Consider the following 72,089-nt stretch of genomic DNA (forward strand, 5'->3'; position numbering starts at 1 on the left):
TTTATCCTCAAAGCCCTCATGATCCCTACTAGGTGTGGGCCACACTCATTGCAGGCCAAAGTTTTGGTTTTAACCCTATACTGTCAACACAAGGGACCACAACCAACACCATACACTATCTCCTGCGGGGGGGGGGGGGGGGCGAATCTTCTGTGATTCCACTACACCAACCCATGAATGAGACAGAGGTCAAAACCTCTTCAGGACATACCTAGTACCAAAAATGATTTCACGCCAGCACTTGCACCCTTGGGTGAAGGACATGTTTTCATATTGACGCTTTATTGGAGCAGAACCCAGACCCCAAGCACGTGAAGCCATACAAAACAGCAGTGTGCCTGAGCATGTACAGTGTCCCTTCCCTCATCACTGACTTGAGCATAGCCGCTCTGTGATGCCTCTGGGCTTCTAGGTCAGAAGATGCAGCTGGATTCTTACCTGAAATACACCACAGTGTGCAATGATTCACTTTTGCTAGAAGGAAAATGAGTTGTGATTTTATTTTTAGATCTCTTCAAGGCTTGGCAGGCACTTTACATGAAGGAGAGGTTATCTCAAAGCACGGCCTGCAGAAGCTCCTGCCACATTCTCAGCCTTCCAGAAACATTGTTGTGTTCCTTCAAGATACGGTAGGCAATTTGACTCGTCTCTGCAGAGCGCAACCAGTGTGTAATGAGCCACAATGCCCCCCCTGCGACCTATGCTTTCTTTCTTTTTTTGTTTTCCAGCTTAGTGTGGAAGACTTCACACGTTATGCCGGCTCCTCTGGAAATGAGACACCATTTCGCAATGTTCAGGCAAGCATAACCATCCCATATGGTGTCTCCCAGCAGTTTTCAAAAACAAAGCAAAACGATGCTTGAAAGAAATGACAGAGACATTGTAATTCTGGGAAGAAGAGGCCGATCCCACTTGATAAAGAGATTTTCGTACAATAAGTTCAAGTGACGGTAATTTCCGTGACGGCTCTCCGAGAAGCATTTCAAGCTCCTTGGAATTTATGGTTCCACCCATCTATTGAACGGAAATTAGAGAACAAACAAAAGCTGTTTTCAGGAAGTCCACTTGTAGATACAAAAGCTAATTGATGGAGTAGTACAGTGCTGTCCAGAATCAATTATCTGGTAATTGTGGTATTATCTGGTAAAAGTGTAAAGCAGCTGTTCCCAAACCTTTCAGTGCCGTGACTCACCTTGTCCTCCCCGGTGGGTTGTGACATGATGCTCCTTTTGGTGCAGCCATACGGAAGGCTCAATGTGGAGTCTCTCAAGTCTGCACCAGCAAAATAGCTAGCACAGATTTGAGAAGCCCCATTCTGGGGCTTGGGGCTTAAGAAGATAAGAACATAAGAACAGCCCCACTGGATCAGGCCATAGGTCCATCTAGTTCAGCTTCCTGTATCTCACAGTGGCCCACCAAATGCCCCAGAGAGCACACCAGATAACAAGAGACCTGCATCCTGGTGCCCTCCCTTGCATCAGACATAGCCCATTTCTAAAATCAAGACCTTCCCCTGAGGAGACCTCTCGCTGCTCTCCAGTGCTTGCTGGATACAGTGGTAGCCACTTTACTGCTGCCGCTCCAGGGGATGCCAGGATACTTAAAACAAGTCCTCCTCTGGATTGCACCCTTATTAGTGTAATTTCCCTGATATGGCATTTCAACAGTGCAAATGTCAGCCCTAAGCTCATATTTTGGTGCATTATGCAAACATCTTAGCAGCCTGTATGACAACAAACCCAAAGCCAAACAACTTGCAAAGAGAGAAAACTATGGGATTGAAAACCTGAGAGATGTTTGCAGACATGAGATTTGTTCTGCTACATTAGCAACTGTTTGGCTCCTTGAGCATCAATAGCAATGTGTCCCAACTCCTGCATTTCCATTTCAGGAAGGGAAAATGGATGTGGAAACTGACATGCCAAGTATTTTAAAATGTTCAACTCACTCCTTAATTAAACAGCGCAGTACAAAGATTTAGTACTGAGAAGATTTCTTTGTCAAGCGACTGGATATCTTGCAAACTGTCTTGCTCTTCCATTTCAAGTTGTTCTTTGGCTGCATTGCCATGCAAAGCATATACATTTATTTTTGTAAGCGGTTCCCAAACATTTTAGCACCAGGACCCATTTTTTAAAACAACACTCTATCATGACCCACCTAGCTTTACGAGACCAAAAAAAGTTTCACCTTACCAACTGCTCAAGCCTCTGTTTTTATCCTTTTTACTATGGGTGTGAGCCTGCCTTCTGGAGCATTTGTTGAACAAAATGTTCATTGGATCAGGACCATTCTGGTGGCCTTGTGTTCCCCTTCCCCTGGTCTTTTTGACTCGAACCCTGAGGCTATTCAAAAATCAGAGAGCTGCTAGTTACCCTGCAAAGAGCTGAGCTCCCGCAGTTTGCAAGATAGCTGCTAATTGCCCTGCAAATAGCCGAGCTCCTGCAGTTTGCAAGCCTGTATAAATCTAGGGAGATAAATGTTTGAGCATCTTTTTTTCTGGTGTGTTTTTCCCCCCAGGTCTGACAATGACAGGTAGTGGGGTCAGGTAAGCTGGGTCACTTAAGTAAGCCCCTCAAGCCTTGAGGCTATTCATTAGGGCTGCCTCATTAAAAGAAATGGGTCGAGTTTTCTTTTTGGCAAATAAATAAATAAAAGGTTACTTGGAAATAAATAAATAAAAATATTATTTCTTTCGTGATCACCTTTATTTTGAAGTCTCGTGAAGCTAGGTGGGTCCTGATAGGTGTCATTTTAGAAAGTGGGTCCCGGTGCTCAAAAGTTTGAGAACCACTGCACTAGTGGTATGCATACCTTGTCATTTCAGCTGCAAAGCCAGGCTTTCACCTACAGCTGAAAGATGTACCATGAGCTCTCGTTTCATCTTGTCTCCCTGTGCCATGTGCTTGTTACGTGCATGAATATTATATGATCCTATAGGCTAGTTTCCTTAGCAGCTTCTTTTTTCCCATTGATGGCTCCCACTGTGTTCCGGGATAACACAGGCTTAACAAGGGATACTGGGTCACAGCCTCCTTTCATTCCCTTTGAAGCCAGAAGAGTGGGGGGGAGGGGGACTGGGTTTTCTACTGGGCATTTTTCATGCTGCTTCAGGCACCACTGGAGGTTGTGGCCTGCAAATTATGTCCGTGCAAACTAGTCCATTGTTTCACATCAGGTTTACGAGTGTGGCAAATTATTATTATTATTATTATTATTATTATTATTATTATTATTATTATTATTATTATTAACAGTATTTATATACCGCTTTCCAACTAAAAGTTCACAAAGCGGTTTACAGAGAAAAATCAAATAACTAAAAGGCTCCCTGTCCCAAAAGGGCTCACAATCTAAAAAGATGTAAAAGAATACCAGCAGACAGCCACTGGAACAGACAGTGCTGGGGTGAGGTGGGCCAGTTACTCTCCCCCTGCTATAAAAAGGAACACCCACTTGAAAAAGTGCCTCTTACCCAATTAGCAGGGGTTAGCAAAGAAGCTAATGATTTGGATTCAGCTGGTTGCCAAAGAATTCCCTGCTTTTTTTTTTTAATGAGCTTTCATTCAGACACCTAATCTTTGCTTCCTCAGTACCTTTTCAAGAGAGATGGAAGCAGGATCACTTCCCCTGAAGCTTTAAATAAACTTTGTAATTAGTTTATTTTCTCACTAGAACTTTTTAAACGCCCCTAGGTCTTAAGAGAAGCACTCACAACAGTCCTTTTCATGGTGGAAGGCGTGATGTCAGAGTCTGACCTGGTCATTCCTATCAGAAAGCCCACTACCTCACTGATGACCCTTGAACCCTCAATACCACTGACAGTGGTAGCCCCCAATGCATCATCAGGGCTGGACAGGGGTGTCATGGGATGTCCAGGGCAGAACTTTGCCCCAAGACCCCCAGTAACCTGGTGTCAGCCCTCCACGATGCTCTTCACTGTCGCAAGTCGGCCCTCCTTATCTCTGGGTTTAGGAGGTTATCCCATTACCTCTCCTTTGGAGGCTCCCCTTTGAAGGGATGCCCGCTTCAAGGGGGAGTTTGCACAGGAGAAGGAATAGGGGTGCGAAGCTGCTAGCACCTCATCTGTAACTAGGGCAGAGACCGAGGGGCAGTCATGGGCGTGGCACCCAGGGCAGGTAGCCCTCAGTCTCCATCCTAGTTATGCCTCTGTTTCCATGTGCCAGCATTAGATCTCCATGGCAGAACTGGGAAGAGCAGACCAAGCTTCCTGTGTGCTCGGGTTTAAAAATCCTTAGCTGGATGATGTTATCCAGTTACTGGACTGGAGAAGTGGAACCCACTTGGCTTTTCCATCCCACTCCTTAACCTAGATAGACTATTTTGGTTGCCCAGTGGGAGGTCCCTGCCAATCGTGGGAGAGCCATGCCAGACAGTCAAGAATGTTCCCAAATCCACACAGCCATGTGCTCACTAGTTGTGGAGCTTAAGACTGACAGTGGCCAAAACCTGTTTGCAGAAGGATGCCCTGGCATCTTTTGAGGCTCATGAACCTGCGCAGGAGCTCCTGGAGGGGGGGGGGGTTAGAAGTGTCCAAAAAGACAGAAAAATAACCTTCAAAACAGAGAAAAAATCAGGTCATTTATTACTAGCCCCACTTGGTACATCATCAAGAAGCTCATAGCGCAAACCTAATGTGTGCCAGTACAGCCATTCTACGTACATGGCCTGCGCTGTATCCTACACAGATTAGGAATAGGCTGGAGCAGGGATGTCAAAGTTTTTGGCAGGAGGGCCACATCGTCTCTCTGACACTGTGTCGGGGGCCAGGCAAAAAAAAAGGAATTAATTTACATTTAAAATTTGAATAAATTTACATAAATGAATATGTTAAAGATGAACTTATATGAATGAATGAAGGTCTTGCAATAGCTCAAGGCCTATAAAAGGCCTTGCACAGAGCAAGGCTGGCCTTTCCTTTGCTGCCGCTGCTGCATCGCAGTCATGAAACAGCAAGCAGTGGAGGGAGCCCTCATCATACAGCTCACGCAAGAGGTCAAACAGTCACTCTCATGCTAAGAGCAGTTGCGTCGGGCCAGTGAGGGCTCCAACAAATCTCCAGAGGGCCAGAGGCTCATTGGAGACTGGGGGCTCCCTGAGGGCTGCATTGAGAGGCCTCGAGGGCCGCAAGTGGCCCCAGGGCCGGGGTTTGGGCACCCCTGGGCTGGAGGACACCTCAGGGTTAAGCAATATTTTCCCCCTTGCACCGAGTAATGCCCCAGTAATGCTTCCCTATGGGGCTATTCAGATCTGTGTCAGCTAGTTAGCTGGAACAAATCAGAGAAGCCCGGTGCAATGCCGGGCAGGCTGGGAGGCGGGTTAGGAAAGAGCATGCATTGCTGCGACCAATTCCACCCCACTTCCAGTCCTATCCTCTCCCCTTTTCACCCAGAAATGCTCCCTCCCTGCCTCCAAATCGCCCTCCTGCCACCCTCTCCCTCCCAGCTGTGCCATCCGGTGCAAGGTCTGGCTCCAGCCTGGCCAAGCTGACGTGGGCCTCCACACCAGCCCAGGCAGCTCCTGAGTAAGCACATGACACTCAGAGCCAGTGCATGGAGATCTGTGCTGGCTCAAAACCAAGTTAGGATTGGACTACCCATGAAACATCAGCAGGTCAAATCTTATGAAGCAATTTAATTGATAACCATGAGAAACCGCATGTTACATTGCATTTTTCCAGTGTAGGAGTCACTACACCCTGTCTCATCTGCCCAGGGCTGGTTCATTTCAGGAGATTCTGTCACGCTTAGATGAATACTTTTATTGATTAAGTCATATACTTCTCACTGGAGTTAAAGGAGTGAGTAGTTTATGGCTTCTCAGTCCAGCAATAGGGCATGTGGTATAAATTTGAAGGCTGAATAATAAGCAATAGAAACCAACTGCTTCAAGAACAGAAGCCGTGCCAATTATCCACTGGCTTTCCATGATGATGCTCAAACAACTATTATTTAAGAGGAAACAGATGGTACTTTGATTTACTTTTAACAAATGATGCTCATGAATCAGTGTTCAAGAAAATGAACGCTTAAATCAGATTCTGTCAATTGCTTTGATATAGGTAAAAAAGAGGCACCAATGTACTTGTGGGGCTAGAGGATCTAGATGGGATGCACCTGCTTATCTACATCCAAAGACATATCCATTAGGTCCAGGTCCAGTGACACTTAGATAACTGCCCTTGTGAACAAGACTGGTTGCAAATCAGGTCCCGGTTGTGGTGGGGTGAACAAGAAACTATTTATTCTAAATTACTTTTTTAGGCACCCTCCCAGGCATGGTAGAAGTTTTGTTCTGAGCAAAGTCAGGTGGTCATGGTGGGGGCACAAGAAACTTCTAAAGGTACCTTGGCTATGTTGGCTTGTTCGGCACCCCCCTAGGTGTGGTGCCTAGGGCAATGTACCCCCCTGCCCCGCCTTAGCTATGCCACTGCCACTCTGATGCAGATGGACCTTCAAATCAGCATCAGATTTGTGCTCAGATCTTCCTTGCTGAACATGGTCAAGAGACATTACCTACACTTCTGCCTCCACTGTGCACTGCAGCAGGGTGTGGAATGGCTTCTCATGGGACAAAAACCAAACCAAACTTTTCTCTCCCTCCATGTTGGTAGTGCCTGGGTGAACCACAAATGTGTCAGTGGCACTCCAAGATGGCCAAGCCATTTACTTCAAGCAGAGGCCATGCTGTGTCTTCTACGTGGCCACCAGCATCTCATTATTCACCACCCATACCAAGCTAAAAATAGTCTGTGTAGTACAGGCCTTAGGAGGTCAGGGCTGGGTGGACTTGAGGTTTCAAGGAGCTACTTTCTTTTTTTGCCAGAAGTTTCAGAGCAATGAGTGCAAAAGCATATAAAAAGCAAAAAAATGGCAGTGGGAGTGGTGGAACCAGTTGCAAAATAATTAACAAATTACAGTGGGCACTTCTTATTTGCAGGTTCTGCACACATGGATTTGAAAATGTGGGTGCTGACCTCATGGCTGGAGGGTCTCAAGGACCTCCACATGATTGGAAGTCACTTCCGATCACATTCAGAGGTCCTGTGAGGGCTGACCACAGTTACCTCAGAAGGCCAGATGCAAGGGATGGCACCAGATTGCGGGTCTCTTGTACTCCCTGAGGCATTTGGTGGGCCGCTGTGAGTTAGAGGAAGCAGGACTCGATGGGCCTATGGCCTGATGCAGCAGGGTTCTTCTTAAACATAGATTATCCACAGAAATCTGTTCCTGGAACGGATCCCAGCTGATACCAAGGGCTCTCTGTAATGCAATTTTTTTGTTGGTTTTATTTATTTATCACATTTTTATACCACCCTTCTTCCGGGAGTTCAGGGTGGTGTACATGACTGCTCCCCTCCTTTTTTCCTCACAAACACCCTGTGAGGTAGTGAGAAAGTGACTGGCCCAAGGTCACCCAGGAAGCTTCATGGCTGAGGTGGGATTTGAATCTCGGTCTTCCAGGTATGAGTCCACCTCCCAAACCACTACACCCCCCTGGCTCTTTTACACACACACACACACACACACACACACACACACACACACACACACACACACACACCCTTCCTCAGTAGTACATTCTGCTCAATCTTCCAATAATGTCTGAGCTGGGTTTTGAACGTGGATTTCCATGAGCAGGGAGGACACTAGAGAAAAAAAAATCAAACCATTGCAGCATGGGGGCAGAAGATTCAGGAGCTCTGATGGCCATCAAAGCTATGGCATCTCCAAAATGACCTTTTGCCCATCCCTTAGCTACATGATGAGCCATCCTGTGAGTAATGAGGGGTTCTACCTGTTGAGAATTGCATGGTCATGTTGTCCTATGGCCAACACGGCAGTAGGGTTTGTTTGTTTTTTTGCACTATTATCAGCTTTCCAAAGATTCCTTTCTCAACCGTGTTAATTGGCCAACTCAAGAAGGTGACAGTGAATGGCAAGGGCTTCTTCTTTTGAAATTAGCAACATAAGGAAACATAGGCTACAGTCTTATACACACTTTCCTTAGAGCAGTGTTTCACAAACTGTGGGTCGGGACCCACTAGGTGGGTTGCGAGCCAGTTTCAGGTGGGTCCCCATTCATTTCGATATTTTATTTTTAATATATTAGACTTGATGCTCCCATGGTATGTGACTGCATTTGGGGAAATGTGACAGGCCTGTACTTTTAACAAGCTACTATGTATATTCTTTTAACAATGATAGTAAATGGAACTTACTCCTGGGTAAGTGTGGGTAGGATTGCAGCCTAGGATTGTTAAAAATGTTCCTGCTTGATTATGTCATTTCTGGTCATGACATCACTTCCGGTGGGTCCTGATAGATGTTCATTCTAAAAAGTGGGTCCTGGTGTGAAATGTGAGAATCGCTGCCTTAGAGTAAGCCCCATTGAACACAGTGGAACTTACTTCTGAGTAGACATGCCTAGGATTGCGCTGATAGGCGGTCGGAAAATATCTCAGCAATCCGAAACACACATGAAAAGCTAAGGGAAATGGAGGGAGAGAAGAGGAAGCAAGATGCAAGAGTAGGGAGAGCAAAAACGTAGCACTGTAACAGCAAAGAAACAGCGTGTAATGAGTTGTTAACATTAGAAAGGGAGATAAAATTTAGAAAATGTGATACGAGGTTATTACACTGTGAACCAAGGCAGGGTAAGTGCATTAAAAATTCCACCAATTAATGGTCTGCTATCATGATCACAGTTCTTTAGCTCGATGGCGGCCCTGGGCATTTTAATTTTGTTAGCTCATGGGCTGATTTCATCCAAGTAATCTTCCATACTAAAATGAATCCAGAATGTGACTTTCACAGATAAGCTTTCATATTCAAAAGAATCAGGGCGCAATCCTGATTCTTTTCGGCGAGACTTTCTGAGACTTTCTGAGAATCCTGAGACTTTTTGGCAAGGCCTGAAGACTCTGCTGTTTAAACAAGCCTTCTGACTTCATGGCCTTTTTAACATCTTTTATACATCTTTTAGTTGTTTTTTACAGGCCTGATTCCTCTAAGAACTGCTGTTTTATGCTCTTTTTATTCTGACTTTTATCTGACTACTGTTTTTATGGTTTCTGTTAATGTGTTTTTAATATGTTTTTATCTGTTGTTAAATTATGTTTTAATCTGTTTTTAATAGTATGTTGTAAGCCGCCCTGGGTCCCTTCAGGGAGAAGGGCGGGATAGAAATAAAGTTTATTATTATTATTATTATTATTATTATTATTATTATTATTATTATTATTATCCTAACCCCTCATGTCAGTACTTTCCAGCACTGGCAAAGCGGTGCCAATGGGACGTGTGCTGCATCCTGCAGTTGGGTGTCACTCACGGAGGCCTCCTCAGAGTCAGGGAATGTTTGCTCCCATACTTCGGAGCTGCATTGCCCTTAAGTCAGTGCTGGAAAGCACTGACACAAGGGGTTGGGATTGTGCCCTTAACTGGACAGTGGTGCTTCTTTTGAGAAGATCTCTTGGCCCATAAAAGTCATCAGCAAAAATGTTCCAACGAGACTTGATTGCATCCTTGGCTGAAATCGATGCTGGTTGCAGCTGAAGGGAGACTAGCAGCTATAGATGCCTTTCAGTTAGAGCTGTTTCATTACCCACCAGTATTACCTTTCAAAGATCTATTGCAATACATATGAACAGTGATTGGTACTTCGGTAGTATACAATTACTGACTCAAAGCAGTTATGTTGGTAAAGGCATTCATTCCCTTGGTACAATTAACCGGGCAGTAACTATGTGCTTCATAATGGGGCAAATGGCCAAGGAAGGAAGAGCTGATGTTCTGCCAAAGGTTTGGCAGCATGATAAAGAGGCATCATGGCATTTTGTGTTCGTTCGTTCATTCATTCAACCTTTTTTAGGCATCTATGGCCATACTACCCTAAATGTGCCTAATCTTGTCTGATCTCAGAAGCTAAGCAGGGTCAGGCCTCGTTAGTACTTGGATGGGAGACCTCCTGAGAATACCGGGTGCCGTAGGCATTTTATGTCTAGACAGGATTCCAAAAGAAATGTCTATTCGGTATAATTGAATATTTGACTCTGGTGAAGGCTGAGAATGGAACTTGACAGTTACTTCTAGCATGTGCACAGTGGCGTTGCTCGGGGGGGGGGGGTTGCAGACAGTGTGGGCCCGACTGTCTGCAGTGCTCCCGGAAGCTTAGAAAGTGAAAGTGGAGCGATCGCGCCTCACCTCTACAACACCGGAAGTGGAGCACGATCGCTCCACTTTCACTTCTTAAGCTTCGGGGAGCCCCGCAGACAGTCACACAGGGCTCCCTGCACCCCCAGGAGGCTGCAGGAGGCTCTGGTAAGTGCGTCCAAGCCCCTGCAGCCCCCTGAGTGACGCGATCCTGGGGATCACGTCGCTGCCTCCTCCCTGCCTCCACGCTGCCCCCGCCCCTTAAAGGGAAAGGGACCAGGGATTTTCAAACTGGGGCGTCGCGAGATGAGCCAAAGATGAGCGTGTATGTGTGGAGCAGCTGCGCTGGCACATCCCGGGGAGGATCATTTGAAGCAATCAGAGAATCTAAAAAAATATTTATTTTCCACTTAGTCAAAACACTGAATTTTTCCATCACACTCTCTAAGTCGGTTGCAAAACAGCCAATTTCACACATACACACAAAGATGAATGTTTTCCAAAACATGCAGAAAATTATGACCACTTGGAACATCGCTAGGCTTGATGATGATCATTACTGGGTTGTTTATGAGATGAAATTGCATGTCAGGTTCTCATTGACGATAACAGAGTTTCGTTTTGCATAATGGAGACTATAAAAGGCCGTAATCAAGCCGAACAGAGTATAAAAAGCAATCACCCTGCTCTAATCAGTCACTTCATAATTAACTGTTCTTTGTACTTATTGCAGGAACTTCTTGAGACTTCATCGTCTTCTTTAGTTTTGCCTGCTGTTGACTGCCATGCTGTCAGTCACCTTTCAACTTCCTTTCAGAAGACTTTGTACAGCACCTTCCAGAATGCAGATGACTTGGATGTATCACAGCTAATGGGAAATACATCCCAGCCCCATGTCACTGTGATAAACCTGCAACCAGTCACGAGGTATGGGATGCCACAAAGATGAGAACTTTTGCCTTGTACTGATATACTAAGTGTTTGTGACTTCCTTGCATAATACAGGTTGAGTATCCCTGTGATGAATTATTGTGACTGAAAAGGATCTGATCATCGGTCTTATCCAATGACAGTTTCTTCTGCTGTCAGTTTAACCATCACTGGGTTGGTTTCTAACCAGCTTTTAATTGCATTTTCTCAAGAGCCCTGAAACCATTTGATCTGTTGGACCATAAATAATTGCAAATACAGGTATAACCAAATTCACCCACGGTTTTATCTCAATGCGATCAGAAGGGCCCTTTAAATTAAAGGAAAAAAGTTGTTTTACAATAGCCTCCTTAATGCGGCTGGCAGAGAGGGCTGCCAGCTGACAATTCATCAATCATTCTCTCTCCAGGCACTTAGAACAGCTTCACTCCAAGGCAAGTGACTCCTCCCTTCCCCCTGAGCATGTGAAAGAAAGATAATCACTTCGCATTCTTTCCCAGCACTATGCTCTGGGTGAAGGGAGGGGATCGCTGGCTCGGAGTGAAGCCTTTCTAAGCACCTGGAGAGAGACTGATTGATGGATTGTCTGCCTATTGTATGATTGTGTCTTGGCGTGCGTTGAAATTTTGTACCATTGTACCTGGTACAATGACAATGAAGTATCTATCTATCTATCTATCTATCTATCTATCTATCTATCTATCTATCTATCTATCTATCTAATGACTCTGTCTTCCATCACAAAGGTCAGCAAGGCTGTTTTTAAATCGCTTACCAAATGGACATTGTTTGTAAACAGATTTGCAATTTTTGCCATCCACGTGAGTTCTGGGAATAGAAACCCCCCCCCCCCCAAACAACAAGATTCAACCTGTAACAAACAAGCTCATTTGGAAAGCACTTTGGGGATTCACACCCTTTTTGTATTCTCCATTTTGCAGACTCTACACATGTTGTGTTTAAGGTTTAACAAAACCGTCCACTGACATTTGAAAATGACGGCCAGAGTTGTTTTGATACTGCAATTACGATATCCTGCTCTTAAGATAAAGCAATTATTCCTACCTTTTCAAATTAAATTCAGTTTTGTTGTTTCCTCTTGAATACTGGATGCTTCTGTCTAGAATATGATTTTGTCTATCAAAGCCACAGTCCTTAAACAAACCAACAAAAATGCTTACAGTGTTTGCAAGCAGGAAGCTATTTCAGTATTGTCTCCTGGCAATATTTTAATGTTTCATTTCTGATTTCCCAATTAGAAGAAATGAACTTTCCACCCAAAAGACGTTCATGGAAAATGGTAAGCAGCGTACAACCGATGGGTTGTTGATCATGGCCTCAGTCAAGCCAAGGAAGTCATTGTACATTACATGTGTACATTACATTACAGTACAGGTTTAATGTAAACTCTCTTCCTAAAACAGGAATCACGGGTACAAAACAAATCCAGATTAATTTGTATTGCATTGCAGACTCTGAATCAGTGTCCCCCATCCACTTTGCAACATGAATGCAAATTAACACCCTTTGTAATTGCATGCAGTACAACAGTACTGGATCGGGGTTATACTCCAAGCTTATCTATGTCTGCAGAAGTAAGTCCCATAGAGTTCAATGGGGTTTATTCCCTATGTTAAACAAGATATTGCAACTAAACATGTAAAGTGACCCTGAATTTTAAAAGTATTTGTGAATATCACAAAGGGGGCTAAAACCACAGTGCATGGAGGGGAGCTTTAGTATTTGACCTCACACTGGTTCCAATCCTGTTCATTCCCGGTCACCCCATGTGCTATTTTTAATGGAAAAAAGTTTTTGTTGAAAACCAAGGAAAACTTTTTTCTCCCATTAAAAGTAGTGTGTGATGGAGCATAATTGGAATTGGAATTGGAATTGGAACATAATGGGAGTAAAATACTAAAGAGCTTCCCCCCCCAAAAAAAATTATGCTGCATTTTACCCATTTTATGCCCCTGATGTTCACCCCCAAATAGCAAAACTCTCAGAGTGCTTCTAGTTTGATCCTAAGTGTGGATGGTTGCAGACAGAGTGTGCAAATAAAATCCCACTGGCATCATTGGCCCACAGAGGATGGTATGGTACTTAATTTAAAATTTCTGATTCATATTATGAACTCAAGACACGTAACTGTCTTTTAAAATAAAGGACAGATGTGTCCTTGTACCTGAGGGACCTGTGATGTAAGACATTAAAAGAAGTGGCTTCAGAGATCCAAGGAAGGTGAACAACATATATTATTTATATTATGCATTGAGAGAAAGGAATTGAACACCTTTGTCATGCTCTGTTCCATCTAGATGAATAAAAAAGTCACAGTGTTGGCCTGACTTCAAAATCATTCATGCCCTAGAAAGTTCTTAGGACAAGAAAACACAAAATAATCCCTAATACAGGCGTACCCCGGTTTCTGCAGATTCAGCATCCACTGTTTCAGTTATCCGTAGTTCTGCATCCGCAGATGCCCTTTAAAAAGGTAGGGAAAATACAGGAGTATGCCTGTATTGATGTTATCAAGACATCAGTTGATGGTTATCAAGACCATTTATTTGTCCCAAACTTACATCTTGTTCATCTATGACATTTTATACTTTCTTAGTAGCATGTCCAAAATGAGGTTCTTGACAGTGCAGGTCACACATTACATGATTTGATAATATTTGTGGTACTCCAACCCACAACCCAAGTCAAAAAATGACTCCAACCCTTTCATTAGAAGACATATTTGTGTTACTCACAAATAAGTCTTCTAATGAAAGGGTTGGAGTCATTTTTTTAACCTGATTCTGCTCAGCATGTATGCAGGCCACTAAGGTCCCCTAGATATCAAGGCAGGAATAAAAAAAAATATCCATTAAGCAATATTTTGGAGTACCAGTATAGGTTGGCATCCTGCAGTCTCGGAAGACTATGGTGTCACGCTCTGAATGGTGGTTCTGGAACAGAATGTCCTCTCCAGTGCGCGAAGCCTGGGTAAAGTAGGTATGGAGGATAAGCTGTTACCCATGCAGCAAATCCCCCCTGTCCACGTCGCTGAAATAGTCCAATGGAAAGGCAGAGGCCAATACGGCTGGTTCCAGCAGCGTCGCAGGAGTTGCCAGAACGTGACTGTGTTCAGCCATGAACTGCCTCAGGGACTCCGGCTCTGGATTTTGCCTCGAGGTTGACTCCTGAAGCCTTTTCCATAACCAGACGTAGCCACAAGGCAGTGGAGGTTTGGGATCAGAGTTTTCCTTCTCTCAGGTGAGCTGCCTTCCCAGGTTGACGAGTCCCATCTACCCAGTGGCTGTTTAGTCTCCTCTTACGACAAGTACAACCAAACTGAGGGCCTATTCTTATCCCCAGCCCCCAGGGGAAAGTATAGCCCCAGTACCAGTATAGACCTGTAATAACTGTAAATATTCACAACTTAGGGTGCATAGAATGCCAATTGGTCTTGTGGGGGTTGAATCTGGATGCTCAGATTCAACCCCAAATCCCAAGAATGACAACCCCAAGAGTGACAGCCAAATCCTATGCATGTCTACTCAGAAGTAAGTCCCATTAGAGCCAATGGGCTTGCACCCAGGAAAGTGTGGACAGGATTGGGCTGTCAAGCAGTTCATGCAATTGCTTCGCCAGCCCCAATTTTTCGACGCATGGCTATGAATGCGCAATGTGGACAGTTTAATGCAGAACTGTCAGTACTTCTGTGCACCAGTTGATAGCAGCACAGTAAAAAGCCCACATGATTTAAAACATCAGTATTTGGCCACCCAGTAAAGCAGGAATTGCATCACTTCACTGTCAGAAAAAGCCTTTGTGTGCCTACTCAGAAGCAAGTCCCGTTTTGTTCAACACAGTCTACTCCCCTGAAAGTATTATGTGGTTGCAGCCTGTATGCATGACATGTCATCATACCTTGATCCCCACTGGATCAGGCCATAGGCCCATCTAGTCCAGCTTCCTGTATCTCACAGCGGCCCACCAAATGCCCCAGGGAGCACACCAGATAACAAGGGACCTGCATCCTCTTGCCACTCCCTTGCACCAGACATTCTGAGGCCCATTCTCTAGGGCCTTGCGTGTATTATCCCCCAAGATTTCTTAGATCAATGATGTTGGTAGTAAACTATTCTATATTTCTGCTTACAGACAAAATAATTGGAAGGTTTGCGAAGGCTTTGCAGCAACAAGGAAGCCAGAGTTTAGCCATTTATACAGCACGACAACCTTCAAGGGTGAGTAATTGACAAAGCCTACAAGACTCTTCAAATGTGTTGTTATATGTTTGCTTAACAGATTACTAGTGAATGTTGTGCTTGATTTTTTTTCACATTGCTCAAGAAACTTGTGTTTGCTGTATATTCTGTATATTCTGATCACAGTGGGGGGTGACCCATTGTTTAAAGTCCAAGAAAGAAAGAGAGCAAAGCTTCTAGTGCTGGCATCTCATATAGCGGACCAAATGCTGTCCTCTCCACTCCATTCCTTGGCAGCACACCAGCTGCCACCCTCACTGCTCTTTCTGCTCCCTGAATTTGAAAAGGAAGAAGGGAACGGGGCAGAAGAAAAGGAGAGGAGGATGAAAAGGAGAGCCCTTTACGGCTCAGGGCCGGGGTATTTGAGGGACCGCCTCCTTCCCTACAATCCTGCCCGTGCTCTTAGATCATCTGGGGGGGCCCTTTTGACTATGCCGCCACTAAGAGATGTGAGAGGGGCGGCGGCCAGGAAGAGGGCCTTCTCGGTGGTGGCCCCCGAACTGTGGAATACCCTCCCCTTAGAACTGAGAACTTCTCCCTCGTTGCTAACGTTTCAGCGTGGACTGAAGACCTTTTTATTTCAAAAAGCTTTTAATTGTTGACAGGCTGGCTGGCGTTCTTGCTTTTTATATGAAAATCCACGGGGTTTGTTTGTTTGTTTGTTTTTAGATTTTTTTAACTATTGTAAATTGTTTTTAATAATTGTTTTTAATGTTGTATTTTTTAAAATGTTGTGAGCCGCCTTGTGTGCCCGTTGGGCAAAAAGGCGGGGTACAAATTAGTAAAATAATAATAATAAAAAATAATAAAATGATGGTGGGCTAGAGTACCAGAAATGTGATAAGGAACGCAGAATCCTGGTGCTTGGAAGAAGGAACAGCCTTCACATTTCACGTTAAACAAATACAGGCATCCCCCCAAATCCACGGATCCAGTATCTGTGGTTTCAGTTCTCCGTGGCTCTCTGTGCTCCATCCCCACTCATTACTTCCATTTTCTTCATTACCAAGCAGGCATGTTTCTTGCTTTTATAGAGGATAGAATAGGACTGCGACATGCAGGCAGGCTGCCTGCACTCTAGAGCGGCACGGTAAGAGTGTTAACAGGAAGCAGCAAGAACGTTAAAAGGATATAGGCCAACATACCTCAGTCAATGGCAAATCTGCAAGGTGCCACTGCTATTATGTGGCCTCCCAGCCTTTACACAGGCAGCCGAGCTCCACAGACCTTTGGAGAGGTGGCCATGATGACAAACCACAGTATATGCTGGTGGATCTTGCTGTCCGCCGGCATAGGGCCCAATCCTATCACTGGGATATGCCGGTCCCAGATGCCTATCGCTAACCCCCTCGGGTTAGTGGTCTAATTACACTTTCCTATAAGCAAAGGGAAAAAACCATCAGCAGGTTGAGCTGATTGGTATGTCACCTTCTGTGGCAGCCATAAGAGGACTTACGCTTAAAGCCAAAATAGGATCAGGCCCTTATTATTTTTGTCTGTGTGTCTTAATTTTGTATGCCCTGAGAGATTTTTAACCTGGGGGGGGGTTGGGGATATATCAGAAATAAACAACTAAAATCCTGCAACCTCCCCCACCCCAGAGTGTGCATCATCTTGCATTTCTAGATGCGGGGAGAAGACATGCTCCTGAGATAATTCTCCCCCCCCCCCGGTCACATTTCATTGATTGCAGTGGCTGCTCTTTTGCTGGCCGTACGCAACTGAGAAATAAAGTACGTATGCGCCGACAAGGCCTTCTAATGATTTCTGACCTGCTGTGCTCCAAGCCAGCCATAAATGTGAGCGAGTGTCTTTTTTTTTTCCCCCCCCAGAAGTGCTCCACTTCTGAAAAAGTTTCAGCTCATCTTTGCGAGGCGTCAAAGCGCCAATTCCAGTTTCCGCAAGTTAAAGTGAATCTTGTTTTGAAAACAGAGAGCCTGCTGTGACACTTTTAAACGTGACCACTGTCTCAGTTCTCCCCTGCTTTCTTCTTGTGAACAGTCTCCAATCTACCACTTGGCAGCGACCACCTGGCTGGCTGATCCATAGACGGGGCTGAGATTTCATTTACGTAAAGTTCACTCCTTTAAACGCATTCTCACCTAAATGCCAATTCCTACATGTTGCCACTCTATTCGTAACAATATTTTCCCCCACTGTATCTTCCCCGGGATCTGGTTGTAGAATGAAGCTTTACATTGTGAGTTCTTCCACCGTACAGCCATTTGGAAGCCTGATATTCATCTTTAATTACTTTTTTTACATTCTGATTTCTCTTCAAGGATGGTGTGTTGATTTTAAGGGTATAAAGGGGCTGTTTGGAAGCATAAAAGACCAACTCTGCATTGTGCCACTCAGCCAAGGCTTTGCAAAGGAGAGATATGAGTAGCTACCTAGAGCTTGCATTTCATTTCTCAGTCACTCAGAAAGTCCAGGAATGCAATTGTCCCTATAGGGAATCTCAGGCATTTCCATAGGGAGAACCAGTAGGAGCAAACAGGAGGGAACTGATGTCCCCAGACAAGTGACTTGCCCCCTCCTCTCAATTCACTTCTGGATCCCTGCAGTGACTTGAAGAAAAGGCACTGTTCATATCATCAGTGAATCATCATCATCATCATCATCATCATCAAACTTTATTTATATCCTGCCCTTCTCCCCGAAAGGACCCAGGGCGGCTTACAACATATTAAAAACAGATTAAAAACATAATTTAACCGCAATAAAAACATATTAAAACACATTAACAGATACCCATAAAAACAGTAGTCAGATAAAAAGTCAGATAAAAAGAGCAAAACGCAGCAAATCATAGAGGAATCAGGCCTGTAAAAATACTAAAAAGATATAGAAAAGAAGTTAAAAAAGGCCACAAACTCAGAAGGCTTGTTTAAACAAACAGGTCTTCAGGTCTTGCCGAAAAGTCTCAAGAGAGGGAGCCATTCTCAAGTCAAGGGGAAGGGAGTTCCATAGCATTGGTGCCACTACTGAGAAGGCCCTATTTCTTGCTGCAGTGAAAGTGTATGGGGGAGGGGCTCCAATCCTACCCACACTTTCTTAGGCGTAAGTCCCATTGAACACAATGAGACTTACTCCTGGGTAGACATGCATAGGATTGCTGTGCGTGTGTGTATGTACGTAGAATAGTTCCCCGTGAATTCACTTCCGTTTATGATTAGGATGCAAACATTAACCCATTTTTGCCCAGCCCGCAGGTGTACACACTTGATCCCTGTTGCATACACACAACATTGGGCAGAAAGGGTTTTAATGTATACTACACATTATATTCCTTGTGGAAGTCTAACACGGTTCTAGGAAAAAGCCCACATGGAAGAAAGCCCACACAAGAATTGCCCACGGAAAAAATTTGTCCTACCCTTACCCTAACCCACTGAATCCCTCTACCCTAACTTGCATGGGCAAAGTTTGTACAGGCTTTTTTCCATGTGAGCTTTTTTCTGGTTACTGGTTTGAGGGCTCCAAAAGGTTGGGAAGCACTGTTTTAAACAATGAGGGTGTTCCCTTCCTTACTGTTTCACGAATTTTGTGGTGGTGGTGGTGGGGGGTTTAAAATGAATGTTCCAAGAATGCAAGTCTGATGCAAAAACAATTTTGTTCCTCCACAGGTCATTTCATTTGTCTCTTGATAACACATGATTGAGCAGACACAGCAGCTTTATAATGGCTTCCAAATGGCACTTTTTGCCATAATCATATTGTTTTAGGACCGCCATCGTAAAGATGACCACCTTGTCCGTGAATCGGGTGTTTCCCTTTCCTCTAAAGAAACATGACCACACACATCTGGCACACATTTATGCTGCTAAACCCATTTCGCTTCCATGGGGTTTAAGCAGTTTGTCTACAGAAATGTAACCAACCAACCTTTAATCAAAGTTTTCCCTGAGAGGCTGCATTTTCTCCTTTTGTAATCAAACAATAGAAATCAGAAAGACGATTAAGACCTGATTACATCCACACCATGCTTTGAAAATACATTTGAGTTTTTTGCTGCACATTTGCAACATCAGAATTATTCCTTAGAAACACAGTGGTTGCAGAATTGGGAAAGAGGTGCCATGTATCTTATCCTGCAATATAATCATTTATCTCCTTTGACACAAGGGAGCCCTGAAGGACGTGCAGGACTGAGGCCAAAGACACTTGTCTGGTTGCCTAATATCACATGTGCTGTCAGACCAGCCATTGAAGTGACAAGGGCAGTTCTGAGACTTGATCAGATATTCTAGTTGTCCCAAGAACTTTTGGTGCCATGACCCACCTTGTCCCCTGCAGTGGGTCATGACACTCTTCGTGGTGCTGAAATCCATCATTGGGAGACCACAATCAGGTCGCCTTCTGGGTCGTCTGGGACAGTGAACCACTCTACTGGCCTCCGCAGGCCTTAGAATGGGTTTCAGAAGCTCCTGGAAGTAAAACCAGAAGTTGCAATCGAAAACCAGAAGTGACTTTCAGATGCTTCTGTGAATCATTCTGAGGCCCATGGAAGCCTGTAGAGTGGGTTGCTGGCCTGGCACAACCTGGGAGAGGCCTCCAGGACCTCCCAATGAGGGTCTCCAGCCAGTGCATCACCTGTACTCTTCTGGAATGGCTCCAATTTTGAGCCAAAGAGATACAAGGGAAGTGCAGGTGGGCCCTCAATGCACTCATGACTCAATGCACATAGGCTTGTGGCTCATCAGTGGTCACAACCCACACTTGAGAAACACTGTTCTAGTCTGTTTTTGACCCTTATTGAGAACTGGGTCTCAAGAAGGGAGAATTACCAGATGTGGACCATAGACCACATTTGCTTTGCATGCAGCAGATGTTCAGCTCAGTCACCGGCATTTCCAGGTTCAGCTAAGTCCAAGAAGCCTTGGAAAGCTGCTACCAATGGGTGTAGAACAGTGCTTTCACTACCTAGTTTGTTGGCAACCTTCAGTCTCGAAAGACTATGGTATCGCGCTCTGAAAGGTGGTTCTGGAACAGCGTCTAGTGCGGCTGAAAAGGCCGATTCGGGAGTGACAATCCCTTCCACACTGGGAGCAAGTGCAGTCTGTCCCTGCCCTGTCTCCCTGGCTATGGGCCTTCCTTCTTTGCCTCAGCCTCAGACTGTTGGCCAAGTGTCTCTTCAAACTGGGAAAGGCCATGCTGAACAGCCTGCCTCCAAGCGGGCCGCTCAGAGGCCAGGGTTTCCCACTTGTTGAGGTCCACTCCTAAGGCCTTCAGATCCCTCTTGCAGATGTCCTTGTATCGCAGTGCCACTAATGCTACTTAACGGTATGGCAGTTTGTAGGATGCACTGGGGGAAATGGAGCTATTTTACCTGGTTCTGAAGCAAAACAAACTCAGGGCTATTCTCCAAACAGGAAGGAAGGAAGGTGAATGTACTTATGAGAGTTGTAGGCTCTGTGAAGGTTGCTGCTATACAGTACTGTACTCCTCACAAAGTCTATTCACCCCCATAAGCACATTCATAAACTCCATGTTTGTGCTGCTTCAGAACAATTACCGGCAAGTTGTTTTCCAGGATTTGGACACAGGGAAAATTAGACGAGCTTATATTTATTTATTTATAGAATTTATATCCCATCTTCCTGCCCTGGTAGAGGGCACTCAAAGCACAAAAGAAATCATATAAAAACATAAAATATATAAATATGTATAAACAAACATTAAAAAAAATAAAACACAGTAAAAATTGAACTTAAAATACATTTTTTAAAAAAGCCATACCCTTGTGTCAGAATTAAAAGGCTTCTTTAAATAAAAAGGTCTTAAGCCCCTGCTGAAAGGACTCTAAAGAGGGAGCTGTTCTCAGTTCCAGGGGGAGGGAGTCCCACAAACAGGGAGCCACCACCGAGAAGGCCCTCTTTCTTGCCGCCATCCCCCTCACCTCTACTGGTAGAAGCACAGTCAGAAGGGTCCCCTCTGATGACCTGAGAGGACAGGTTGGATTGTATGGAAGGAGGCGGTCCCTCAAATACCCTGAACCCAAGCTGTGTAGGGCTTTAAAAGTTAAAACTAGCACTTTGAATTCAGCCTGGAAACAAACTGGCAGCCAGTGTAGCCGCCAAAGCAGCGACCCTACTGAAACGAACAGACAAGCCCCAGCAACCACGCAGGTGGCCGCATTCTGCACTAATTGTAGTTTCCGGGCCATCTTCAGAGGCAGCCCCACGTAGAGCGCATTGCAGTAGTCTAATCTGGATGTCACTAGGGCATGGGTCACCGTGGCCAGGTCTGAGCGACCCAGGTATGGTCACAGCTGGCGAATCAGCCGAAGCTGAGCAAAGGCTCCCCTGGCCACATCCGCCACCTGGGAATCTAGGAGCAGCTGTGGATCCAGGATCATCCCCAAGCTGCGGACCTGCTCCTTCAGAGAGAGTGCAACCCCATTCAGAGCAGGACAGTAGTCCAATACCGGAGTCTTGGACTTCTGGACCAGGAGAACCTCTGTCTTATCAGGATTCAATTTCGGCTTGTTTGCCCGCATCCAGCTCCCAACAGCCTCCAGTCAGCGGTCCAGAACTTTGACTGTCTCCTTGGAATCAGGAGGAAAGGAGAGAAAGAGCTGGGTGTCATCAGCATATAGGTGGCACCCTACCCCAAACCAAAGCCAAAGACTTTCATACACCCTTAAATTTTAGTCTTATCCATAGATCATAGTGAATTCCATGATTTTTGGTTTTAAACTTGCCCTCGACTAATCCATGAGATTGACTTATGCACGGGTATATATGGTGCTTCTCTTCTATGCCAATAGTTCTCACACTTTTGAGCACCAGGACCCACTTTTTAGAATGATCAACTGACATGCCAGAAGTGATATCATTAAGTCTAGAAGTCATGGCCAGAAGTCATATCTAGAAGTCATGGCCAGAAGTGACATCATCAAGTTGGAAAATTTTTTAACACCCTGCCCCATACAAAAAATCAAAACAATTAAGAAAGTAAGGCCCAAATCCTAACCCACTTTTCAGCACTGGGACGTGTGCTGCATCCTGCAGTTGGGGGGCACTCCCGGAGGCCTCCTCAAGGTAAGGCAATATTTGTACTTAGGAGCTGCATTGCCTTTATGTTGGTGCTGGAAAGTGGGTTAGGATTGCACCCTAAGTAAATTAAAAGTTTAGGGTAAGTTTAAAAAAATTATTTACAATAAAGAAGAACCCTCCTAGCCCTCCTAAGCAGTGGCTGATCTGTTTTTTTAAAAAATCCCCAAACATTGCAAAGGCTGCAATCCTATCCACACTTACCCAGGAGTAAGCCCCATTGACTATCATTGTTAAAAGCATATACCTAGTAGCTTGATAAAAGTTCAGATCTGTCACATTTCCCCAAATGCAGTCACATACCATGCAAGCATCATGTCTAATATATTGACAATAAAATACACACTGAAGTGAAATGAATGGGGGACTCATCTGAAATTGGCTCGCGATCCACCTAGTGGGTCCCGACCCACAGTGTGAGAAACACTGTTTTATACAATATCATTTGATAATTTGTAGTTTAATTAAAACATTGCGTATTTCATTATATTACGGGTGGAATACCTGTGGCTAGACGTGAAAGGAATTGTGGCACAGCTATGCAGGTAAAAGCTTTGGAAGCCTGAAAAGGTATTCTTTTCGTCATTCTGTCACTCTGACTTTAGTGACATTCACGAGTGACATAGGCTTTAGAATCTATTCCCCATAGCTCAGACATCATTTCTTCCTATATAATGTTATTTTCTGTTATTAGTATTACGAATCTCACCAGACAGTGTAGTGGCTCCAACATCCCTTAACACCCAGGCAATTGGTTTGACATAGTATAATTTAGTCTTCAGAAAATTTTCTCAGTGAGAAATAAAATGCTTACACCTTGGGAGCCACAAGAGCTCCAAATGTTTAATTAAAAACTGAATTCTTATACTTTTCTCTGGTATTTATTTATTAAAGATTTTCTGCCTGTAGATGCAGTAGAAACTAGTTACAACAAAGTCCCATTGAAAGCAATGGAATAGGCCAGGGGTGTCAAGCATAAGACCCGTGGGCTGGATACGGCTCTCAGAAGCTCTTTATCTGGCCCCCATGATAATTGGACTCTCCCAGCACCAACATCAGTTGCTCTCGGCTTCTGAGCTGCAAAGTGACACATCAGCAGAAGCGGCCCTGTTGAAAGGGCAGTGCTGGGAGAGCCCAATTATAATGTGGGCCACCCTTTCAGCAGCGCAACTTTTACCCAAAGGGTCACATCAATTTCATGTGGCATTCAAACCGCTAGAACTGAATCAATTCTAGGGGGGACATGATTGAGACATACAAAATTATGCAGGGGATGGACAGAGTGGATAGGGAGATGCCCTTTACACTCTCACATAACACCAGAACCAGGGAACATCCACTAAAATTGAGTGTTGGGAGAACAGACAAAAGAAAATATTTCTTTACTCAGCGTGTGGTTGGTCTGTGGAACTCCTTGCCACAGGATGTGGTGATGGCATCTAGCCTGGATGCCTTGAAAAGGGGATTGGACAAGTTTCTGGAGGAAAAATCCATTATGGGGTACAAGCCATGATGTGTATGCGCAACCTCCTGTTTTTAGAAATGGGCTATGTCGGAATGCCAGATGCAAGGGAAGGCACCAGGATGAGGTCTCTTGTTATCTGGTGTGCTCCCTGGGGCATTTGGTGGGCTGCTGTGAGATACAGGAAGCTGGACTAGATGGGCCTATGGCCTGATCCAGTGGGGCTGTTCCTATGTTCTTAAACTACAATTCCCAGGAGGCCTTGCAGGTCTTCTTGTTATCTGGTGTGCTCCCTGGGGCATTTGGTGGGCCACTGTGAGATACAGGAAGCTGGACTAGATGGGCTTATGGCCTGATCCAGTGGGGCTGTTCTTATGTAACATCTATGCTGCAAAACTTTGTTTTCTGTTGAAATCATCTGATACGTTCTCCCGGTGTTCTTTCAGGGGCCCGTGGTGTCTCAGCCAGCGTGGTACAAGAGACGACAACTGATGGCTGTTGAAAATAAAAAAATGAATGACTCCTATCCACCACTGAAGATATCCAATGGGACTCACACATGCATCCTTTTTTACGCCACTAACGTCACCCTCACAGTCAACACGACAGTTCTCATTGATCTAACCAATTTGACCTTTGTGTCTCAACTTGTGAATACCAACTTATCTGACTGCCAAAATACCACCAATGCAATGTGAGTCAGATGCAGTTTCAAATACAAACCGGGAGTGCCCCTCAGAAGCTTCAGAAGAACTTGAAGGCACTTCTGGTTGACTTCAGGAGGTTCGGTGAAGCCCTCAAGACGCAGGTTGGGACCTGCGTTAAGTCAAATCCACGGGTCCTGAAACTGCAGATAAGGAGGGCCAACCTATATGTGTCTTGTGTTCCCTCCATGCTCTTCTTTACTATGCCTTCATTGTCTTTGTACATCTTGCCTTTTCTTTTTCCCCACAATTAACATTTCAGAAGAATGTCATTGTAAGATCTCCTTACAGGCAATTCGAACCAACACTTGAATTTAAGTGAGCTGTAAATATCTATATAGAGCAAGATCTCCTACATGGAATATTTCTCTTTTTTGTTTGCCAACACAATGAGAAATCTTCTTGAAAATGACAGTCATGATCATTTGTTGCCTTCGCTGTTGTCATTTCTTTGTATTTATCTCTCAGCTTCTATAATTAAATTTGTTTCCTGTTTAAGAAATTCAAAGTTTTCAATATGAAAAGGACACGGAGTAACATTGCCTTCCTTTTTTTTATTGTTAGATTGTCATTAAAATATACCAACCCAGTGAGCAGTATCAAGGACCTGGAAATAAGGTATTTTTATAAATCACTTCCCTGCGTTATAGGGAGTGGCTATCAAATTATCAAATGCCAAATATTCAGTCTTTTTTAAAAGGGGTAGAAGATACTGACCAAGAGCCAAAGAAACTGGTCCCATGAACCCAAAGGAGCTTTAGCTAGGCTTTCTTTAAGAGTACCTCATTGGGCCATGTAGCAAGCAGCTTTTGAAATGGAGGGGATTTTTCAAGAACAGTTTGTGGTCTGATCTTGGAAGCTAAGCAGGGTCAGGCCTGGTTGGTACTTGGATGGGAGACCGCCTGGGAATACCGGGTGCTGCAGGCTTATACCATAGTCTTTCGAGACTGAAGGTTGCCAATTATTTTTGTGGTCTGGTATTGGGTAGCCCAATCCTCTGCTTCCCAGTGCCCAGGACTGCAGCGGCACCTAAATGGTGACTGCCGCATCCAATGGGGCCAGGGAAGCAGCTGCAGGTCTGCAGTGGCCAGGCGGCCCAATGGGTCTCCTCGGATCTGTGTCCACTATTGAGCGGAAGCAGGTTTGAGGAGACCCATGATGGGTTTCCTGGCTTGGGAGGGTTGGGATATGGCAGTAGAGCCTGCGGCCACCTCCACCCCCTCCCCGGCCCACTCCTCTACCACGCCCTCCCCCTGCCCAGTTCTGCGCCCTTCCCCTTGCTCCCTAACACCCACCAGCTGGCGGTACAACTTACCACCAGGAGCCCTCCCCTTGCCTAGGCTGATCCTCAGACAGCCCCCATCCCGCATTGGAAGTTGGGCAGGCCAGCTGGCCTCCCTGTTCCAGCATGGGTTAGAATTTGGCTGTTAGTCATATCATTCCTCTTGCCCAGGCTGAGTCACAGACAGCCCCAACCCCGTGTTGAATGTGGGGCAAGCCAGCTGGCCTCCCTATCAGCTTGGGTTAGGATTGGACTGTTAGTCATATCATTTCACATTATAATATATGTGTTAAGAATTAATGTACAAGTGCCCCCCCATATCAGTGGGGGTTCCGTTAACCCCTCCCCATGGATACAGAAACCGCAGGTATGGGGAAACTTTATATAAATAACGCCCCTCCCTGCATACTCATAGCCCAGATTTTTATTTCAGGCTGCAATCCTATAGACACTTCCTGGGAGTAAGCTCCACAGAGCACAGCGGGACTTACTTCTGAGTAGTCATGCCTATGATAGCTCTGTAAGGAAGTGAATCAGCAAGTAAAAGCCCAGTCCTAAGCATGTGTATTCATAAGTAAGTCCCATCATAGTCAGGGGAGCTTACTCCCAGGTAAATGTGGATAGGATTGCAGCCTACGTATCAAAATCACATCTTGAAGTACCATAGCACATGAAAACCATTTGGGAAGGTCTCTTTAACCACCGCCAAGCCCAAAATCGGCAGTTTCAAAGAGAGATCAAATGGAATCCTTATCTGATCTGTCACTTATTACTTCCTGAGCAGAGATGCCACCACTTTTCCCCACTCTTTTTGACTCAAAACGCTTTGTATTTCCTTTCTCTCTCTAGATTTATGATGAGCAACAAGTTCTATGAAGGCTCTGCAAGGAACTGGTTCACTTTAGACCATGTTTGGATTCTGCAAGACGAGAGAAACATCTCCAAATTTAATGTCTCTAAAATATCTAGTCCTGTGGAGTATTCATTTCATTGCCAGCTGGTGGGAACCAGCAGACTCTACGGTGCAACTCTGATTCCAGACAGCCATGAAGCGAAGAGCTGGGACATTGTCATTTCTGAGTTCCAAGTGAGTACACCATTCATCGCCATTTCTAAAGCAATTCTAAAAACGATTACTTGCAATAGGAATTGGACAAAAACATAAATTGAACATCACCTCTATTTTTTTATTTCTTCAACCCTAAGAGAAAGCTAAAGAAAACTGTTATATCCACTGCAAGACCACCATCCCCCTCCCAAGAAGTTATTCAGTTATTGGAGGAAAGGGGGCAGGAAGAGTAAGGACAAAAGAAGAATAGTAAGAACATAGAAGAACAGTGAGATAGAGATACTGGAGAGTCATCAACAGAATACAGGCTAAGTGTTAGCTGGGGTATGGGGAATGTGGGGCACGTACATACTCCTGATGGATATCAGTGGGGGGGGTGAGGAAGACAAATAACAAAGTGGGAGCCATCTGAAGCAATAAGAATTGAACATAGAGGCAGCAAAGTGGACCAGATTGAGTTATAGGAATGCATCATAAGAACATAAGAAGAACCCCGCTGGATCAAGCCAAAGACTTAACTAGTCCAGCTTCCTGTATCTCACAGTGACCTACGAGATGTCTCAGGAAGCACACAAGACCATAAGAGACTTACATCCTGGTGCCCTCCCTTGCATCTGGCATTCTGAGGTAGCCTACTTCTAAACACAGCATCTCCTAGTTCTTCCAATCACTTTTTTCACCCAGATAAGACATTTTGACTATGATGTTTGTGTTCAATGGGATTTACTCCCAGGAAAGTGCATATAGAATCGCAGCATTTTCTCTTGGACTACAGCAGGGTTTTTCAAACTGTGGGTTGTAACCCACTTTGTGGGTCATGACCCAATATCTGATGGGTCCTGGATGGGTCCTGGATTGCAGGCTTCAGGAAGACTCTGCGGGTCTCCAGAAGCAACCAGAAAGTCACTTCTGGAGACCCACAGAGTCTTCCTGAGGCCTGCAGAGGCCTGGTGCAGCCTCCGTCTGAAGGGCTTCCAATGTGGAGCCAACCAAACATAAGAGTGGGTAGAAGGTCCAATCCAGGACCCATCAGATATTGGGTCATGACCCACAAAGTGGGTTACAAACCACAGTTTGAAAAACCCTTGAAAAAGAATATCTGGTGTGCTCCCTGGGGCATTTGGTGGGCCGTTGTGAGATACAGGAAGCTGGACTAGATGGGCCTATGGCCTGATCCAGTGGGGCTGTTCTTATGTTCTTAGAGTGGGTAGAAGGCCCAATCCAAAACCAGAAAGTCACTTCTGATTTACTTCTGGGTTTGTGAAAGTGATTTGCGGTTGCTTCCAGAGGCCTGCGGAGGCCCAGTGCTTGAGAAGAAGGTGGGTCACTGTGCCCTCCACCACAGAACATGTGGGTCACGTCCAGGGGAAGTTGGAGAACCTCTGAACTGTGGTATACTTTAAAAAAAAATACTGGAACAGATATAAACACGCATGCATGCTTAACAGATTGTGTTCCATGACTTTTGGGACTCATTTACTACAAATAGATATTTTTTTCCTGTACCCATAAATATCTGTGTCTAACAAATACGTACTTCAAACATCTGATGAAGTGAGCTCTTATCCATGACCGTCTGTACCACAAAACATTTGATAGTATTTAGGGTATGAAAAATGATTCTCTGTGAGTTTGGCTACAAAGGATTCTTTGTGGGTGTTGCTACTCTCTCAAATTGGTCTAATCCTGGGGTGTCAAACATAAGGCCCTGGGGGGGTGGTGGATGCAGCCCATGGAAGCTCTTTATCCAGTCCTCGGGCTGTCTCAGCACCACCATCAGTTGTTCTCAGCCATTGCGCTGTGCTGAGGTGTCACTGGTAAAAGGGTGGACCACTTGATAATTGGGCTCTCCCATATGTTGAAAATATGATCAAGATTTGTGTGTTTTCTCTTCTGTCACTTGGAGTTGATGAGTTCCAAAGTGAGAAAAAAGGGCTTATTTCTGGTTATGACTTGCATAATGTCATCACTTCCTGCTTAATGACATAACTTCTGGCCCTCAGCAGGCATCACAAATGCTATCTCGGCCCACTGTATGAAACAAATCTGACATTCCTCTAACCCAGGGGTCTCCAAACCCTAGCCTGGGGGCCAGATGTGGCCTGCAGTGAGCCTCTAACTGGCACGTGGCCAGCCTCTGATCTCCTGAGAGCCTCTGGCCCAGTTGTCCACACACAACCAGAGTTGTGCTTGTGGGGTGGGGGAATGGGAGTCCATTTAAGTGTGTGCTTTATTTCTTGGGCTGTGTTTGTGCTTGGAGAAGTCCTGAACATTTGAGCCCATTCTTTTATTCATTCATCTAAGTTCCATCTCTAATGTATTTATTTGAATTTTATATTTAATTGTTTTTTATGGACCGTGACACTGTGCCAGATATTTTATTTGGCCCTTCGGTCTAAAAGTTTAGAGACCCCTGCTCTAATCCATTATTTCTGCACTGTTTTGTCAAATAACGAGGAATGTTAAGAATGTGGTTATTAGCTTATTTTAATTATTCATACTATACTATACCATACCATTAGCCCCTTAGGGAGATTCTCCTATCTGCAGAATGTCTTTTGTATTCGGTCTTTATGCAAGATCAAGCAATTAGGAAAATTTACTCAAGATGCACTGTAAACAAAATGTCCATTAATTTGAAACGTATGATGAATCAAATACCGAGAGAATGTGGGCCAAATAGAAGAGGCAGAATCTTTGTCTAAAAACCTTAAAAAATCTTGTGTGAGAGACAGCAAAAAAAGAGAATGCTATTTTCTCTATATTTATAGCCTTGCTAGCAGTAGGTTGCACGGAGTGAGGAATATAACACTCTTAACACTGCTGGAATATAACCACTACTACCTCCCCAGCAGTGACAAGACATCAGGAGGACTATAGCAGAATTCAAAAATCACAGTAAGTACTTTTAAGGCTAGACAAGGGAGTGGTATGCAATCACACCTACCAAAGTTTCAGCAGAGGCAATGCAGTCTGATATTTTTTTTTAAGATCAAAAGTACCACCCTGTCAACAAAGCCTTTCTGCCTTCAGCAGTTTCAGTCCTCCCCAGATAAAGTGCTTTTAGAAACATCACACTTTCATTATACACTTCAGGTTCTTTTTGCACGAAGGAGGTACCCGTCCGTATTATTTCATAGACAGTCACTGCTCGGTGGGAACCAAAATGACATTATAGATCATCAGCTGTCTGCAGTCAGTCATTCAGACCAGAGCATCTGTGCGCATGGATGTGACTCCTTTTGCCTGATGCCTGAAGAGAAGCAAAGTGATGAAATGCCTTGGCAAATATACCCACAGCCTAAACACACCGACTCGTGCTCTCTGACCAGATTTTTCACAATACTGTTTGAGTTAAATAAAAAAATACATATCAGAAATGGGATGGCCACACAGGTGGGAAACTCTGGGCCCAGCTGGGTTTAGGGGCTCTGCACCCCTTCCCCAACTCATTGGCAAAGTGTATTTTCCGGCCTTACCCAGCATTCTAGCCACTTTAATTTGGTTTGTTAAATTTATCTGTAGTTGTATTTATACTTTGAGCAGGCAGGACTTACAACTATTCGTATGACTCCAGCAGAGAGAAAAATCCAGTTCACTTGCACTGCTCCTACTGCCTGATCTGGGCTTTCTCCTTGTAGGATGGTGCAAGAGCCTACTTGGCTACCTCACTCATAGTCTCTGGTAGTGGTGGAGAAGGAGAATGAGTAATGGAGGCCACCATGGCAAGAAAAAGTTGAATTGTGCTGGGAGAACTGACTCAGTCTACTCCCTTGAGCCACTGCTGTCCATGTTTTTCAGCCAGGCCCGCTGTGAGACACAAGCCAAGTGTTGGTTCATGTGCAACCAAACTTGGAACAGCTGATATAAGAGAAGCCAGGTTTGGAGAGGTGCGTGTAAGTGGAGGTGTAAATAGGGTTGAACCTGAGAGCACCTGCCCTGGGTGCTGTGCCAGGGGGGGGCACAATTTTTCTCTGCCAGCGCCTCCTTCTCTGTGACATATCCTATCCCCCCTCTTCTAGAAGGCAGATGCAGGGCAGCCTGGATTTGTGCCAGCTATAGAGCTAGCAAGGATCCAAGTAGCCCCATAGGATATAATAATAATAATAATAATAATAATAATAATAATAATAATAATAATAATAATAATAATAATAATAATAATAATAATAGGTATTTATATACCGCCTTTCTTGGTCTTTATTCAAGACTTTATTCAAGGTGGTTTACATAGGCAGGCTTTATTTAAATCCCTTATTAAATAGGGATTTTTCAATTTTGAAAGAAGGTTCTTTCTTTCAAGAACCACTACATTCAGATGTTTCATTCCGATCTGGCTTCACATCCTGGCCTCCATCCTCCCATGCTCAGAGCAGATGGAACAGCTCGGCTTCAGTTTGTCAGCTGCTTCAAGGTCGCAAGGTGCCGGTGGCCTCAAACTGGCGACCTTGTGGATGTTATCTTCAGGCAGACGGAGGCTCTACCCTCTAGACCAGACCTCCTGCCCAATCTGGATCTGCTGGGGCTTTCCCTGAAGTTAAGGAGTGAGGGTCCCATTACCTTGAGGAGACCTCTAGCAGCCACAATTCCCATGCTAGATGCAGTGGAGGCTGAACCACAGCACCAGAATTGTTTAGGACTGGGCTGTTGATATTGTAAATTTTGTATTTTTTTAGCAATTTTTTTAAAAAAGAGACCACAATTCAGAGTCGCCCCTGGGCCAACCAAGTCCCTTGCGCCAGCCCGGAGGTGTCACAAATGTGCCATAAGGTACTTTCGCATAATTTCAGGAGTCATGGCTGTGTGTTGGCCTCTGGAGGCCAACCCCAGCACTGTTGCGCAGGTGGAATGGTAAGTACATACCTGCTGAGTCAGGCTTGCACAGGGGTGTGGGCAGGTGGCTGTGGGTGGGGGGAAGGCAAAATGGGGATGTTCTGAGGCAGGGGGAGGGCAGGCAGTGGGCAGGCTGGGCTCAGGAGGAGGGAAGGGCCAGATCCAGCACTTAGGCTCAATCCCAACCCCATTCCCAGGAAACCCAGCGCAGGGCCTGGCTCCTCGGATCTGCGCCACCTCTTTAGGTGGCACAGATCTGAATAGCCCCATTGGAGCTGCTGTTGTATTACCTGGGGTAATGGAAATCAATTCCCCTTCCCTCGGGCAGAGCTGCAGCCAGCCCCAACTCTGTGCTGGATACGGGGCAGGTCAGCTGGCCTGTCTGTTCCAGTGCAGGTTAGGATTGGGCTGTCAGTTCAGCTCTTCTGTTACCCTGCACTTGCCTGATCTTGTCTGATCTCGGAAGCTAAGCAGGGTCAGGCCTGGTTAGTACTTGGATGGGAGACCGCCTGTGAATACTGGGTTCTGTAGGCTTCTGCCATAGTCTTTCGAGACTGAAGGTTGCCAACCATTTTTTTTCAGCTCTTCATACATAATGCTGCTGAATGTGATTGATGCTAATATAAAAAATTTAATTCCATACTAATGTCCTAGTATTTCAAGATAACTCACGGAATGCTCCCTTTTTCTGTTGGAGAGATGGCGCTCAGAGGTAGAACCCAAACTTTGCTGTGTGGTATGGGTTGAAAACCCTGGATTTCCACAGGGTGTCTCTTCAGTGGATGGCCTCGGAAATAAATCATCTTGAAAACCTAGAAAGCTGAATTCCAAAAGATATATCGAATAACTGATCTAATTTTGGATGCTGCAGTGAAAGTTGCATAGAAGTGTTCAAGTGGAAAAGTCGGTGGGTCATAAACCTTACGTGTTCTCTAAGGTTCTAACCTTAAACCACCTCTGAAGTTTAACTTGTGTTTTTCCTCTGGTTAAACAAACAAGGATACTGGGTTAATGAACACGTTTGCTTGTGGAAGTCGGACATGAAGTACGGACTCTTGAACGCTCACTCGTCCCTTTTCTCTTTTGCAGATTCAAGCTTTCAGTACTGGAAATGACACATTTTCCTACGCCAGCGACTGCACGACCTTCTTCACCCCTGCCATTTGGATGGCTTTAGTGTCCTCATTCATTCTGTTATTGATCCTTACCTATGGAATCCACATGGTGGTGCATCTCACAACCAACAGTAGATTTGATGACCCCAAAAATGCTGCTCTTTCTGTACCTCAGACAGAATAGCCAACCCCTGCGAACTGGGCAAAGAGGCACTTTTTCTAGTGGTCCTCTTATATTTAGCAGGGAGGGGGAGAGTAACTGGCCCTCTTCACCCTAGCACTGGATCTTTTTTTAATGGCTGTTTGCCAGTGGTGTTCTGCATTTTTTTTAAGGTTGTGAGCCCTTTTGGGACAGGGAGTCATTTAGTTATTTGATTTTCTTATTCCTTGTGAATGTTTTTGTTGCAAATGGGCACCGGGGGCCCGCTGTATCTGCGAGGGATCCATATCTATTTTCACAGATAATCAAATTGAGGAGGGAGGGGCTGTCCGCAAACCCGAAGTGCCTCTCCGAAGACCTCCCAGGCAAAACTGGAAGGCACCTCTGGTTGTATCTGGGAGGTTCCATAAGGCCCTCCAGCCATGGGTTCAAATCTGTGATGATCCCAAGCCCACGGTTAAGGGGGGTCCTCTGTATATAAACCTTCTTCTTCTTCTTCTTCTTCTTCTTCTTCTTCTTCTTCTTCTTCTTCTTCTTCATCATCATCATCATCATCATCATCATCATCATCATCATCATCATCATTGTAATAGCTGCCATTATGCAGTTCAGATCACAGTGAGTTGTCCGTCAAGACTATCACAGAAAAAAAGCATAAGTAAAATGAAGAGGAGCTTAATGAAATGTTTAAACTATGGGCAATGGAATATTGTTTCAAAACAGGAGCAGCGGTGATTATGCTTCCAGCTGCTCCATCTTTTTTAATAGCTGACTGAATTAAGGTCCTGAGGCAAAGCTGATGCCACTCTCAGTTGTTGCCCAGCCATTAAGAAGACCACCAGTTAGTGCCAACAGCTGCATAATTGCTATTTGAAAAGGGTGACGATATCGAGTATCTTGGAGCAGGGTTTTGAAATAAAGGTCGATTGAGAAATTACAGACCATGTTTTCAACATCTCTCTCATTTTAAAAAAGTTTAATTTTCAAACACTGCAGTCAAGTCAAAGGGAGGGAATGTTATTTGGTTGGCAACCTTTAGTCTCAAAAGACTATGGTATAAGCCTACAGCACCCGGTATTCCCAAGCAGTCTCCCATCCAAGTACTAACCAGGCCTGACCCTGCTTAGCTTCCGGGATCAGACGAGATCAGGCATGTGCAGGGTAACAGTTGCTGTGGGAGGGAATGAACCCCTGGCATGAAACTGACAGGCCAGCCAAATCACTGCAAATCCTTACTGTCCACTTTGGTCTTGTTCATGCAACCTCTTTCTGTGAACGGATTCAGATGATTGGTTTCTCCATTTTGGGGGTGATTTGGGGGTAATGTTACTTTTTTCTGTAATGAAATCTATGTAGCGTGTGGCTTTACAAAAGACTTTCATGGGCATTCCATTTTAAAATCATGTCCCAAAGAATCGGTGACATTTTGGATAGGTGCTGTTCTCCTTGTGACTTGGGGAACTGCCTCCGAACAATGAATTTGTTGATTCCCTAGTGAACATTGTCACCAGCCTTGATTCAGTCAAGACATATTCCTGTGTTAGCTGGAGGCCTCAGGGTTATAAACCTAAGGTAGGGGTGTCATATAGTGGGCCAAATGGCATTCATGATGCCTGCTGAGGTCCAAAAGTGATGTCACACAGCAGAAAGTGATGTCATTAAGCAGGTCATGACCAGAAATGAGCACTTTTAAAAACGTAGGAACTCATTATTGCAAATGACGGACCAGAAAATATGCAAATCTTGATCATATTTTCAAGATATGGGACACCCCAATTATTGTGCGGGGTGCCCATTCAGCAGTGACACCTCGGCACAGCTCAGCAACTGATGGTGGAACTGGGAGAGCCTGAGGGCCAAATAAAGGGCTTCTGAGGGCCTCATCCATCCCCTGGGCCTTATGTTTGACCCCCCTGCCGTATGGTCTGGATCTTTAATTTCCATAAATTTAATTGTCTTCCATTCCTCCAACCCTGAGTAAGTACAGTCATGAGGTTGACTAAAGTGGCCTTGCCACTGGAGAGATGAGTTGAGGGGGAGCAGTGAAGAACGTCGAATTGAGGGAGATCAGAAAACTGATAAGGTGTGCCCCATCCCCCTTTTATTCTCACTGCCTCTTTTTGGCCCACACGTGATTGACAGGAGAGGTCCTCTCCACTCACAAGGACACTGGGGGGAGATGTCTGGTGGAAAGGAGTATAAGATTTACTAGAAAGTGCTGCAGCTGCTGGATGAGTTCTACTCCATCAGGGCTCTACACCTTGGGATGCAAGATGGTAGAGGGACTGCTAGATTGGGGAGAAGAACCAGGAGGACTGCTGTGCGATGTGATGGGCAGGCTGTTCTTGCAACAGAAACAAATAGCCATTTCTCCCTTGCTAGATTGTTTGGAGAAGAGATGCATCAACAGTGTCACTGAAGCTCTACATCTCTCAGTGAGGGAGCCCAAATCTTTGCCCCCTGTGACCAAATACTATATTTTGGTTGGTTGAATCAATACAGGACTCGAGGATATGGATGACCACTGTACACCTTTAAATAATTAGAACCAATAGTAGAGATTAGGAACAGTAAAATCAGAATTGTAGATACATTTAATCAAGATATTATTTATATACTCAATTTATATCCTGCCTTTTTCCCAAAGAGCACCCAAGGCGGCTCACAACACTTTAAAAATACATATACGTTCAAAAATACATATAGTTCATAAACTATAAAATACATTCAAAACACCATATTAAAAACCAACCAGTGGCAAATCAGCAGCAATAAAACCCATCGGTCATAAAAACCATTAAGCAATTAATAAAAATCAACAAGTACTGGTCTGCAACCAGCAAGAACAACCTTAAAAAACGCTACTGGGTTCAAAGGCTTTTTTGGAATATGAAGGGATGATCTTAATGTTCCTATTTTTCTTTTTTTTAAACTAGCTGATGATTTTTTTTTTCTCCCATTAAATCCTTTATAAATGTATGCTTCATTAACAGAGATTGAAATGTGCTGGCTGGTTTTAATTAAAGGCTTGTTTACCACAATTAAAGACTTGTTTACAGCATCTTTATCATTTCCTGCAGTTTGATATAGAGCCTTCATTGTCTTCTTAGCATCCAAAAAGCTGCCATGGGGGGCGGGGGGGCTTAAAATGTTCCCCATTGCAGCAATGGTTTTTGAACAACGGCTAACTACTGGTTACCTGATATCAGTTGCAAGGAGTAGGTGAAAATGACCCTGGAACATTCTGTGTGCATTCAAGCATTATGCTCTAGATCAGTTCTCAAATTCTCAAATTGAGAATCACAATTCTCAAATTGTGGGTCAGGACCCCCTGGGTGGGTCATGAGCCAGTTTCAGTTGGGTTCCCATTCATTTCAATGTGTATTATATTAGACTTGATGCTACCATGGTATGTGACTGCATCTGGGGAAATGTTATAGATCTGTACTTTTAATAGGCTACTCTGCTGTGTATATGCTTTTAACAATGATAGTGAATGGGGCATATAGTTGGGTAAATGTGGGCTAGGTTGCAGCCATTGGGATGTTTGGGAATTTTTTTTAAAAAACAGATCGGCAATGGTTTGGGAGGGTTCTTCTTTATTTTAAATTATTGAGCTTATAATACTTACTGTAAACATTTAATTTACTTAAATTTGATTTTGTCCTATAGGTTGTTCAAAAATTTTCCTGCTTGATGATGTCACTTCTGACCATGACATCACTTCCAGGTTAATGACATCGCTTGTGGTGCATCCTGAGAGGTTGTCATTCCAAAAATTGGGCTCCAGTGCTAAAACGTTTGAGAACCACAGTTCTAGGTAAATGAATGGGAGCCAAACAATAAATAAAGCATGGGTCTTAATTTGCTGAGCAAGATTACAATTGTCCACTCTGTCTGCTAAGAATTGGACAAAACAAAAAAAAATGCCTTTAAATAAGAAGACAGATTAGGGCATAAGGAAAAACATACTATTGGATGACTCCAGGAAATATAATAAGCTGTCCAAGGAGGCTGAGAAATCTTATTTCTCAGACATTGTCAATTAAAGGTTGGCTAGATTTAACTGGCATGCTTCAAATACAGGGCCTTCTCAGTAGTGGCACCAACGTTGTGGAACTCCCTTCCCCTTGACTTGAGAATGGCTCCCTCTCTTGAGACTTTTCGGCGAGGCCTGAAGACCTTGTTGTTTAACCAAGCCTTCTGACTTCATGGCCTTTTTAACATCTTTTATACATCTTTTAGTTGCTTTTTACAGGCCTGATTCCTCTGCTGTTTTATGCTCTTTTATTCTGACTTTTATCTGACTACTGTTTTTATGGGTTCTGCTAATGTGTTTTTAATATGTTTTCATCTGTTTGTGAAATTATGTTTTAATCTCTTTTATATGTTGTTAGCTGCCCTGGGTCCCTTTGGGGAGAAGGGCGGGATATAAATAAAGTTTTATTATTATTATTATTATTATTATTATTATTATTATTATTATTATTATTATTATACAGGGACATCAAGGTAGGCAGGTGAATTTAAAGAATGATGAGCAGAGAACATTAGTACCTGGATGGGGAACTTCTAGAGTCATCCCCATTCCGTCCAGCAGGTGGAGCATGAACAACACCATTTATCTTGCCTGTATTCACCTTGTTCTTAAAATCACCTGCCAGAGAAAAGGTCATGTTGATTGGGCAGCACCTTCTGACATGAGGCTTGTTTAGAAGAGCATGAACCAGATTTGTGTGCCAAGCATCTCCTGGGAGATAACCTGATGGCAGTAAAATGGAGCAAATGTAGCAATCAGTAGAGTGAATAGCAATCCATTAGCTTTTTTCATTCTTTCCATGGGGTAAGCAATAGGAATAAGGGTCAATGTACCTTCTTTAGCAGACTAATGAGCTTATTACAGTACTTGAATCTTAAAATTTCCTTTGCGCACAGGTGGCGCATTAGTTTCAGCTAATGTGAGGGATACATCAGTGGCATACCTAGGCCATCTGTCACCCGAGCAACCTAAAATTTTGGTGCCCCCCCACATTAATTAATTAAATTTATTATAATTAATTAAATTTATTATTATTACTGTATCATAGAAGATAGCTATGTTTAAAAACGGTAGATAAAAATAACTTCAGCTAAGAAAAACTCATGCCTCATTACTTGGTTAGTTGTCACAGGGTCTTGAATATTTTACACAGTCCAATACACCAGTGTTTCTCAAACTGTGGGTCTGGACCCAGTAGGTGGAACGCAAGCCAATTTCAGGTGGGTCCCTGTTCATTTCAATATTTTATTTTTAATATATTAGACTTGATGCGACCATGGCATTTGCATTTGGGCAAATGTTACAGACCTGTGCTTTGAACAAGCTACTATGTATGCCCTTTTAACAATGATAGTCAATGGGACTTACTCCTGGGTAAGTGTGTGTAGGATTGCAGCCTAGGACTGTCAAAAATTTTCCTGCTTGATGATGTCACTTCCGGTCAGGACATCACTTCTGGTGGGTCATGACAGATTCTCATTCTAAAAAGTGGATCCCAGTGCTAAATGTGTGAGAACCACTGCGATACACCGTATTTGGTAAAAAAAAGTCAACCTCTTATTGAAGTTCTTAGAAGTTCTACAGAGATGAAAGCCTGCAAGACTGAAAGGAAAAGATGAGACATGCACAATGTAGGCATCCCACTGATTTCAGGGGGTCTCCTCTCTAGTAAATGTGCACAGGATTGTAACTTTAGAAGTGCTGGATTTTGCTTGTGTCTTGGCCAGAGCATTAAGCAACATAAGTAATTGTGTTGGGTGTAACTCAAAGTCAGTGATACTCACAAGATGAGTTTCAGTAGGTTGGATAAGCTGTCTTGCGCCACTGATTGAAAGAAAAAGTTGGCATCTTGCTGCAGGGTATGGTATAATGTTCTCTCTTACTGGCAACACAGGAGAAAACAGGGCAAACAGAACCAATGGGCCTTATATCTATGAACTGGGTTTCGGAATAAAATGAGTATCTCCTAGACCTGGGTGTCTGCCTTCTGCTGAACTGACAACCAGGGATCTGTGTCATGGTATTCTCCCCTCTCTGTGTTTCTGGTTACTGTTCACCCCCCTTTGCTTTGTAAAATGTTGACTTAAAGCACACTTCTGACGATCCTTCTACCATTTCTCTATCATTCTGTTCCAAAATTTGTTGAAAATTAATGTCAAGTTGTCCAAAGGTTATTTGGTCAACATTTTAAAAGTAACTCTTAAATTTCCTTTGATCACATGTCTAAACACCTGGCAACAGCAGGATGAGCTCTATAAATATTCAGAAAGAACTCATCACATACTCACTGTGCAGCCTGTTGACCAATGACACACTCGGGTGGTCATTATGTTCCCACCTCTCATGCCCCCAAAGCCTCTGTCATAACACACCAAGAGGAATACCTAGATGTTGGCAATTAAAAAAAATAAAGGGTAGTATATACTATTTGGTTTTTCTATCTGATTATCCTTGGCACAAAAAGCAGATTGCCGTGATATCATGTGAATTCATTGGTTCAGTTCTTATAAAGTAAGATCAAAATCTCTGCATTATTGCTAATAATTATGCCATATCCATGTGGGCACACATTCAGAACTAGTTCCACTAGGGTTGGAATGGCAGCTGGTTGGGGTAAGCTTTCAGTCTGTTGTGGCATGACAATCTGACTGCTTTAACAGCGTACATCAGGATTTCCAGTAAAGCAAGGCTCCCTGAGATAGGTGTGGGAGTGATACCTCCGTATCCTGCTTCCTTCCCCACTCATCCTACAGGTTTGGCAAACCAAGCTCCTCTCTGAAACCGCCCAGCCCTTGATAGCACCAGGGAGAGCACCTCCTCAAATCCTTAACTTCAGCTAAGGTTCTACCTTGGCAGCCACAGCAAATGCAGCCTCTAGGTATGCACACTTAAGGTGCAGTTGGAGCTAGGATATGTCAAGCCATCTCCGATCTGCAGCCACCACCATGTGCTAACAACCCCCTCCAGCCCCTTATTTCTTCTTCTCACATCCTTTTGTACAAAACAGGAAGTTTAGGTCATGGCGGGAGCACCCAGAATGTCCTGCACTTCCTCTTTCATTTAAAGGCATCATGCAAGGAAGAAGTTTGATGAGTGTATAGGGAAGTGGCTTGCCACCTGCCATGCAATTTTTTGGGGTGCAGGAAATGGTGGTCCGCTTCCCTTACCCACTTCACCTCCTGATTTGTTTAAAAGGACCACACGACGAAAGAGTGGGGTGAATGGAGAGGAAAGCAGATCAATGTGACAAACAGGTTCCCTTAAATTTGTGTTTGGCAACTCAATCCTATTCATGTCTACTCAGAGGTAAGTCCCATTGTGTTCAGTGAGATTTACTCCCAGGAAAGGGTGGATAGGATTGAAGCCTTAGGGCCCAATACTATCCAATTTTCCAGTGCCAGTGCAGCTGTGCCAATGGGGCAGGCACTGCATCTTGTGGTGGGGCAGCAGTCAGAGAGGCCTCCTTAAGGTATGGGAACATTTGTTCCTTTACCTTGGCCCTGCATTGCGACTGTAGCGGGTGCTGGAAAATTGGATAGGATTGTGCTCTTAGTCAGTTTTTTTTTTCTTTTTTCTGTCAACCTCCAAAAGAATCATTACCTAATTGATCCAAACATCTTCTTGATGAACTAATTGATCTTCCCTCGATGGATTAACTAATGTTTCTTGCTAATGAACTAACATTTCTGTTGATGAAACTAACTTCTTGGTTGATTAACTAACAAACTTTCCTGTCACTGTTAAACTTCTCTTCCTGTGGAAGCCAAAACTGATCAACAAACTTCTCGCTGACGAACTAATCACTTTACCTGTTGAGGAAACAACTCTGAGATTTTATTTTTCACCTGTGAAACTAATTCAGTTTCTATGAGGATCTATTGAAACTCCATAGTGATGAATGAAGTGATTCTCATATATGTGAATTAACAGATTTAATTAAACGGTCTTTTCCCTCTTTCTGCTGCAGTTGTTGATTTATCTAATTGCTTAATTGATGATCTCTTTACTGATAAATTATGTGTGCTAATTGTTTTTTTTCCTTTTCACAAATTTAATGTTAACAATTAAGTTGATAACACATTGCCGGAGAAGACATGAAACTTTAAATTGGTTTTTGCATTTTGAAACTATTAAAAGGATATCATTTTTTAAATCATTTGTTGAGATTGAACTGATGAATTGTAGAAGTTCAAATGGAAAAGCCTATAAAAATTATGGATTTAGTTCAGCTATCCAACTATAAGGCTATCTATCTTTCTCCATATGGAGCAATTTAGTTAACACAGACCCATGAAGTCCCATTAAGCAGGCTTGGGCTTTATTCGGGGTAAGGAGATGAATGTCCTTCCCCCCCCCCCCCCCAGGAGACCTCTAACCTGCTCAGGTCCAGGATCAGGTGGTAGCTGTTTGGCGCCACTAAAATTGGGCCCTAAGTCTTACTGAACACAATGGGCTTACTTCTGAGTAAAATAAATAACCGTTTTCAAACACCTGGATTAATGACCTGTATGCAAAGGGTTCCTTCTTTAGGAAGGTACTTCCTTCAGAGGAAGAGAACCTTTGGAGACAAGTAATTATGTAGAACAGTGGCATGACCAGGGTTTGTGTCACCCTGTGCGGGAGGCCAACATGTCATCCCCATGATGAACCTTCTCCCATGAAGTAGGTGGGGTAAAGCTCAAGCATTGGGCTTAGTGACACACCATTGTCCCACCCCTGCGGGTTTTTTGGCTTTAACTTTTGATAGAACAGACATATTTTAGCACAATTTGTTTCATTGTATTCTGCATGAAATTACGCATCGATTCCAATGCCCTAAGAGTACCCAGTCCTGGCCTCCAAGGGAGAATGAATCTGGGTAACAGTACCTAGCTGATGTTGGAGTGGGCCTTCCTTCCCTTACTGTGGCAGTAGATGGAAGCCTTCTTCTCTGTGGGTGGAGAGGTAGCAGCAGCAGCTAGTCATCTTGCTGCCACCCACCATGTCCTCCCATATACAATAAGCAATGCAGAATTGCATTGCTCTGTGGGGTACTGTGTACTGGTGGGGGAGAAAATACAGCAAGTGGGAGCTGCTACTTACTCTGGTAACTGTCACTGTTCCTTCCACTGGTCCATCAAGAGTGAAAGAATCCTGTATCTATTGCCACAGTAAAGGAAGGGTGTCCCACTCTGGGAAGAGAGGCCCACCAGAGATGACCTTGCTGAAGGCCTCCTCGTACCTGAAGCCAGCTCTGGGAAAGGGCATCAAAGGTGGAGGGGGAGAAAAGAGGATCGGAGAATAATTAGACATCAAAGGCTCAGGAGAAGTGGGATGTCTTCAGATGCTGTTTAAACAGTTACAAGGTGTGGGTGTCAGGAGGCAGAGAGTCTTGAAGGAAAGGGGAAGCCGGAGAGAAGGGATAGAGGTACGAAGCACGAGACATAACTTGAGTTTTAACCACGAAGAAAATATTAACCAATTTTAACCAGTCGGCAGAGTGGAGACTACAAGAGGGCAGAAGATAGGTAAGAAGTGTGCCCAAAAGTAATGAGATCTACAGCACAATCCTATCTCCTTAGTTCCATTGTGTTGAGTGGGGCTTACTGCTAGGAAAGTAGGACTAAAAAGGGGCTTACTTCCAGGAAACCTACTCCAATGTTTTATGGATCTTTTTGTTATACATTGCTCAGTTTCAATAATACTTACAATTTCTAGAGTGCTTGTTCAAAGCCCTTTATGTGTTATCATCTCATTGTAACCCTTACAACGGTCCTGTAAAGTAGGTGCATATTATTGTTCCCCTACTCAGCTAGTGGCAGAGTTGAGTTTTGAACAAGGAGTTCTTGATTTGTAGCCCAGGCCTTTGAGGCTGCAATCTTATGCTCATGTACCTGGAAGTAAATCCCATTGAACTCAATGGAGCTTAATTTTGAGTAGATGTGTCAAGACTTGCACTATTAAGCACTAAATGATGCTAGAGGCGTTATTACCTCCTCAAACATATTTGTGCAATTTGCCTCTCTTATATTCTGAAAGCCTAACGAATAACTACAACAGGAGTAGTGACTCAGGCTGCCGTTCTGTGCACTTACTTCTGAGTAGACATGCCTAGGATTGGGTTATTCATGAAACAGGAGGCCATGGAGAGTGTAGTAAGATGCAGAAACGAAGCAAGTTAGCAGTGATTAAGGATGACAAGGTGAAACTGAGCACATAGTTTTCATCATGCTTGATTGGAAATGACAGAACATCACCAGAGACCAGTTTCTTGATTTCCAGAGCTTCCTGAGTAGGATTACAACATCATAAGAACATAAGAACAGCCCCACTGGATCACGCCATAGGCCCATCTAGTCCAACTTCCTGTATCTCACAGCGGCCCACCAAATGCCCCAGGGAGCACACCAGATAACAAGAGACCTCATCCTGGTGCCCTCCCTTGCATCTGGCATTCTGACATAGCCCATTTCTAAAATCAGGAGGTTGCACATACGCATCATGGCTTGTAACCTGTAATGGATTTTTCCTCCAGAAACTTGTCCAATCCCCTTTTACAGGCGTCCAGGCCAGACGCCATCACCACATCCTGTGGCAAGGAGTTCCACAGACCAACCACTCGCTGACTAACCACATGCTGAGCAACATCTACAGCAGTCACATCCTGTGCAATTCCCTTACCTGCAAATAAGAAGGCAGTGAAGAATTCCAAAATGACTCTACCTTTCAAAAACAGTTTTTTTAAACACATTAACAGTAATGCCTAGGTAATTCATAGTGACAAGGTTCTGGTTTTGGTAACCTCTCACATGGATTTGGTTTGCCTTCATAAATTGCGTGGTAGGGACTTGCTAATTGGGTTGGTAACCCCTGCTAATTGGATAAGAGGCACTTTTTCATGCAGGTACTCCTTTTTTAGCAGGGGGAGAGTAACTGGCCCATCTCACCCCAGCAGTGTCTGTTCTGGTGGCTGTCTGCTGGTATTCTTTTGCATCTTTTTAGATTGTGAGCCCTTTTGGGACAGGGAGCCATTTAGTTATTTGATTTTTCTCTGTAAACTGCTTTGTGAACTTTTAGTTGAAAAGCGGTATATAAATACTGTTAATAATAATAATAATAATAATAATAATAATAATAATAATAATAATAATAATAATAATAATAATATTGTTTAGTTTTCAGGAAGCGATTGAATGGTGTGGAGTTGGGTTTCTGTATTGTATTACAGGCTGTTATGGCTGAAACAATGCAAATGACATGAGCTGATATGACAGCAAACCTGAGCATACTTAGGTTTGGGAATGATTTTGTTTTGGTTTATTTCCGACTAAATGGGTGGTTGTATCCTGACTCCCTCTTCTGCAGGTAGAAGGCACTTCCATTAATCCAAGGAGAGGCATGATTTCTGCAAATCTCCCATCAATTCTATAGCTCAGCAGTTCTTAAACGACAGCAGTAGGTGTGACTCAATTTTTGGTGGGCTGTGAAACTGACAAGCTGAGATAGCTGACAAGGAAATGTATTGAGCCCTATTGAAGCTACAGTGGAGTAGCACAGACGCTTTTACTGGTGAGAAAGCAAATGTTTCTCAGTCTATGTCATAGGGCAGACTAAGGGGAATGTAAAGCCACCAGAATGGCCTGATCCAATTAACGCAGGCCCCAACAAATTATTGTGAAGGAAGTCCCCCTCCAACTGACAAAGAAGCCCCATGGAAACTGAACCACAGTGTTTACTTATAAGTAGTGGGCTATAAGCAATGAGCCATAAGCAGTCAGCCTGCCAAAGAAGCTACAGTGAGTGTCCTTTACCTACTACTGCAGATTCCCGAGACCCACTTTTCTGTGACTGATTCCCACAGGGCTACAGTAACGCTGGATTGACCCAATTTCACAAACACAGGTCTTAACCACTGAAATGGTATCCCACAAAAAGGGAAGATACAGATTCCTTGTGATTACCTGCTGCAATTGCCTCCCACTATGGTTGGATTATGCACTTATTATTTATTTTTCACACTTTCACACCACCTTTCCTTCAAGTTGCTCAGGGTTGCATGCATTGTTTTTTCCTCTTGAGCACAACAACCCTGTGAGGTAGGTGAGAGATTGTGACAGACCCAAGGTTACCCAGGAAGCTTCATGGCTGAGAGAGGATTTGAACCTAGGTCTTCCAAGTTTTTAGTCCAACTCCTGAACCACTGCACCATCCTGCCTCTCAGTGCTTCTGTTATCCCAAACACTCATAGAAAAACAACTCCACATACCTAGGCTAACCTATTTAAAAGGCCTTTCCATTCCAAAGGCTTTAAATCATTTCTTAAATCCAAGTACTCAAGGTGAACTGGTCTGTGGGTTACAGCCAAAAACATTATCCTTTTTTTTTTTTTTTTTTTGCCTTTCATTAGCCAAAAAATACTGATTCTGCAGTGACTTGGGTAAATTGGGCAAAACATGTGAGAACCTGTTATGAAATCAATGAATGAAAGACCACCTTGTTCAGAGAACTAGGAGTCTTGTAGCAGGAAAGAAACTTGGAAGAGGAGACACCCTGCTGTCCTATTGTGACACAGCCACACCTCTACCTTTACACATATGGGTCAACCCCTTATTTATTCTCTCTTCCTTTGCCCTGAAGACTTGCTTCCAGGGCAGCAGAGATCTAAGAACTCATTCTTGACTTTCTATTCAGTGAAGCTGTTTCTGTCATAGGACCTGCTTATGTGGATTTTCCTGCTGGGAATTTCATAAGCCCTCCTCTTGGATTGTAACTCCAGGCTCCACAAACTCCTTTGTGATGGCTGGTATGTTTTTCAATTTTATTTTTTTTAAATTCCAAATGACTGATCTGAGCTCCAGTAGCTTACACATTTATTATGTGGAAACATGAAAGTTCAGAAGAAAAATGGCAAGTCAGTTTCTTCTTGTGCAGGGCTGGCCAACTTTTCAATTTTAAGGCTCCTGGACCTTTAACCATTATACAGAGGAGGGAATTTTCAGTAAGTATAGCTTGTCATCTCACAGATGAGAAGTTGCACCTGCTGAAATTCCCTCTTCTACACTATTGTTAAAGGCCCAGGAGGCCTAAAGTTGAAAGGTTGGCCACCCCTGATCTCATTAATGTAAGGAACACTGTGGCACTGCAAAATATGCTGAGCACTTCATAATCTAAATGGGAGACTTGTATTCATGTTGGTGGCTATACAGCCTTATACATGAAGAGCATGCATGAATTGGGAGTACAAATAAATTGCTTAACTGTGCAGTATGTTTAGAAAAAAAGACAAGAAAAAAAGGATGGGCAAAGAGGGGTGGGGGAAGCTCTATCTTGAATCTTACAAGGTCCACCAAAAGTTTAAAAAAAATTCAATCGGATGGGTAGCTAATATTCAGAATAGGCTACATTCATCCACCCTGATACTGCCTATGCTACTCAAGTAGATTCTTGTCAGTTGTAGATCAAAGTGATAATAAAGTATTATCAGATGAGGAAACCAGAGTGCAGCCAGTAACCAGAGTGATAAGGTCTAATATAACAATACATGTTTTATCTTTGCCTCCTTTGGATACAGTCCATACACGATGTACTTCAAAATATTTAGGTGAGCATCAGTGAGACTAGGGTGCTGGTGGCATAAGAATTAATGATTAAATAAACACAAATGTAAAATGATGGTGACTTATATCCTGATACATTGCAATTTACTTATATATTGTCTTGCTAAGGCTCAAGAAAGGTTCTGCCTTTCCTGATCTCATTTTCTCCTAAATAATACATTTCTAAAGTGAGCCACAGTCATTCCCTTGTTAAAAAAGGGATACAAAACAGAATGGTAACCTCCTCTGCTGGTACAGTGCTGACATAACTCCTACTTGTGCTTCAGCCAAGTTAGAAGTGCCAGAAGTCCCCAGAAGGAGAAAAATGAGATATGAAAACATCTAGAACAGGGGTCTCCAAACATTTTGGCCAGAGGGCCGCATCAAATACCTGGCATGGTGTCGAGGGCCGGGAAAAAATTTAAATATAAAATATATATAAATAAATTAGAGATGGAACTTAGATGAGTGAATCAATGAATGAATGGGCTCATTCATTCAAACTCTCTGGCCCTTAGAACACCCTCCAGATGCAACCAGAGCACAGTTCCAGTCATGTTCGGCCAAGTGGGCCAGAGGCTTTCAGGGGACAAGAGGCTGGCCGCGGGCCGGTCTGAGGCTGGCCGCAGTCCGCAACTGGCCCCTGGGCCAAGGTTTGGAGACCCATGATCTAGAACACAGCAGTAGTGTAGCCAAGCCTGGGCGGGGGGGTGCATGTCCCTCACAGTAGAGTGATGTGATGTCTTTGCTGGGGGGAGGTGGTGACAGCACTTACCATATATATATGACTTACCATATATACACACACACGGACATTGAATTATGGACTGTATCCTTGGAAAGTTAAAAACAGTATTAAAATCAATGAGACAAGTTAGTTATGATTAACAAGTCCTATTCATTCCAATAGAACAGTACAATCTTATGCTTATCTGTTCTGAAGTAAGATCCACTATATTCAGTGGGACTTTCTCCCAAGGAACTGTGTATAGGATTGCAGCCTTAACCATGATTACTGGGGTACAACCTGGTATCTGTTATAGAAATCCCCTTATCCTTCTCTTTGCAGCTGGCAGCTATTTTCCACATTAAATCAAGTCAGAAGGGCTTCTTATTTGTTAAATGACGCTGGGCAATCTGTGGGTTTGGATATTATTAGTTTGTACCTGGGTACAATTATTTGCACATTCCATTCAATGCAGGTATAATTTGTGTGCAGTCTACATGGATGACTGACCAGTAAAAATGAACCCAGATATAAACATTCACATGGAAATGGGAACCCAGGTACAAACATGCCCCAGTCAGTCAATCAATCTTGGAAAGTAGTGATAGAGAGAGGTAAGTTTATTGCCCCACCATTGCCCACTGTAAAAGTGGGTTCTAGGGGGCTTGAAGAGTTGGTGGGTGGGCCCACAGGCACTTGAGCACATAGGTACTAACTGGTGATGCCCACAACAACAGAATCAACTGAAATAAAATCAGATCACATCTACTGCCAACAAATGTTTTGAGGAATGCAAAAAAAAAACAAAAACACAACCTTAAGTAATGAATATCCCATTGATTCAAATGGGAGTGCAAATAGCTTATGGTGAAGACATCTATGCTGTATTCAGGGCTGCGTTCTTTGCTTACCAAAAGCCCTTTCAAATACTCTGTCGGCCTCTTTAAACGGAAGGAAGAGGAGATAAATTATGGTAATTTTTTTATCTCAGACTCAAAATATCAAGAGGTCGCAATGCCTCGTGGTCCCATTTTCCTGAAGTTCAGGTCATCTGTCAAAATCCAAGTGAGCTCTAATGTGGTTTGATGCGATGTCTGGGGCAATCCAGGGGTGATTCAGACAGATGAACTGGAAAAGCAATTTGCTTTTCAGCAAAGGGAAGGAGAACCTGCTGTGGGTGGAGAGCAAAACTGGGTGGTGACATCAGAATGGCATGACTAAGTGGAGAGAGTGATGGATAGAATGGATAGAGGGATGCTCTTTTCTCTCTTAAGTAACACCAGAACCAGGAGACATCCGCTAAAATTGAGTGTTGGAAGAGTACAAACACACAAAAGAAAATATAGGTATATGCTGTTTAACAACCGTTCACTTAACGACGGACGCGTATATGATGGTGGTCAAAGCACAATAAAAACGCTCTTAATGAGGCAATCACATCTCTTGATAGCCTGCAGCAGAGTGCCTGTTTACACAACATTACTTCTTTATGCAAAGAAGAGGCAATCTGTCTTCAGTAGAGTGTGCAGCCAGCCAGTGTCTGGCAAGAAGTGTCTGTTTACACAACAAAGGCAAAAGTTTCAACGGAATGTTCACTTAATTACCTAATCACATAACAACGGGAATTGGACAACGTACCCCATCATTAAGTGGCACACACCAGTATTTCTTCACCCAGCATGTGATTAGTCTGTGGAGTGCCTTGTGGTGTGGGATGTGGTGATGGCCTCTGGCCTAGATGCCTTTAAAACGGGATTGGACAGATTCCTAGAAGGAAAGTTCATCACAGGTTACAAGCTATGATGGGTATGTGCAATCTCCTGGTATTAGAAGTAGGCTCTCTTAGAATGCTAGGCGCAAGGAAGTGGCAGTAGGGTGCAGGTCTCTTGTTGTCTTGTGTGCTCCCTGGGGCATTTGGTGGGCCACTGTGAGATATAGGAAGCTGGACTAGATGAGCCTTTGGCCTGATCCAGCGAGGCTCTTCTTATGATTAGCAACCTGAATCAGGAAGTGGGGATAAGGTGAGGCTAAAAAATGGCCTGCTGGTGCAAAACTGTGATCCCACAATACTGTAATACTGTACCACAAATCTCAAGAGCCTTGCCATGCAGTCAGACAATTGTATTTAAAGAATGCCTTAGGTGAGCAAGAAAAGAAAAGAAAGAATTAAGCATTGGAATAGCCCGTGTCTTGATCAAAGCTTTCTGTCCCAGAAAGTTGAAGATTGCCAAGCTCTAGGAAACTGCAATGCCAGCTGAATTCTTTACAGGGAGATCAGTTACCCTCTCAGGTGCTGGTTTGCCATTTGTGTGCCATTCCAATTCAGGTGTTGCACACGCCGCATGCTTGCTGCATTTCAGCATTCGGGGGGGGGGGAGCGGGAGAGACAGGGAGAAAGGCTAGTACCAGTGCTTGTTTGAACTCCATGAGTAAGAGCCAAGACAAACATCTTGAACAAAAAGCGCCACATGAAATTTCTCTTGAACAACCCCAGTAACAGCAAGATGGCATGGCAAAAGCAGCTTTTGTTCTGGCTTTTGGTCCGGCAAAGGATCAAAGAGAAAGAGCTCCTCTACATAAGCAATTTTCAGTATTTTTCTTCTTATAGCACACTGACCTCTATGGTCTTTGCTTCTGATGTCTCTACTGGCTTCTGTTAGACTCTTCCAGGTTCTGCGGCTCTGTTTCTAGGGCAAATGTCCATAGTAATGAATTGCCTGCCCTGACAATTCGTTACTAGACACAGTTGCCCTTGAAACAGAGCTGCAGAATCTGAAAGATTTTTTTCAGTGATCTTCAACCACTGTGGTCCAAACTCCCATGGCGCACCTGCAGACCTTTCACAGCACATCAATGTGGCGTGGCACACCGGTTGAAAACGGCTGCTCCTGTTTCTTCTCTTCACTGTGAAGCAACTGAAAGCAATAACTTTTAAAGGGCAGTATAGGTACCAAAATGGAAGCGGTAGTTAAACGCTTCCATCATGTTGTTGGCAACCTTCAGTCTCGAAAGACTATGGTATCGCGCTCTGAATGGTGGTTCTGGAACAGCGTCTAGTGTGGCTGAAAAGGCCGATTCAGGAGTGACAATCCCTTCCACACCAGGAGCAAGTGCAGTCTGTCCCTGGTCTGTCTCCCTGGCTATGGGCCTTCCTTCTTTGCCTCTTTGCCTCAGACTGTTGGCCAAGTGTCTCTTCAAACTGGGAAAGGCCATGCTGCACAGCCTGCCTCCAAGCGGGCCGCTCAGAGGCCAGGGTTTCCCACCTGTTGAGGTCCACTCCTAAGGCCTTCAAATCCCTCTTGCAGATGTCCTTTTATCGCAGCTGTGGTCTACCTGTAGGGCGCTTTCCTTTCACGAGTTCTGCATAGAGGAGATCCTTTGGGATCCAGCCATCATCCATTCTCACAACATGACCGAGCCAACGCAGGCGTCTCTGTTTCAGCAGTGAATACATGCTAGGGATTCCAGCACGTTCCAGGACTGTGTTGTTTGGAACTTTGTCCTGCCATTTGATGCCGAGGATGCGTCGGAGAACCAGTTGATAAAGGCATACATTTGAGCTTTTGAAGGAAAGAAAGAGAGAACTATCATAATCTTCAGGAAGAACTGGCTGATAAACCACATGGGGAGGCACAGTTTCAAATAACTTTGAAAAGTTTCAATTACTCCTACCTTTGAATGGTTTCAATTATGCCAGCCCAATACTGCAGAAGCAGCAGCCAAAGACAGTATGGCTGGAGGACTGGGAGAGACTTAATAAGTAGCAACTTACACAACCCGAAGGGTGAGGTGCAACCCCAGCGACATGGGGCTTGCGGAACATGGCCTTAACCTGTGATGAGTGGGCTGCCTTGTGTTTATCTTACTATAGAGCAGGGGTGCCCAAACCCCGGCCCGGGGGCCACTCACGGCCCTCGAGGCCTCTCAATGTGGCCCTCAGGGACCCCCCAGTCTCCAATGAGCCTCTGGCCCTCCTGAGATTTGTTGAAGCCCACACTGGCCCAATGCAACTGCTCTCAGCGTGAGGGCGACTGTTTGACCTCTTGCGTGAGCTGTGGGATAAAGGCTCACTCCACTGCTTGCTGTTTCGCATCTGTGATGCAGCAGCGGCAGCAAAGGAAAGGCCATCCTTGCTTTGTGCAAGGCCTTTTATAGGCCTTAAGCTATTGCAAGACTTTCATTCATTCATATAAGTTCATCTTTAATATATTCATTTATGTAAACTTATGTAAATTTATTCAAATTTTAAATGTAAATTGATTCTTTTTTTGGCCCGGCCCCCGACACAGTGTCAGAGAGCTGATGTGGCCCTCCTGCCGAAAACTTTGGACACCCCTGCTATAGAGCAGTGTTTCTCAAACTGTGGGTCGGGACCCACTAACTGGGTTGCAAGCCAATTTCAGGTGGGTCCCCATTCATTTCAATATTTTATTTTTAATATCTCAGACTTGATGCTACCATAGTATGTGACTGCATTTGGGGTAATGTTACAGACCTGTACTTTTAATAGGCTACTATGTATATTCTTTTAACAGTTATAATCAATGGAGCTTACTCCTGGGTAAGTGTGGATAGGATTGCAGCCTAGGATTGTTAAAAATGTTCCTGCTTGATGATGTCACTTATGGTCATGACATCACTCCCAGGTTAATGACATCACTTCCAGTGGGTCCCGACAGATTCTCATTCTAAGTGGATCCTGGTGCTAAATGTGTGATACAGAGGGATGAGTTGGAAGGCTATAGAGGGACGAGTTGGAAGGCTTTTATTCTTTGCTTGTGGGCTTGGCAAATTTATTTTGGCTGGTGAGCCATTATCGGTGGGTGGGAGAACAAAAATGCAGAGCATAGCTATTCAACCAATAGTACAGGGAAAAACAGACGTGGCAGGTTACCTGATCGTTCCAAGGGAAGTAGAATTGACTATGTGTTTTCAATCTGTGTTTTACTGCAATGAATGTTGAGCCCAAATAGCACATCAAGTTAAATTGCAATAACAGAGATAAAGAGAAGCCGATTATTGCTGTATGTCTCATACCAGTATGAAGAAGATAATATCCAAGTTTCCTTAAGGCTAGCTATCTGTGGTCATCTGTAACACCTGCAGCCATCTTTCCTGCCTGGCAGCCATCTTCTTTGTGTCTCCCATCCCCTGGAGACCGTCTGCTTTCCCACTGGACCGTACCCATGAAAAGCAGAGAATATGGACCCCAAACAAAGACCTCAGTAGCTGCACCTGCCTGGTTTCATGAGATTGAGGTGATAGAGATGCATTCCTGAGTGTTTCCCCCTAAAGCTCAAGGCTATGCTTCTCCTTCAGATGTATCAACGTACTTGCACCTGCTTCTCCAAAGTGATGGGAATATGCCTTGTTGGGCCACTTCATCAGTAAACAAGTCTATATAAGCCCTTGTGTTCAGCTGTTGTTTGGCTCTTGGGCTTTGTCGGACACTAGCAGGCTGTGTAGCCTGATAAACCACTTGGAGACATTGTAAGTCTTAAGAACGCAAGGACATAAGGTCCTGCTGGATCAGATCAAAGACCCATCTTGTCCAGCTTCCTGTATCTCACAATGGCCCACCAGATGCCTTAGGGAGCAACATGATACTTGCATCTCGCTGCCACTCCCCTGCATCTGGCATTCTGAAGTAGCATTCACGCGCACACACGCTCCTTTGAAGACACCAGTCTTCAGACTGAGTTTAACTCGGGCCAAGTGGCCAATTTTTAAAACATGAAGCCTACTGAATGCACCATCCTTGCCTCACCAGTCTGACATCCAAGGCCATCCACAGCCAATTTGGATGACATGAAAGAATGATGAGCTGGAGAAGCTCCCATAAGTTGATGCTCCCATAAGAAGCTCCCATAGGTAGACTTTAGACAAATAAAGCTCTTTTATGATAACCTTGGACTAGACTTGCTTCTTCCTTGGAGCCCAAAGAACCTCAATCTCTCAGTAAGAGCTAGGGATCAGAACACCACCTTTCTTAGACTTTAGACAAATAAAGCTTTTATGACAACCTTGGACTAGACTTGCTTCTAGTCCCAAAGAACCTCAATCTCTCAGTAAGAGCTAGGGATCAGAACACCACCTTTCTCCTATTTTTAAATGTCATTATTTGACAGTTATGTTTTTCACCAGGGGCTATGAAGAACAGTTGAAGGTGGACAATTTGTCTCTTCTACACTCAGGTTTGGAAACTAGTTTTGAAGAGTATTTGAAACACCCCCAATACTTCAACAAAATAGTTCCTTCAAGAAGCCCACATATTACCAAATGATTTTATTTGCTTGAGTCTTAAACTTCAGCTTCTGGTATGATCTTTTTTTATCCTTTATAGGGAGTCGAATACAATTCTTTACATAACTTCTTAAATATTCCTTCGATGCAGAATGCATTACATGGTTAAACACTAAGCCCTTAGCCAAGCTAAGTCTTAAGAACGCAAGGACATAAGATCCTGCTGGATCAGATCAAAGACCCATCTTGTCCAGCTTCCTGTATCTCACAGTGGCCCACCAGATGCCTTAGGGAGCAACATGATACTTGCATCTCGGTGCCACTCCCCTGCAGAATGCATTACATGGTTAAACACTAAGCCCTTAGCCAAGCTCTCATATTGCTTGATCCCAAGTGTGTCAATGTCTCATTGACCTTACTGTACATCCTCTTCCTCCTCATGCAGAAACAGGTGGCAGAATTCAAATCTGTTGGAAGCTGAAGCATAAACAATTACGTTAATAATTCTGCTTCTTTCACTCTCCCTCTTCCTCCTTTTGGTGATCCAAGAGCTTGGAGTGACCTTAGAGTTTATTTTTGGGGACACAGATCAGGCTGCAGAAGGACTTCATCTCCTCCCTTTGCAAAGGACAAACTGCTTAGTTGTTTGGGCAATAAAAGTTGTATCATAAAGTTCAGGTTGTGATATTTCAATCATTTTTCCTGGCAACAAACAGGGCTTGGAAGTCGAAGGCAAGCAATCATTTCGGCCCAATCCTATTGAGGGCCTGTGCCAGGGGAATGCGCATTCCACCTGCACACACTGTTGCAAAAGTGTTGTAAAGTGTGCTAGTGGGTAGGCTGGAACCTTCCTGCTAGCGCCAGTGGTTGTTGCGAGGCCTGCTGGAGCAGGTTGGTCCCGCACCATTGTGGGGGAAAGGCAGGTGTAGGTGGGGAGAGAGTTGAACGGGCAGAGGGAGAAGAAACGTGGTGACAACAGGACAGGGGGTGGGCAAATTGGGCCCAAGGGGAAGGCAGGATCAGTGGTGCAGGCACACATTCTCTCCAAACCCCTTTCCTAGGCCCGATCCACCGGCAGGGATCAATGTGGCCTTGCACAGCAATATTGCTGGAGCAGGTTCGCATTGACCAATTGTGGCTGTCGGGACTTACCCCAGGGCAAGGGGACAAATGTGCCCTTGGAGACCTCCAGCAGCCAAAAGTCCCCTGCGAGATAACAGCAGAAGCCACGCTGTTGCCACAGCATTGCCATGCAGGGACTGAGGTCGAATTGGGCTGCTTCAAAACCAATGTAAGGACTCTGAAAGTTTCCTATGCAGCATTTTGAATTTCCTCTTTTAAAAAGTGCATCCTGGGCGCCAGTCTAAAACTCCTGCTACCGATGGGACTTAGAGGTCAGCAAGCTTTGAGTATTGAGGTCAAAACCTGCATTGTGATGAAGGGCATTAACGGGATAGGAGAAGGCAGGATGGCACTGCTGAACTCTTCCTGGTCTCTTGCCTGGGGCTGGCTTAGGTACAGGGCTGACGGAAGCAGCCACTTCAAGCCGTAAGTCGGAGGAAAGCGGCACATTGATGAGTGCCCCACCCAGCTCTGTATGAAATTCCACACTGTATGAGATATAACATGATGGTATTATTTGAAAATACCAAGATTTAAAAAATTTTGGCCGGTAGTGGTGTCACCCCCCCCTTGTGCTTGTCACCCGATGCAGCCCGCACCCCCCTAGCGACACCACTGGGCAGCAACAACAAAAGCAATAATAACAACAGCAACATGCTAATGTCAGAAGTCTAGCCAAAGAGGGGCAGCGCGATAAGTACGACAGGCGCCACAACGCACCCTGTAATTGGTTCTTCCCCCTCACCATCAAAGCCATTAAGGGCAAGGATAGTAATGTGCTGTGCATTGCCATTGCTCCCCTGAATGGCTCCAACAGTGAGGGTGAGGGGCTGCTTACATAGCGCATTGCAGTGCCTGCCGTACTTACTTTGCCACCCCCCCCCCCCGGCTATGTTTCCCACTCAGGTGCACATAAAGTGTTATCTTTAAGGGGGGAATAGCGGGGGCAGCAAAAATGTCCCAGGTCAAGTTGCAGGTGTGCTCCTGTTCTCACCCCTCCCCGTAAAAGGAACAGTGTCAGAATGCCACATTATGTCAGAATGCCAGATGCAAGGGAGGGCACCAGGATGAGGTCTCTTGCTATCTGGTGTGCTCCCTGGGGCATTTGGTGGGCCGCTGTGAGATACAGGAAGCGGGACTAGATGGGCCTGTGGCCTGATCCAGCAGGGCTGTTCTTATGTTCTTAAACTACAATTCCCAGGAGGCCTTGCAGGTCTTCTTGTTGTCTGGTGTGCTCCCTGGGGCATTTGGTGGGCCGCTGTGAGATACAGGAAGCGGGACTAGATGGGCCTGTGGCCTGATCCAGCGGGGCTGTTCTTATGTTCTTAACTACAATTCCCAGGAAGCCTTGCAGGTCCCTTGTTATCTGGTGTGCTCCCTGGGGCATTTGGTGGGCCGCTGTGAGATACAGGAAGCGGGACTAGATGGGCCTATGGCCTGATCCAGTGGGGCTGTTCTTATGTTCTTAACTACAATTCCCAGGAAGCCTCGCAGGTCTCTTGTTGTCTGGTTTGCTCCCTGGGGCATTTGATGGGCCGCTGTGAGATACAGGAAGCGGGACTAGATGGGCCTATGGCCTGATCCAGTGGGGCTGTGCTTATGTTCAGTGCACATCAGATAGGATGAAGTAACTGGCAGGCTCCGCTTGGTGCGCTGCAAAAATAATTAAGTTGGAAGTGGAGCGACTAGAGCTGTTGTTGCTGTACTGAAAGGCCTTTAAAGCATACTCTGAGTCAGGGTATCATTTTCATGCCAGTAGGAAAACGATTGTACAGATTTGGGAGTAGTTTTTATTATTTTTTTCACATTTTTTTTATATCGCCCTTCCTCCAAAGAGCCCAGGGCGGTGTACACAGCTGCTCCCCTCCTTTTCTCCTCACAACAACCCTGTGAGGTAGGTGAGGCTGAGAGAAAGTGACTGGCCCAAGGTCACCCAGGAAGCTTCATGGCTGAGGGGGGAATTTGAACCTGGATCTTCCAGGTCTGTCCATCTCCCAAACCACTACAGCACCCTGGCTCTCTGCTAGTGTCCCCCGTCCCCTGCTACTACAGGTGCTCTCAGTATGTGTGCATGAGTGCTGGTTGTGATTGTGCAGACAGGTGTCCTCTAAGCCCAGAACCTGAATTCAGCACAGGAAGCCTTGAAGAGAGCAGAGAGTGTTTGGCTTCTCCAAGCCTTCAGACTCTGATTTGCTCCCAGTTCGACCTCTTGATAGGTTGGGAAAAGGGATTGGGGGAGATATAAACTTTCCTGGGTTCGGGTCTTCCTAATCCAGAACATGTGTCTCCAGTCTGCGACAGCTTCCCCACCCGTCTTGCCCTGTTTGCTCCCAAGCCAGCCTCCCTCGTCTTTTCTGTGCCTTTGACACATACTGCTTATTGACCTGGCTACAGCCATCGTCACCCAGAAGTAATCTAGTCCTTGCAGTTGCCAAGAAGGAAGGTGACTAAGCAGTCAGGCCCATGCGGAAGTAGGCTGCAACCTGTTAGCCGAGTTCTTCAGACAAAGTCTACAAGAGCGGAGGAATGAAGTTTAACACTTTGGCTATCTGGCTGCCTTTAAGCCAGTCTAACCGGTTCATCCATCACATTCCCCCCCCCCCACCCCACGCTCAGTTGTGGAAAGATTAGTCCATTTAGAGTTTGTATCAAGCGACTAAACACAGGCAAATAAATAATGGCAATTATTTTTCCTTTCCTTTTTTACATCACTGGTAGAGGTGGGAGAAAACGGTGATAACAGAATAAAAACACACAACACCGCTTTCTGCACTTCTCATTTTTGTAAAACAAAAAACCCTGAAGTCTGTGAAAAGAAATAAAACCAGTTTTTATTTATTATTTAATGGGGGGGGGGGCATGTGCATGGTTAATGACTGTGACTGCCTCCTCTGACACTATAGCACCTATATCACCTACCTAATACACTTTTAAAGTGATTGTAATTTATAATTATAAATTTTGAATAAAAACACATAATGGCACTTTCTGTGGCTCTAACTTTTGGAAACCACCAATCTCCGCAAACAAATAGAACCACTTTCTCCCACCTCTAATCATTGGCAAACCCACAAGCCAGATATCATAGCCTCCATGTGTTCAAAATGAATGCATGTACTCAGGGCCACCCAAGATGCTGCTGTACCTTTCCTGATAATGTACCGCCAACTTCTGTTCCTCCCATTCTCCAGTGTTCCAGTTCAGCAGTCTCATCCCTCCACATTTCTGTTCTTCATTGCTCCCCTCTTCCTTTTCCAATCCAGGGTGCGGAGAGAGAAGAAGGAGCAGTAGAGGCAAATAGTCAGAGAGAGATGGGCACCCCTCTCACCAATCTGCTGCCTGAGGCAACTGTTTCAATTGACCTCTTGGATGGGCCGGCCCTTTACATATTGAAAAATAAAGGGTGAGATCAGTCCCAGATATATTTTTGAGGCCACTCCACCTAGTGTAATCATTAGTCAATATAAATTCTAATAAGCTGAGATATATCAAGACCTAATTCTCATAGGAAGATGAAGAAATAACCTGCGTCTGGGCTATACCACTTCAGATAAGGGCTCAGATGACTGAATATTTCTTCATACAAAAAATAATAATAAAAAAAAAATGTGAACATAAAAAACCATGTCAAGGAAAAGGGTTCCACTCTAGCCTTCTCCCAATGTGATCTATTTTTGTGTATGGAATTTTTTTTCGTACAGGCAGGAGTGGACCATTTATTTTATTTATTTTTCACATTTTTATACCGCCCTTCCTCCAAAGAGCTCAGGGCAGTTTACACAGCTGCTCCTCCCCTCCTCCTTGTCCTCACAACAACCCTGTGAGGTAGGTGAGGCTGAGAGAAAGTGACTGGCCCAAGGTCACCCAGGAAGCTTTGTGACCGAGGGGGGATTTGTACCTGGTTTATCCAGGTCTAAGTCCACCTCCCAAACCACTACACCACCCTGGCTCTCATCATAGAAGCCTTCCCCTGCAGTCTGAAGTGGTATAGTCCTGGCATAGGTTTACCACTTCCTTTGCTATATATGAAACGTAGGTTGAAAGTACATGTTAATACACCCTCATGAGACCTGCCATCTGGCATCTTGCTGGGCACTCTCAGTAACAAAATGGACTGTGCAGTGGTGTCATTAGCGAGGTGTGGGAGCCTGCACCAGGTGACACCATCAGGGAGGTAACACCAAAAGCTCTGGAGTCCAGGTCTACCTGCCTGGTAGACCTGGCCACCCCATTAGATTTTTCTTTCACAAGCCCATGTTCACAGGTCTATGGAGCCCAGATCTACCGAGCTTTCCAGAGGAGGAGTCCTGGTTTACCCATTCAGTAGACTTGGCCTCCCGGTCAGTCTGGCCTCTGTCTTTCACTCTCCGTGATGCCAGGTCTACCCAACGGGAGGGTGGGAGGTGGCTGGCTGGGCAAATTGAACATATTCAGAGCTCTGGAGGGGCTGACACAGTCCATGGGGTTGACACCATCCCTACTGATGCCACTGGGTCTGTGGTCTGACCCAGCATGGCAGCTACTATGGTGTGAGTGAAACCTGAAACTGAAGAAGGTTCTATAGGCAACAGCTCTGAGAAGCACCAATAAAGTGACAGACTAAGAGCCTAATCCTGAGTTAGGTGCTCCGGCTTTCTGCTGGAGCACACTGTCACAAATGTGCCATAAGGCACGTCTGCGAGGCTTACCGCCAGGTTAGCACCTGTGCTGGCCCAGCGCCCTTCCTCCACTGCCCATCCTCCGCCGTCCTCTCACGGACCACCAAGCCACGGCACGGTAAGCAGGGGTGGGGAAGGGGGCAGGGAGGAGGTGTTCCAGGGAGGGGGAGGCTTGGGGAGGGCAGAGAGAGGATGGGTGGGTGGGAGGCATGACAGAGAGGTAGGGGCGGGAAGAGGGTGGTGGGAGGCGTGCCGGGGGGAGGGCGGGAAGGCAGGAGGCGGGTCCGTTGGGGGAGGGAGCGGGAAGGCAGGAGGCAGGTCCAGTGGGGGAGGGAGCGGGAAGGCAGAAGGCGGGTCCGATGGAGCTCAGCTCCTCCTCCTCCTGTCCGTTCATGTAGGGCTCGGCGCCCTACACAGCCTTTACCTTATTCACTTCGGTAAAGTGAGTAGCCCCATTGTAGGGCTGCTTCCCTTACCTGGGGGAAGGGAACAAAAGTCCCCTTCTCCCAAGGCGCTGCCCGCGGTAGGCTGAGGCACGGAGGATGTGGCGGCAGCCATTCTCAGTGCCGCTGCAGCCGCGCGCCCCGGGCAGCTCAGGATTGGGCTGCCTGGCTGCAATCCTAACCACACTTTCCTGAGAGTAAAACCCATTGAACAAAATAGGACTTACTTCTGAGTAGACCTGGTTAGGATTGTGCCCTAAAAAATGTTATACGAAGCGCACAACTTTTCTGAATTTTAAGGCTACATTATTTTACTTCCTGTCCAGTCATCCTACTGGTGTTCCTCCCCCCTCCGGTGTAGCCCGAATATATGCCTGAAACAACCAAATATGTACGTATTTCTGGGTCCTTTTATTTTGTTTGTTCATGCATGTTAAGCAAAAGAGTGGGATTCAGCAGACATATGTTAAATGGTTCATCGGTTTGTCAAGCACTGCAAAAGAAAACCTGATGAGAGCCGCAGAAGGGCTGCTGATGTGGAAACCGATCAATGTTTTTATGTGTGTGTGTGTGTTTCCATCACCAGATTAGTCAGAACATGTGACTGCAGAAACAATCCCACATAGGAGAGAGACAAAAAACAGAATTTTCTTAATTTAAATTAAGAAAATGAAGCCTGTTTGTCTGCTCCTTAGTAGTGCAAAGGCAGGATGCGGGAGACATTGGTACTGCCTCTCATGAACACCTGGGGTTCATACAAAGGAACCTGTGCGTGCTTCCCTGTGAGAGATATGTGCATCCCACCCTTTGCCCAGTGGCTCCCCAGGGAGCTGTGGAAACCAGCCAGGAGAGCCATGGAATCCTCACAAAAAACCCACTACTCTCTACAAAGTATAGGATTGTAGCCCAAATAGGGAGCCGTGACCAATGGTCTAGTAGGTCTGGCCTTGGTCGTGTTCACCTGGTCATGTGCACCATGAACAGGTGTATATAAACTACACATTCACCAAGCGCATTGAATATGTGAATAACATTGTCTCCCTCCCAGTTGGTGCATCAGTAGAACGTGAATGGCTTGCCAGATCAGTTCAGTTTCCCTTATATTTCACATGTTCACTCTCTCACATTAATGGAGCTTGATGCTCATAGAACTACTCATAAGGCTGCCACTGAAAAGGACATAGAAATAGCTTTTATGTAATTAGTTTACACTCTTCAACTGTGCTTTTTTATTCTTTTCTCCTCGTTCAACGGCAGCGGTTCCTTATCAAAAGGGTTGACAATGAAATATCTGTTTATAAACTGAAATATGAATTATTTCACGCATTTATAATTTCCCCCACTGCCCTCTGCAATTCTGGCCAGGAAGTACTGAAATGAACCTTTCCCCTTACCTTTTTGTAGCTTCAGAGAGGAGACAATTTTAAGGCATTGGGTCTTATGCGTGTTAGCAATTTCAGAGAATGCATGGAGTGGGTTCTTTTATCATCTTTCGAAAGACCAAATCAGCAGGAAATTTGCAGCCTAGTCCTGAGCTTCCTGGTGCCCACTGGAGCAGAGGTGCCAAAGTGGCTACCGCAGTATCCAACAAACACCATGAAGCAGCCGGAGGTCTCCTTGTGGGAAGAGGAATGTCATCTTCTTTGTCCAGGGAAAGCCCCAAGTCCCGCAATGGGGCTTCTCAAGTCTACACTGGCTGCTTTGCCAGCGCAATGTTAAAAAACTCCATGTCAGTGGAGCACTGCTCCACCAACCCCGCCTCCTGCTCCAGTTCCTCTCCCCTCCCTACCCATCCCCCACCCTCAATCTGCTCTCCCTCCAGAGGCCTCACCCCTGCCTGGTGATTGAACTTACCCCCGGCGATGGCGTGTCCTCTTCTTGCCGGCGCTAGACCCAGTGCTTGACTGGCGTGGGCCCAGTGCCAGTGCTCTCTACTCTGAGGGAGTATGCTTTATGGCACATTTGTGGTATCCAGCACCGGTGCGAGGGCTCAGCGCTGGCGCTGGGCCACTTTAGGACTGGGGCCTGAATTCCTAGTGGTTATTATGAACAAGACTACACAAATTGTAGTCACCTTCATTTTGGTGACGTCAGAGCAACAGCAAGCCTGTTTGGCTTCCGACATAGTAGATGAACATCTGGAAGATGGTTACTGAATAACACCTGAATGCAATTTTTATTTTATATTAATACATTCTGAATTCTCAGTGTGCTTTGTTTTTATGTATTTTTAGCTGTGATTCTTCTCTTGTCATTTTTTTTTTTTGTTATGGGCCAAAACAAACAAGAACTAATCATCATGAGGTACCCATTTGCTTTTTGCCTCCACAGACTGTAGGAACATAATAATAATAATAATAATAATAATAATAATAATAATAATAATAATAATAATAATAATAATAATAGTACAGGTATTTATATACTGCCTTTCTTGGTTGTCAGATTTCTCCTCAGACTTTATTCAAGACGGTTTACAAAGGCAGGCTGTTCTAAATTCCCGTAGGAATTTTTACAATTGAAGAAAGGTTCTGTCTTTCAAGAACCACAAGATCCACATTTCAGATGGATCAAGATCCACATTTCAGATGGATCTTTCTGATCTGGTATCACATTCTGGCCTCCAGTTTCCTCCCACGCAAGCTGACAAGCAGCTCCTTCATCTCTCACATGGAGGGCAGCCAAGACGCTTCTTTGCTCACACTGAAGAGCAGGTGGAATAACTCGGCTCAGCTTGTCAGCTGCTTCAAGGTTTCGCCATTCACGGTGCCGGTGGCCTCGAACTGGCGACCTGCGGATGTTATCTTCAGGCAAACGGAGGCTCTACCCTCTAGACCAGACCTCCTGCCCTGAAGAAGAGGAACATCTTCCTCTTCTTCCTAATAATTACATCACCTACTGTTCAGTGGGTCCATTCCAAGACCTCCTGTGGATACCAATTTAAGCTGATAATGAAATCCATGGAAGGGCTTCACAGGACCTCCCATGCAAGCTGACAAGCAGCTCCTTCATCTCTCACATGGAGGGCAGTCAAGACACTTCTTCGCTCACACCAAAGAGCAGGTGGAATAACTCGGCTCAGCTTGTCAGCTGCTTCAAGATCGAACTACCCTCAAGGCTCTACCCTCTAGACCAGACCTCCTGTCCATCATGCCCTCCTCCTAATCATCATGAGGTACCCAATTGCCTTTTGCCGCCACAGACTGTAGGAACATCTTCCTCTTCTTCCTAATAATTGCATCACCTACTGTACAGTGGGTCCATTCCAAGACCCCCTGTGGATACCAATTTAAGCTGATAATGAAATCCATGGAAGGGCTTCATAGGATCGCCTAGAAGTGACCTGAAGGTGCTTCTGATCACTTCTGGGAGGTCCTTGAGGCCAGACGTGGTACGGAACCTGCACTGAGTCCAATTTGCAAGGGCTGAACCAGCAGATAAGCAGGGCCGGATGTATATTTCAAGATGTCTCAAAACAATGCAATTGCAAAAGGTACTGAGCCCCTATATACTACAGATTTTATCACACAGGTATAATTGATGTGCAGTTAAAATCCTGTGGCAGACCATTTGGCAGGCTGATATAGGTGACTCACCCTGGAGCTGTTGGCTGTTTTGGCTCCTGTGTTTACACACAGGAGTACATTTTAGTGTGAAGTACTATGGAGGATTTTATTATTTCTGGCACTGGATGACTGTACATTCATACATTATCTCTGAAGTGAGGTCTTTCCGTATCTCTGCCCTTGACAATAGCTTTTTTTGGCCGTCCAGAAACAACAGTGGTTAACTGTCACTGATAGAGGTTGGAATGGCATGTTTGGATTGAGCTGTGTAAAATGGTCCCTCCCTGGTCTAGCAACACAGGTTATCACTGCCAAGTTTCTTCAGCCCAATCCATAATTCAGAAGTCAAAACAATACACAATGGGGGCCCTGGCATCTGTGAGTGGTGAAATATTAACAGGTCCAGTGGCTAAGCCACTCAGCTGCTCACAGTGTCTGTTCCCGGTTCATGATCATCAACCTGTCTGTCATAAATCAACACTGCAGTTTTGACCCAACTCCACAGTCCTCAGTTAGAAAGTTCCCATGGCATTCAACACTACAAAGCTCTGCTTGTGGTGAATGAGTAGGGTGACCTACTTGCCATAAAGGTCATGCACAAATTGTCATAAGCATCATGCACAATCCAAATAGGACAGCAGTTCCTAAGAACGAATATTGGGACTGAAGTGTGTTGCCTTATCTCAACAGGGCCTTCTGCCCTAGCCATGAGATAGTGCAGGAGCAGCTATTACACTTTGAATCACTTTTTCCCAGGAAGGGAATCACATTTTTCCTTCCTGGGGGAATCACTTTTTCCCAGGATATATACTGCATTTTTAATGCTGGAAAAATGTGTTCGACTAGAAAAGCAAATGTTGGCAAAGGAGAATATCTAACTTGCTGGTTGTTTAAAAAACAAATCTTTTGACCAATGTAATTAGATGGGCATAAAGGTATTTTTATTTGTTTCTTTTTCATTATATAGTAAAGCTCATATATCAGCAATTTTCAACCAGTGTGCCGAAGCACATTTCTGTGCTGTGAATTATCTGCAGGTGTGCCTTGGAAAATTGGGGGGGGGGGGTCACTTATTATAGGGCCATTGAGGAATGTGAGGCCCACTCCCACCAGCAGTGCAGGGTGCCTTGCCAATTGTCAAAAAACTGATGGTGTGCCTTTCCCATTTTAGCGCCTTCTCAGTGTGTCCTGAGATGAAAAAGATTGAAAATCACTGCCATAGATAGTGGCAAACATTTTACAGTGGCATTTTTGGGAAGAAACTGGATTGCAGTAATAAAAATACAAAAAAAAATACATAATGTTCAGCTTCTATGTTATAGAATTTGAGGAGGAAACCAGTTCCAGAACAGGGTATGTGAACACAGCTTGTACATGAATGTACAGTAGCATCTAATAAGGAGCAATTTTCCCCCCTTTGGATTACTCTGTAGGCACACACATTTCACCATAGATGTGTTTAAACTTTTCAATCTCCATTTGATGGGCATCTGTTCTGAAAATCATGGACAAGTACTCGGAGAGGACAAATTCAAAATGATGTTGTCGTTCTGTAACAGTTGAAACAAATTTTGGAGGTTGTTTGCCCGATTTATGGTTGGGCTGCTGTGATATGTTGCCGGTTGTGCAAAGCGACACCTGTGAAGCATTTGGTGTAAGCCTGTGCGCCGCAATTAAAACGTGTCGCAAGTTACCCACACTGTATCTTATTGAGTTGTCACTTTGGCACTTTGCATAATGATAAAGCCACAATGATGGGCACCTGAAAGATAAACCGCTGGCTTTATGGCCTTTAATTATCTCCTGCTGAGTTACCAGTCATGTAGCATCTCGGCTAAATTAATGGAAAAGCCGAGCGGTTTCAAGCAGACCTTCCAGGACAATTCCACGGGATCCAGTCACTGAGCTACTGCGAACTACAGGTGGATGATAGGAATTTGTCAGTCGACCAGCATCTTCCAATATTCACAAATAGTTCAAAAGGTTAGATTCTTCTTGCTAAGCATTATTGCCTCTCAGATGTGTGCATACCTTCAAAATTGATCTGGGGATCAGAAATGTGCTGAGATATGCTCGTTTGCTCTCAGTTCCTGGATCCTTGAAATGGTACAGTTCTTTTAATAGATGCAGCTCTTAGCTAACGTACCGATTCAGGGCAGGGCTAGTGGGCAACTGTAATTTATCCCTAAGCGGGGCAAATAACAGCTGGGGTAGTCACTCGGGTAATGGCGCTTGAGGAAAATTTATTTTTTAAACTCTGGAGCTAAAGTCTCAATTGAAATCAGTTCATCCCCACAGTCACTCTTACTAACATTGAAAGAGAAAAGAGATCCAATCATGATTGGATCATCTAGTGTGACCCTCAGATTCCTTGGGATTCTCAGTCAGAAATAGTGTTCAGATTCCCTAGGTTATAATCCTTTTTGTTGTTTTGCATTAGTGGAGAACATACGTGGGTGAAATAAGCTTTATTCTGGCCCCCTCTTTCTTTCCTTTTGTTCTATTATGCCTAAAGTGGGAGCAGTCAGTGGCAATATAGGTGGGCCCATTTTATCCCATGGAACCCATGGGTTTATTTTATTTATTTTTGACAGGTATTTATATACCGCCTTTCATTGGTCGTCAGATTTCTCCTCAGACTTTAATCCAAGGCGGTTTACACAGGCAGGCTGTTCTAAACCCCTGTAGGGATTTTTACAATTGAATAGTTTTAGTCTTTCATAGAACTCCTCCTTCCAGCTGGATTCCTTCCCAGTCTGGCCTCTCTCTGGCCCTTCGCCTCCCACGCTCCACTTGACGGCAACTCCTCTCTGCCACCGAGGGTCAGCATGTATATCAGCATGTCGTCAGTTCTCAGGTTACTTCCGGTTGTTTCGAACTGGCAGCTTCAGATCTTCAGGCATACAAGGCGGCAGCTCTACCAACTGAGCCAGACCTCCTGCCCAACAATGTGGGCAGTGCCCAACATTGACATTTTGTCAATGTGGTTTGACAATGTGGGTTCCAAACCTATGCTGAACGGCCTCACCTGACCTCCTGGACGCGACTGAAAAGTGTTCCAGTCATATCTGGGAGGCTTGAGGTCCAGGGAGGCCATGTTTGAAAGCCAGAAGTGCTTTTCTAAGGCCTTCAGGAGGTGTTCTAAGGCAGAATTTCTCAACGTTTGTCCCCCACTGTACTACTTTGCATGGTCTAGCTATTGGACGTACCACTGGAAGTAACTACATCACCAGTTACTTCCAGCTTGAGAGGATAGACACAACATGACAAACACCAGGAAGAGGCTCAGGGTGGACTGGAGGGCTTTATCAAGCATGCAAAAAGTGCACGCTGGAGCTGTGCTTACCGTGTCAAGCCTCCTACTACTGCTTGTCATGTTGCTTTGCTGATCTTGCTGCCAGACGGTGGGGGTCTGTGTGTTCAGCGAGTACCACCGGACACCACCTCAAGCATCACTGGTGGTATGTGTACCATTGGTTGAGAAACACTGGAACTCTAAGGCCCCCCCGGAGGTCTTAGAAAGGCATTTTCAGTTTTCACAAAAACTGGAAGTGCCTGTCTAAGGACTTCAAAGGCCCGGGGAGGTTGTGTGCAGCCTTCCCAGGCCTCAGGCACCTCAGACCGCCGGGCCTCAGACCACCTTTGGTATCCACCAGTCAGTGACAATAGACACCCCATGGATACCGAGGTTCAGCTGTATATATAACCTCCAGAGCCCTTAGTATATCACCTAATAATCCGCATGAACATTAGAATTAACTGAGGAATACTAAAGTGCATTTCAATGCTTGTTAACCATTCTGTTGCTCTCTTCCTCTTTGCTAAACTCTGCTTAAAGGCATGACAACCACAGCTGACTTCCCTAAAATGTGAGTCTACCCAGTGTGGTTAATCCCGTTTGCTATTATTCCCATTTTAATTAGCATCTAAGACATTTGTTACACTTTTGATGCTCTTGCAATGCGGCTTCGTCATCAGTGTAACTTATGTTCTGTGACATTACATTCAACTTGTTAGTAATTGGGAATAACCCCCTCTGAACACTGATACACTGATGTACTAAACCTTAGGAGCTATCAGTCTGTTCCCATCCTTTTGTGAACTCTGTTGACCAAATGATTCCATTCCCTAATTTGTTCTATTATGAGACACAGTTTTTGCAATGTCGGGAAGAAACTACTTTTAGTGAGGAGTAGGGGAAGGATTGCCACTCCTAATAGAGAGGAGAAGCTAGCAAAAACCTGATTTAATAATTCTTCATAAAAGTAATAAATGGTCAAATATATCAGTCCGGCTCCTATTCCCAATAAGATTAGATGTTGCTGGATTTTTAAAGTAAGTTTGAGAAAACGAGTGATTCGGGAAGAGAGAGCAAAAGGCCTAGAGTTGTAGCATTATGGTTCAGGGCATCACTAAAGTAATTTACCACCAATTGGCTCAGATCTCAGTGAAAGAGCACCTGCCATTTTAATGCACTTTGGGGGCTGTGTGCAGTTTGCAGTTTTTTGGTTACTTGAGAGAAGTATGCTAGAGCTTTTGCTGCCAGCAGTGTATACATTCAGTTGTCATCCCCTCTCCACATTGTTTGAACTTTGGTTAAAATGGGTCTGCATATTCTTGGAGCCCTGCTTCCAGTAAAGCACATGAACTGCCAAGAATAGACTGATTCACAAGTCCTTCTAATGGCTATCCAGTCTCACATAGTCCGTGTGCACCAATGAATTAATCCTGTTTGCTAGCCCGAGGTACCTAGAAGACCAGTCCCCTACCCTGAAACAACTACTCATCAGCAACAATGGATCCCCATACAGCGGCACAAAACTGAGAACTAGGTCCTGTGGTAAGTCTGCCCCTATCTTTACTCAAGCAACACAGGACTGAATTATTTCATCTATGCCACCAAGAGTCCATTCACCTGCTGATGCGGTGTGACCCATCATTCTCGTGATGCTCTTCTACTATTAACCTGGGCAAAACAGGTTGGTCTCTAGGCAAGACACTCTGCTTAGATAATAATAATAATAATAACAACAACAACAACAGGTATTTATATACTGCCTTTCTTGGTCTTTATTCAAGACGTTATTCAAGGCAGTTTACATAGGCAGGCTTTATTTAAATCCCTTATTAAATAGGGATTTTTACAATTGAAAGAAGGTTCTTTCTTTCAAGAACCACTACATTCAGGTGTTTCATTCCAATCTGGCTTCACATTCTGACCTCCATCCTCCCACGCTCAGAGCAGATGGAATAGCTCGGCTTCAGCTTCTCAGCTGCTTCAAGGTCGCATGGTGCCGGTGGCCTCGAACTGGCGACCTTGTGGATGTTATCTTCAGGCAGGCGGAGGCTCTACCCTCTAGACCAGACCTCCTGCCCATAGATAAAAATATCTACCCTCCTAGATAAAAAAGACACTTTGGGCCCAATCCTATCCAAAATTCCAGCACCAATGCAGACTTGAATAGCACAACTCAAAGTAGAGACCTACTGTAATAAAACATGAGGGAACCATAATAATAAGTGGAGACCTCTAATAATAATGATTAAACCCTTCCTTAATAGGAATAATAATACTGGTTAACAAGAGGACCAGTAATTATAGATGCCAACAAAACTCCAGATTAGATCTGACTATCATTCTCGAGCTCATAGATATTTGCAATGTGTTGTAAGTCTCTCCCAGGCTTCAGAGTGGCTGTTAACATCTGAGGTCCAAATCAAACATGCTGAAACTCATGTGGCAATAGGCATTTTCTACAGAATCAGCACGCATTAAGAAGCAGTATTCCATGTGGGTCTGCTCACAGAATAGCCAATTGTTTCTTTCCTATTCATCCCCTCTTAATCTAGGAATTCACAGACTTCCACATGGATTTAACTTATGGTTGCAAAAATCTTGTGGACCTCAATATCCTTGAAATGGTAGGTGAGATGGTGTCTGAGATTGGGGTCTCTAAACTATGGTTCAGGGGCCACATCTGGCCCACCACAAGGTTTTATGTAGCCCGCAGCAACATAAAATATTTCTTCCCAACCAAATAGTTGGACATTAAACACATGTAGTTCTGTCCACAACACTTTTTTCCATATGGCTAGAGTGGAGTCAACCCGGCTAAACCTCATTTTCAGTTTCCAGGGCCATCTGCTTTAAGACCCTCAAACCATAATTATCCAATGTTAATCTAACCCCTGCCAATAAACCAAATTGGGTTTCCACATGTTGACTTTTCAACAAAACCATAAAACAATCACGATGAGGAAATAGTATCATTTTTGCACATGCGTAAACAAATCATAATAAAACGGGTTTCCGCAACAGATTGGGCAGAATCTGATAGAATCCGTTAGAATTCATTTCTTTGTAAATGTCACCCCCCCAAAAAAAATCCAAGTAAAACTTATTCATTCATTTATAAAACTGATTTTGGGGGAGGGGGCCGTGAAAATCTGTAATAATGTGGCCCCCTTACTGAAAAGTTTGGAGACTCCCATCCTCCTGGGAAGTCCTTCATTGCTACAATTTCTCCCCCATTGAGGGCCCAATCCCATCCAACTTTCCAGCGCTGATATAGCTGTACTTAACAGGGTGTGTGCTGCATTCTGTGTTGGGGGGCAGCCATAGAGGCCCCCTCAAAGTAAGGGAATATTTGTACCCTTACATTGGAACTGCATTGTGGCTTCATCGGTGTGGGAAAGTTGGAAAGGATTGAGCCCTGAGTTCCCTTCATAGAGAGACCATAGTCCAAAATATGGCTAAATTCTCTCTCTCTCTCTCTCTCTCTCTCTCTCCTTTGCTCCTTTGATGTATGCCCAGGTTGTGTCTACATAGGCTCTTGGTGCAACTGGGAACCACACAAAAGGGCCAGAGTCCTGCAGTTATACAACATAGGTTACAATCCCGATTCCTCTCTCCACCATGTGTTCGCTGCACATGGCTAATTAAATTCCACCCCGGATACCAAACAGCTGCACTAGTTTATGCATTTCATAACTTTGGGGTGAAACCTTAATGCGCTGTTCTTTTGTACATTTCCCCCTTTGGAGTCCTTGTTTTTACTCCCTAAGTTCAAATATTGCTATCTAAAAATAAAAGAGTCTGCTTGGGTTTCCAGAGGGCCAAGGCACGGTAAAAGGGAATCCATTCATTTTCCTTTCAGTTTTGACAGGCCAAATTAATACTGCTACATCAAAATTACACAGAGAGACCTGTTGGTGTACAGTACGTTGCTGAGTTCATTCATTCTGACAGCAACTAAAACAGCTCTATGGGGGAAAAGAGGGCAGTGCGCTCCAGAGCTCACTCTCTGATATGCATGATGAAGAATATTTTTCTTCGGGGCCAACATGTTTGCACAATAGCTTAAATTGGGACCGACAGCCCATTAGATTTTTCATATCACCAACCTAATAGGAATCTAACTTTAGAAACAAGCCTGTAAATCTCGCGGAGTGGGCAGAGGGTTGTTTCGTGCTTCACTTTAGATATTTTCAATACCTGATAACAATTTCTACCACCCCGAGGACAGTTGTGAATTTAAAAAAAAAATTATTTTGAAGGGTCTCTTATTTTCTTACCTTCTGCTATCCGGGCTGCACAGCATGACCTGCTATCAGGAAACTGAAACATTTTGTGAATGATGTGTTGTAACTTTTATTCTAACATCTCAAAACACATTGTAAGATGACTATAGTGAGGGTGTAATCCTGTGTACACTTAACCTGGGAGTAAGACCCACTGTACACAGTGCGACTCACTTATGACCAGTTACATTGTGCATTTTGTACTAGACACAACTTTCCAGTGTAACATACTTTAAGATCTTTATCATTCCTTTGCTGAAAAGTTTCAGTGCTGAAGTTTCAATGCTGAAGTTTCAATGCAAAAAGTTTCAATGCTAAAAAGTTTCAATGCAAACCACTAGGGCTTGTGTCACCTGGTGTGGGTGACCAACGTGTCTTCCCATGATGGACTTCCTCCCATGCAGTGGGCAGGGCAGGGCCTCAGGTGGTGGGCATGGTGATGTACCCATTGCCCCAACCCACTGGTTTTATGGCTATAAAATTTGATAGAATAGAGATATTTCAACACAGTTTGTTTCATTGCATTCTGCATGAAATTACTCATTGGTTGATATATAACATGATGGTATTATCCAAAACAACCAAGATTTTAAAAATCTTGGCGAGTAGAGGTGTCACCCCCCCATGAGTCAACCTGCACCCCCCCAGTGCAACCTGCACCTCCATAGTGATGCCACTATTTCAGTGCAAACTGTATGGTTTTTATATAGAAGAAACAGCAAAATTGTAGGCAGAGCCTAAGTTTCAAAGCAAATCCATATTGGAGGTTTTGTTTGATATTCATGTGACTAGGGCAGACCCAAACCTCTGTCACCTGCTTCTGTTCCTTCTCTTCCTCTTCTTACACCCAATTTGAAAAAAGCATAGCCTGGGGAATGCAGTGCAGAATAGAGTACTAGCCTAGAGTGCCTTCCAGCACTCTCATGATCTGTCAGTTCTTGCCAGCCCAGTTCTTGAGGTGACTGCTCCACAAAGCGTTATCAACTGGCTGGTCCTACATATCACAACCATGGCTTAAGGACACTTACGGTGTAAGAAATACTGAACACAGCCTGTTTTTGGTTCCTAGGTGATCCTAGGTACTTTCA

At 44.5% G+C, this 72,089-nt stretch overlaps 1 protein-coding gene and 2 pseudogenes across 1 annotated transcript; 2 read left to right on the forward strand and 1 right to left on the reverse strand.

Annotated features, from left to right (window-relative positions):
• Window positions 1–9,896: 9,896 nt before the first annotated feature.
• On the forward strand, window positions 9,897–10,015 carry LOC136657929 (5S ribosomal RNA; annotated as a pseudogene).
• Window positions 10,016–22,961: 12,946 nt separating this feature from the next.
• Window positions 22,962–33,071, forward strand: LOC136657063 (V-type proton ATPase subunit S1-like). The gene is made up of 5 exons (XM_066633660.1): window positions 22,962–22,967; window positions 24,331–24,578; window positions 25,153–25,206; window positions 26,720–26,957; window positions 32,862–33,071. Exons 1-5 carry the CDS (start codon window positions 22,962–22,964, stop codon window positions 33,069–33,071), a joined length of 756 nt encoding a protein of 251 aa, XP_066489757.1.
• A 1,035-nt stretch (window positions 33,072–34,106) lies between these two features.
• Window positions 34,107–34,226, reverse strand: LOC136658080 (5S ribosomal RNA; annotated as a pseudogene).
• Window positions 34,227–72,089: the final 37,863 nt, after the last annotated feature.

This window comes from Tiliqua scincoides, chromosome 7 (genome assembly GCF_035046505.1).
Source record: "Tiliqua scincoides isolate rTilSci1 chromosome 7, rTilSci1.hap2, whole genome shotgun sequence".
Lineage (NCBI taxonomy): Eukaryota > Metazoa > Chordata > Lepidosauria > Squamata > Scincidae > Tiliqua > Tiliqua scincoides.

What these genes read in the sequence shown, in the direction of transcription:
- LOC136657063 (XM_066633660.1), top strand. An exon ending in CAAAATACCACCAATGCAAT is followed by an intron (nt 24,579 to 25,152) that starts GTGAGTCAGATG and finishes TTTTATTGTTAG; the next exon opens with ATTGTCATTAAAATATACCA. An exon ending in ATCAAGGACCTGGAAATAAG is followed by an intron (nt 25,207 to 26,719) that starts GTATTTTTATAA and finishes TTCTCTCTCTAG; the next exon opens with ATTTATGATGAGCAACAAGT.